Source organism: Ictalurus punctatus, chromosome 24 (genome assembly GCF_001660625.3).
Source record: "Ictalurus punctatus breed USDA103 chromosome 24, Coco_2.0, whole genome shotgun sequence".
Taxonomy (NCBI): domain Eukaryota; kingdom Metazoa; phylum Chordata; class Actinopteri; order Siluriformes; family Ictaluridae; genus Ictalurus; species Ictalurus punctatus.
Window position 1 is genome coordinate 5,451,061 of NC_030439.2, and position 72,089 is coordinate 5,523,149.

Below are 72,089 nucleotides of genomic sequence, written 5' to 3' on the forward strand. Positions count from 1 at the left end.
AAATTCATGCCCCTAGGTGTGAATCTCATCCATGGTGTATTCTGGCCTCGCACCCTGTGTTCCTGAGAGTCTGGATCCATCACAACCGTGAACAGGAGATAACAGTTACTGAAAACGTAGTCAAATATAGAATAAATCAGCAAAATTTAATATTTACTATGCTTAAAGACATTATGTTTTATTATACATGCTATATGACAGCATAAATACATCATCTCTGTATTAAGTGCAATAATATCATTGAATGAACATAACAAAGTGGTACAATGTTTCCCATGAACAGCACAATTTTAGACTTTGAAGTTCTAGCATGACTCATATTTCAATTCCAGTTCAACCGAAGCCCAAATCACATCACATAGTGTTTCATATCATTTTCACTCACGAGCTTTGCAATTTAATTAAAATGAACCAGTACACACTGTGGGTTCTAAGGATCTTAATCGCTACACATTTTAATTTCCAGAGAGGCCACAGTAGACATTCTGTATTAAAATGAAGCCTTACTGTGATGTCGTGTCACAGACATGGCCGTGAATTTCACCGGAGCTATAAGGTCAAATGAAATGCATTTTCAAACTTATCAGGTTTAACCGAGTCGACATATCGGCATTCATTACTAGGGTGTTTTTAATCAAAATCAAAAATGATTTAGTGGCAAATCGAGACACTTGCCGTTTCTCAATTTGTTGAGATTGTTGTGGGAGAGTGGAGTTTTATTAATCTGTTCCTCAAAGTAATTTAAACCTTGAAGTTTTGAAGCTGCAGTAATATAGTCACACGGCAATAAGAGCTTTTTAATTCTGTGTCAGTGAGAGGAAGACGTCCCATCACACCTAGTCTCAGTTAAACAGAGCAAATATGGAAGAGTACATGATTGCTGTTAATATGCATGGATTAGCAGGATATTGTGATAATTCCTTTTTGTGTACGTGTGTGTGTGTGTGTGTGTGTGTGAAATGACTTGTGAAATTCATTTATTCGTCTTCACTAAGCGTTTCATCCTGGTCAGGGTTATGGTGGATCCGGAGCCTATACTGGGAACGCACAAAATGGTGTACCGATCCATCACAGGGCACCATGCACGAACACATTCACACTTTGGTGGAAGTTTAACATAGCCAATCCACCTAATGGCATTTTTTGGAGATTGGAGGAAACCCAGGCTAGGGATTGAACTGGGACGGCTGGAGCTATGAGGCAGCAGCGGTACCTGTTGTACCACTGTGCCGCTCTCTGCTAGATGAACTAAAAGCCTCTCAAAAGCATTGAGAACCACTAGGACACATCAACATTAACCTCTACTCACAGTTCCCAGCAATTATTTTGCACACTATATTATGTTGTACACTATATAATTTTGTGGACACCTGGCCATCCCACCCAAAATTCTTCTCAAAACTGTTGCCAAAAAGTCGGAATCAAAGAAGTGTACGGGATGTCTTTGTATGCGGTACAATTACAATTTCCCTTCACTGGAACTACGAGGCCCAAACCTGTTCCAGCATGACGATGCCCCTGTGCACAAAGCGAGCTCCATGAAGACATGGTTTGAGAAGTTTGGACTGGATGAACTTGAGTGTCCTGCACAGATCCCTGACCTCAACCCCACTGAACACTTTTGGGATGAACTGGAACACCGACAACTAAAATCTAGTGGAATGTCTTCCCAGAAGACTGGAGGTTATTATAACAGAAAAGGTGGGTCTAAATCTGGAATAGCATGTTCAACAAGCACATACAGGTGTGCTGGTCAGGTGTCCACAAACATTTGTCCATATAGTGTACCTTTAACAAGATGCACAGACTTCCACTAATGTGTATCATTTTCAGGGCAAAGGAAATCTGTTGATTTAAGAGAGAGAGCCTCAACGTCGGCAAAATCCCAACAGGTTACCTTTGATATTAATCATCTTCTCAGAGCACATTCAGTGAAACATAATGAACAGCATCTCACAGGCAAAATGGCAGTGCATGATTCATGTCTAATTACAATGCTCTTTTTCTGCGTCAGCCTTAAGCATTCAAGCATGTCTCTGTCTTCTATGGGAGAGAGACTAAGATTGCAAATAGACCTACACCTCTTACCCACTGGGACCAATTACTCTGGCATCAAGCCTTTTTGTACACGGAGCATGTTTCCCCCTTCCCCCCCGATCACCTGTCAGAACTTTCATTCATGTGAGTTATATGAACACTGTTTAGAATCATCCCAAGTCCAGAGATGATGTGTGCACTCACGAGCCCTGTCCTAACAGTGCTACCACCTGAAAGTATAGCGTACATGTACCTGCGTTTTGATCGGAGAGCCTCCCTCAGGGTCTACCGAGAACGTGAACGTGCTGAAATGGTTGGCCCAGTAAATGCAGTGAGTATGAGGAGTCTCTGGGGAGAAAAGACATTTTTAGCAGCTATTATTTCCTTCAGCGCATACGCTTTCACCTTGTTGTTCACTGTTAATTACTGACTCCCTGTACGGCTTCGACAAGTGGATACGTTTTTGAAAAGATGTTGTTGTAGGCTTGAGGTGCACGTACAGTACGAAGTCGATGTAAATCATAAATGTTCTCAAATAAGCAGGTTATACCTCCCACACATTCAGTGTGGAAAGTGGCGAGTTGGAAATCACCTTTACAGACCCGTACAGAAAAGTCATATGAGCATCACCAACCCAGTCTGACAGGGGAAAAGAAAAAAAAACACATTTGCTGCACTTTCTGAAGAGCTACGTACTGACGTGAACATAGGTTGCATAGCAACGTATCAAACGTTCACCCGAATGCTCTGTATGTGATATTCAGCACCAATATATTTTAACCAAGCCACTATGCTGTTTGAATAAGACTGATATGTACCGTTGTTTTAAAACATCTTGAGTGTAGCAAACTTAATGCGTAAAGTTTTTTTTTCTTTTTCAATCCAAAAAGTTTTCCGTGATTGCTGCGGTCAAAAATGCGTGATTTGGCTGCAGCTTTTTTTTTTTTTTTTTTAATAAAATTTTCGATTAAATTGTTTTGCAGTGATGTTTGTTGGTAAATGAGACCGTTTAGCTCATGCTTGACTGAATGTGCGTTGTGATGATGTCACATGACACGTCTTGGTCCAAATCGTCAGGAAATCGGCAGTAATTTTGAAAAATCGCAAGCTCCACCGAATTTTGCATGATTTCGCGTTCATTTCTGCGATCCCAAAAAAAAATAAATAAATAAATAAATAAATACATCCTGAAAGGTCTGCTTCTTACCAAATATGAATAGGCTTACCCGGCTCATGAAATAAGCCTAACGTCTCCTCTTCTCTGTTAACACAAACAGGCTTGCAAGTAAAAGAGTACGGTAACTGTATTATTTTAAATATGCGGATCGTTTTTTTCCCTGTAACTTCTTCAAGCTACTGAGAATACAGAGACTTTTCCCATTTTGAAAATACCCACGTTGGTGGACCATGTTACCTTGTGATTTGCAAACTTGATTGTGTTTTACCGAGAAGAGAAAAATATATACAGAGAAGAGATTAATATAATGGACACTTCACATGTGCGTGTGTTTTTATTTTCATGATTTATTTCATTTTTATGCATGATTCATTAATTTGCATGTTAATTCTTTCACATGTAGGGCATTTGGATTCATTTTAGATGGGATTCAATACGTGATCATTCTTTTAGCACACATTCCTGCAGTGGCTTATGACCATATACACCAGCAAGGCACACATAGTTAATGTTTTATCCTGGGTTGCCAGGTTTCAGCAATAATTCCAGCCAAACTACATCTCAAAAACCACACAAAAAACCTGAAATTAGCAACAAAAACAAAAAAAGTTGTCCATTATCCCCTTTTTCCTTCTCCCAATCATTGCAGTATATCTTACAATAGACATGATTCTGTACATCATTGAAACACTGCCTACGCTTACAGTTTGCCATCAAGCAAAACACTACACTTTCTTTGTGGAAATTTATCAGATTTCATTCTGATCATTTGGAATTATGTATAAAACAAGATCTTGGCCGAGCCACTGAGTATTTTAAAGCAGTCTAATTTGGTGTACACAAACGCAACCCTGGCGTTAACTGTCTTGTCTTCTGCTCCTCCCTAGAGCAAGGGTCAGTGTGATTCCTGCCCCAATTCTCTTGTTGCAGTTCTCATTTTTGACCACTAGGTGCAATACAATCTCTATGGACACTAAATGGGGCAGGTGATTATGCTGCAAAGGTGAGCAAGCCAGCAGAACATTGAGTAATATCCGTCATAAATGAATAAATAATAATAATAATAACAACAATAATAACTGGCCACTTAAAAGATGGTCATACCTATTTGAATGGAATTTAAATGTATGCACCTATAAATGACGACTTTGTTGAATGGAAGATATATATAGAAGTCCGTAAGCTGTTAGCCTTCTACATAAAACGTGTGTGCATTTAAAGATAAAAAAAAATAATGAAAACTATTATACAACTCAAACTATTATACAAGGACTGATGCCCTTGAAAGTAAGATTGTCAATGCAAATGCTCACTGTTAAGCTGATCCAATACAAAATTTTGTAAATAGTGAAACAGTTTGAAGAGGAACAGGTTTAGACATTTCCAATCATTGTGCAAATTGCAAATACTGTAAATAACAAAGATGGCGGACAGTTTGTTCAGTTATGTAGGTTTGGGCTGCTTCCCTACATAAAAACATCAGGCTGCAATAAATAACACTGAGCTGGTGGATATAATATGGCAGTTAAGTGCAGTTAGAGTTGGTATAACGGGAATTTAACAGGAAGGAGTCCGCCCAATCTGTTTTAAATATAGACCCGTCCGATTTCCCCTTCCAGACTTCCATTTATCCATCCTGTAGAGGTGTTCTATGTTGTGTAGTGTGCACCTAATCCGGGGATACGCTTGGTGATGTCTAGGATTTATACGAGCCACTCCTCCTTCATTACCTTCGATTTCCAATGGTTGAATGCTTCAAGTTGTGTCCTTTAAATCACACAAAGCACTTGCTTTATATGCATGTCATAAATTATTGTGGCGAGAAAATCAAGGAATTTTAGATGGCTTTGAAGTCAGGCCATGTGTCAGTGCCTCTTCCGGAGCAGTAACCAGCACTGTCCTAGGGCTACGCTCTATAAATAATGACTCGCATCAAAGAACAGCATATTAAAAAATCATCCAAGTAAATCACAAAGCGGCTCCGTTATAAACTCTGACGGATCACATGCAAGATGAATCAAAAGTAGCCTACTTCGAAAGTATGTGTTACAAATCGTGCAGATTAAATCAGAGGCACTGTAAAATGTGTGTTATATTTTTAACAGTAATCTTGGGAAGCAGCTGGTTATTTTGCATCCTGAAGAAGAAAAAAAAGAAAATTCTGTACAATTCTGCTTCCAGAAGAAGCATATGTCATTCAAACTGGTATCATTGTTGATCATGTTACAACAACATGGTTAGCCATGTTACGGACAAGAACTGGGCCATGCTGTTCAGTACAACTGGTCTGAAAACTGAACTGGATTTACACTCACTAGTTTAAAACGAATAATCGTACTCACTGCTCATTCATGCAATTACCCGGTCAGTCAATCATGTGGAAGCAGCACAATTCATAAAATCAGATAGGAAAAGAGCTTCAGATAATGTTCAAATCAAACATCAGAATGGATTAAAAAACGTAATCTCCGTGACATTTTTGTTGGTGGAAGACAGGCTGGTGTTTGACCTATTTCTGCCCACTCCTGTGAGCAGAAATGCCTTGTTCATGACAGAGGACAAAGGAGAATGGCCAGACAGGAACTCAAAAAAACCACTCTTTACAACCGTGGTGAGCAGAAAAGCATCTCAGACGTGCTACAGTGGGCACATGCTACAAGTGTCCCTAATAAAGTGGCCAGAGAGTTTATATGTGGTCCAGAAGAATGCAATAATAAATCTGCGATGTTATGATATCTGTTATGTACCTGGAATTATCCTCCCGGCCAGACATTACGTTTTTTAGCTAGTTAAATTGAAGAAAAATCGATGTTATCAACAGCATTGTGTGTACATACAGTGTATATGGTTCAGCATAGACAAATGAGTGTGTGCTGGTCCTGCCTTTACCGTCCAGACAGTGCTTCTTATGAAATCTACCAGTGTATTTACTGTAGACATTACATGTTTGAAATTTCTGCATGGCTCAGCAACAACCCCTGGCCTCATCACTGAATTAACTCAGTCACCTGAAATGGTTTGCACTTATATAGCGCTTTTTTTATCCTTAGCAGTTCTACAAAGCACTTTACACTGTGTCTCATTCACACATTCACACATCAGTGGTAGCAGAGCTGCCATGTAAGGCGCTAACTTGCCATCGGGAGCGACTTGGGGTTCAGTTTCTTGCCCAAGGACACTTCGGTATGTTGAGTCACGTGGGCCGGGAATCGAACCCCCTACTCTACGATTAGTGGACAACCCGCTCTACCACCAGCTGCCCAAAAGAGGAGACCCAATTCCCTTGTTTCCCATATGCAGCCAGCCATATACTGCCCTCCCTCCCTCCCTCCCTCCTCATGGACCGTATTGAGAGGGCTATAAATTAATGGCCCACTCTGACACAGTCCAAACACAAACATAGGGAACCTATTCAGTGGGTTATAAATCAAGGGTGCACTTTGACACATGAGTACACACACACAAGGACGTGACGTGTGTATGACAGTGTGGACGGATGGACGCGCTTATGGTGGACACTCGCTGTGGCCGGCTCGTCTGGGACAGACACTGCAGATGACACGCGTCACTCGCTATAGAGAGAAGCATGTCTGTACATCTGCCATGGTTAAAGTCTGGCCTGACCCCTTGACCAAAAACTGAAAACAAAAAGAGAACAAAAAAAAAAAAGAGAGAAAAAAGTGGCACCAGTGGTAATGAGCACAAAAACACAATTACAATGGAAATGTTCATATACAAACCTATTATCATCGTGATTTCCACTTGACCACAATCGATTTCACTATTTAATTTTAACTTCTGTGGTTGGATTACAGATATGATATAAACTTCATGCTATATCAGATTAACTGTAATCAACTTCAGTGGAATTATACTATACAGCCAAATGTTTGTGGACCCATATGTACTTATTGAACATCCCATTCCAGATTTAGTCCCAGTTTGCTGTAATAATAACCTCCATTCTTCCAAGAAGGCTTTCCACTAGATTCTGGAGCGTGGCTATGGGAATTTGTGTTCGTTCAGCCGTCAGTGAGATCAGGCACTGATGTCGTGGAAGGAGGTCTGAGGTGCAGTCGGTGTTCCAGATCATACCAAAGGTGTTCAGAAGGGTTGAGGTCAGGGCTCTGTGCTCTGTTCTTCCACTTCTCAACCTTCTCAAACCATGTCTTCATGGAGCTCGCTTTGTGCACAGGGGCATCGTCATGCCGGAACAGGTTTGGCCTGCTCAGTTCAGTGAAGGGAAATTGCAATGCTACAGCATACAAAGACATTCTAGACAACTGTGTGCTTCTAACTTTGTGGCAACAGTTTGGTGACGGAACACATATGGATGTGATGGCCAGGTGTCCAGAAACTTTTGGCCAAGGGAATAAGTCGTTCTCAATAATTCTCACTTAAACCAGACTATAAAGTATTTAGGATTAAATTTGGTTGGCACTCAACCAAAAGCCAATGCATACGTAAGTATGTAAACCTGTACAGCATGTCGCAGTGATTGTTGTCATCTTCCGTTATAAAAGACTCACCTACAGCTCTACATTTCTCCACACAGTCCACTTCATGTTTTTGGCATCCATCAGATGTCACTGTGGGATAATTGTGTGAAACAAAACAAAACAAAACATAGGTATTTCTGCGCATCACATACTTTTAAATATATCTGAAAAGGTTTTATTTGCTTGTAATCTTGCTTAGGCTTCCTGAAAAGATCCTTGGGTAAGGAGCCAGCTTAACAAAACTGGTGGTATAAACAGTACGTCTACCGATGTCTACAATTTTGCTAGAGAAGAGTGATCTCCTCACACAATGAATGTCATGCGTTCATCAAGTTGTTGCATATTTACATGCCATAGTGAAATGGACATAAACCTAATCCTTTCAATTCGTAATCAGAGACAGAATTTGCTATAACTTCACTTCAATTTGAGGTCAAAAAAGTCTGTCGTTTTCAGAACTATATATAGTAGAAAAGCAGTACGTTTACATGGACAACAATAATCTGATATTAACCCGATTACTCTGATTAAGAAACTAGCATGTAAACAGCGATTGTTGATGACCTTACTAAATGATCTGACTAAAGTCATACTGGAAGTAAACAAAAACGTTGTGGAGTACTCCTGTTTTAGTCGCATTATGGACGTGTATTACAGACATGTACACACCTTAATCACACTATTAACGTCGTGTGGGAGTTTTCGCCGCATTTTGCGACAGGACACGTACACACACGGCAGCGCTCGACCGTTTGACGGCAAACAAGAGAACACGGCTGCGTCCCAAACCGCGTACTTACCTGCTATATAGTAGGAGAAATACATGTATCGCAGCTACTATATAGACGGTAAGTACGTGGTTTGGGACGCTGCCCGCGGATTCAAGCAGTCGTCTATTTGCACGTACAGCACGACAAATTATTAACCGCACTTGAAGCTTACGTAAAAATTAAAAATAAAACACTTAGAACTGTATACGGTCCCATAACGAAGACCAACTGTATGTCGATACGTGAAATTCTAGAGGGAACGTCGGACGGCGTGACGCGGTGACGTAATGACGTGTGACGTTAATCGATCTATGTTCTATAACATGTAACACAGGAACATGAAAGGAATATTCTAAAAGCCACTCATGCAAACACTTTAATCAGAATATTGTCTTATTCAGAATGAGGTCAATAATTCGATTACTGCTGTCCATGTAAACGTAGTCATTGTGAAGGATTTTCCCAAGCAGCTAGATAATTTCCTCTGATTGAGGAAACACCTCAATAAACAGTCAGGAAATGATCAACATTAGGCCACAATGTTTATTCAGTAGTGTTGTTTCAACTTACAATACTGTCTGCATTTTGTAAGACTAAAAAAGGTTACCATTACAGTCAGCTGTGCTTACATGCTACCAGTTGCTCTGGCCACTCTGATGTACACACACTGCCTTCAGCCGATACACACACAAGCACATTTCCAAATGATAGGCACTTTGAAGGTTTAAAACATTTTGTGAATATACATTTATATATTTTATTCTATATAGTTTTTTTTTATATGCGAATAAGCATTTGGACTCGTCTTTAAAATGTCTAAAGGATAACAAAAATTTCTTTTAAAAATGATAAAGTCTCAATAAAAATGTGAAAACTCAAAGCTGGCCAAGGGAATATGATACCACAATAGAAGGATCCTTGATTTCTTTTTTTTTTTTGCAGTAACTTTCTGTATTCATGTCCAGCTAAGGTGGATCATGTCAGAGGGGTTATCACTATGGACAGTTGGCAACAGGAAGCAACTCATGAACGTGTGGAGTTCAGTATGCAGTGTGTGACGTGTTCGGAAACAGGGGCCTCTTCGTCTTGTTCTCCTTCTCAGTACGACTTCATGACCTGCCGAACTCATACAGACTTCCAGAGGGGGGGGTGAAAAGGAAAAAAAAAAAAAAAAAAAAAAAAAAAAAAAAAACACTGAGAAGGAACTTCCTGGACTCGTCATCATTTTAGATGAGCACCAGATCGTTATTAGGAGCAGCTCTCCACTTCTAAGTATAGCTCCTAACACAAAAGGGACCTGATTAGATCAAAACTGTTTCGTGTGGATTGCCCTTGAGGCAAAAATGCACGCTATTATCAGAAGCATCAAAACATTGGCAAAAAGCCACCCGTGTCTCTGGAGGACAGCTAAGCAGGGTCAAAAGCCAAAGGCATCACACCCAAGAGAGAGGAACAAACAAATCAGGGGGAGCAGACTCAACCGTTCAGCCTAAGCGCAAGACAAAGACCGTCAGCATATGCAGAAACGCACCATGTTTAAAGAGGATTTTCTGAAACACCAGAAACATCACTTCCTTCTAATCACTAATATAGACACACAGATACGACTGAGGTCAGTGCCAAAAACAATCGGTTCCCACTGGAATGGATTCCGAGGAAAATTCATAGTGGATCCAGGCATTACAGACGGAAGTCATAATAAACTAAACTGAAATGAGCGTCTGACTACCACGCAGTGTCGCGAGGAGGAAAAATGAGGGGTTTTTTTTTTTTTTTTTTTTACTCAAACTCTGCATCTACACGTACCGAATGGGGTGAAATTAAAGCAAATAATAAAGTTATATATGGGTAGATTTTGCTCTACACATGTCCCGTGACCTACCACCTTTATGTCCAATTACTGACCGAAACACAAGCGATATTACATATGAAGCTAGAGCGACACCAAAATGGAAAAAATATATATATATATATATATATATCAATCAATCGACAATTGATCATGTGGGCATGAGGGCTAAGAAGAAATGGAAGGAAAAAACAAAAAAAGAAGGGAGAGAAAAAAAAAAAAAAAAAAAAAAAAAACAGGGTGAACATTTACAGTGAAGGATAAAGGTCAATCCAGAGACAAAAACAGCTCCATGAAAAGCAAGGAAAGGCATTTTTAAACACCAGAGGAAAAAGATAAGTTAATGAAATACACCTTTAACATCAACATTACACATGCTAGGACAAAAATAATGCTGAAAAAGAAAGCAGGCCTGATACAGAACAATTCTATTCAAATTGTTTCCACTTAAATTTTGTTTTCTTTACAAATACATACTGCTAGAATTAAAAAGTAGTCAGCGACTAAAAACAGCTCCTTTGACAGAAGACTGATGAAAACTCCTCACCTTTACAGATTGTATGGTGGTGTTTTTTTTTGTTTTTTTTTTGTCTTTTCAGCCTTTTCAAATAATACACAATATAAGTTTAAATACACTGAGATTTACCATAATTGCTTGTTTTTGTTGTTTTTTTATTTAAAAAAAAAAAAAAAGAAAAGAAAAGAAAAGAAAAGAAAGAAAGGTCTGAATTACAATACTCTACATGAAAGCTTTCTTTATGTTACTCGTGTTCCTCGGTTGCTGTCTTAGTTTTGATCTTTACTTGAACGTGTTTGTCGTCGTCGGCGATATGGGACCGTCGTTGCCGTCACTGATGAAGTTTAGCTTACGAGACAGCTGTGGAAAGGGAGTCTATGCGTAAAACTCCTTGGTAGGAGCCTTCTGATACACTGCTCCGGAGGTTTTCCTCTCACCAAGATCGTAGCTGCCTTCGTCCTTCTTCCTCATGCGGTACACCAAAAGGAGGATGAGGAAGATGGCAAAGAGGAATCCAATAACTCCGCCTGCGATGACGGCTGCAAGGTAAGGATGAAACGAGAGGTTAAAGACAGCCCCGTGCGTGTCCTCACCAACATTAATGTCAGAGGCAATCATCTGCCTACGAGTTGTACATGCTGTAGGTGCTCGGGCTTTCGAAATTCTAAAGTTCATAAAAAGCAGGCTATGCTCCTCCTCAGTTAAGCCTCACTTAATTGACTAATTAAATCATAAGAGCTCTTCAGCTGCTTTTGAGGGGGAAAGAACAAAAGAAGAAAGGTGGCAAGATGTAGGAAACCGTCTGTCCACCCACACAGCAAAACCTCTCTGGTGCAGCATATTACCCAGACAGAGCAGAGTTAACTCACTTTTAATATTTCCCCTCTGGATGTAAACTTTATGAAATAGTTCAGTTATTTGAAGGCAGTGCTGTACGCTTTTTTCCTTTCTAGTCTGGATTCTGGGGCTGGGGATTATAGAAGAGATTGAACAGTCGGTTCTAAGCTGGTATTTTGGAATACCAGCTTATTTTGAAAATAAGTTAACCACATAAACGTCATCTATCCACCAGCCAATCATCATCCAGGATGAATGCACCATGTTCTATTGACATTCTAACAAAGACGAAAAGTAACATGTACAGTGCCTTCCACTGATATTGGCACTCTTGGCAGAGTATTTTTTGTGAATTTTTTTGAACAAAAGAGCAAAAGGTTAAACAATAAAGACAAATTTTCACAGCCTTCTTTGCTCATATTTACCAAGGGTGCCAATATTAGTGGAGGGCACTGTAGCTGTTCTACATATGCTCCATGAGGGTAAAGTGATAAGGTGTATACAATATGGCGACAGTTCTACTGCACTAACTGGTTTTACAATGTATAAACCCTCCTCGAATCCCCAATTTTGCGATCGCAGAAATGAACACAATGAACGAACGCCGCGATATGTGACGTCATCACGACACGCATTAAGCCAAAGCCCTCGTCGATTCACGTGCGTCGGACATGAGTACAGCTAAAAGGTCTCGTTTACCAACAAACATCACTGTGAAAGAGCGTGGAAAACAACAGTCAGCAATTTCACCAATTCAAGTAGTTTTCCATTAAATTTTTTATTTTTTTTTTAAATACTCAAGTTGCGATTTTGTCCGCAACAAACACAAAAAAAAAAAATCTGCGAAATCCTGCACGGACCGAACGTAGAAACTTATCTCGACACATCTTGAGCGCAGCTGGAAAGCTTGCATCACAGAACACTAGCATTAAATATGACTGACATTACCTAGTTACATGCAATGTGCTTAATAAGCTAAACTTCACAGTGCCAGACAGCAAACTTCTACTGTATTGCACGTTGAATATATTTAAATATCGTTCAATGAAATTTTGCGGTCAAATATCTTGTTTAGAAACAACTTGCAGATTTTAAGAAAGTGAAATATCTCATTTCTTAGAAGTCTGGAGAATACATTCAGGAAAAACAAAACGTATATTATCTTAAATGTTATGACCACATGTTAGAGATGAAGAGATCGCTTAATAAGAAACGGGCAGAGAAAACAAACGGTACATAACAGTAGGATCTACAAGTATTTTGCTAGTGTTCAAAAATTACATTCACTACAACCGTCTCGTGTAGATGTGAGGTACGCTTAAAGTACAGGCCTTGCAGAGCTCTGAATGTAGATTTCAGTACCAGAGACTTCTCCTAGCTTGAATAGATCAACTCATCTTAAAACAGCTCTTCACCCAGATGAACTTTACAACACTAAGGTCACACTTTGAAACCGTTTCTGTGTAGGTAGAACCTCCTAAGTTCTAAGTACTACTTAACTACCAAGTCTTTTTGTACTAATATTACCTGAAAAGCCCAAAACAAGGACTTGCCTTCTTTCTCCTATTGACTTTCAGCTATTAACGTTAGTTAATCAAGACAACGTAAGAGCCATCATACGGTAAATGTCTTCATTAAAAATGTGTACAGTAAACCAAAGGATCACGCGAGATTTAACACAGAAGGCCAAAATAAAGAGCAAGCAAAATGGCCGCCATACACACCTGCCAGAACCTCTGTCCTCTGGAAGAGGTTTTCCGAGTGCACTTCGTAGGGCACTATGGGGGAAGAAGGAGAGCTGGTGGTGCCGGCGACTGAATTTCTGCCCAAATCCTCCGTGACAAGAACCGGGGGCTGAAAAGAGGGAAAAGGAACTGGCATTAGAATGCAACACAATGGCAGCAGTCACAAAGCAAGCATTCCCAATGGACTGGTTTCACTGCATCACAGAAATGTACTTACATTTATTCATTTTAGCGGACGCTTTTATCCGGAGCGACTTACTAATGAGGAAATACGGGCAAAGCGATATATCAAGCGGAGAACAATACGAGTAGTGCTGCAGTACAAGGTTTATTAATTAAGTTCCAGAGAAGCGAAGTGCGCAGAGTAGAGGTGTAAGAGCCAGTGCATTTTTATTTATTTATTTATTTATTTATTTATTTATTTATTTAAAATATCGTGGGGGTTGGCAGGTTAGGGGTTAGTCACGTGCTCACGTTAGAGGTGGGTCTTTAGCTGTTTTTTGAAGACAGTGACAGATTCTGCGGTCGGGATTGAGGTTGGAAGTTCATCCCACCACCGAGGGACGGTTAGTTTGAAGGTTCCGGAACGGGACCTTGAGCCACGCTGAGTAGGCACTTATACTGTATACCGAATATTTGGTTACACATCATCCGATATTTGTCTCAGCGGGCCAATTATAAATAAAGAATAACATTTGAACACAACAGACATTTATAAATAGTTCAATAAAGCTTCAGTGCGTATATTCTTCTTGTAATGATTTTTCGAATGAATAATTCACACGCAGCCCACTGGTTGGTTTAATTCGGCCCAGCGGGCTAATGTTTTGTTTTTTTCCATTTTAGTACAATTCCAGGGTATTTTCCTACAATAGGTTAATACCTCCAAAAGGTGTGATGTGCAGCAGAGGCACCAACGCACACTGCTGCCAATACACTCCCGTGTTAATGTGACCTTTTATATGGACTCCGTATGGCACACAGTTCAGCGAGACAGAGACATGCATTCAATCCATTTCTGTCACATGCTGTGCATGGCACAGGCATAGTTTTTAGCTAGAAACACTTCGATAAAATCAATAAAATGACCTTTCGTCCTTTACTTTGCAGTGTAGGTCCATACGCACTCGCCGTCCACTTTATTAGGAACACCTGTACACCTGCATATTCGTGCAGTCATCTAACAGGCCAATCATGTGACAGCAGAACAATAAATAAAATCATGCAGATCAAGAGCTTCAGTTAATGTTCATATCAAACATCAGAATGGGGGGAAAAAAGTGTGATCGCTGTGACTTTGATTGTGGCACGGATGTTGGCACTAGAACCGCTCATCTCCTGGGAATTTCACACACACACCTGTCTCTAGAGTTTACACAGAATGAAGCGAAAAACAAAAAACATCTAGTAAGTTCTGACATCTGAGAGTGGAAACACCTCACAGGAGGATAAGAGAGGTCAGCGAAGAATGACCAGACGGGTTCCAGCTGCCAGGAAATATATACTAACTCATATAATCACTCTTTACAACCGTGCTGTGCAGAAAAGCATCTCAACAGGAACAAAACATTGAACCTTGAGGTGGATGGGCTACAACAGCAAGAGACACATTGAGTTCCACTCCTGTCCGCCAAGAACAGGAATCTGAAGCTTTCGTGTGCACAGACTCACCCAAACTGAACAGTTGAAGATAAGTGGAGGGGGAAAAAAAGAAGAAGAAAAATCACTTGGTCTTTAACCAGTCTTCAACTGTCCAGTTACATAGTCTAAAGACTTCCTGTCCGCTTAGACCAGTCTGGTCATTCTCCACTGATCTCTCTCGACAGCAAGGGGTTTCATCCTGCAGACCCTCCAGTTACAGGATGTCTTTTGTGTTTCGCACCATTCTGTGTAAACTCTAGCGACTGTTTTGTGTGAAAATCCCAGGAGATCAGCAGTTTCTGAAATCCTCAAACCGGCCCTATTGGTAACAACATACACGCCACTGTTAAAGTAACAGTGATCACACTTATTCTTCATTCTGATGTTTAATGTGAATACTAACTCAAGTCCTTGACCTGTATCTGCATGATTCTTGGCATCGCTCTTCTGCCACAGGATTGGCTGATTAGATGAACGTTCTATCAAAATTTAAAAAAATAAAAAACGCTCCGGCTTTAAACCAACCTCTGTCCTGACAGGCTGTCTAGGCAGTTCTCTTGTTTGGTCCCAGTTCCGGGCTGTGAAAGTCTCCGCTCTGGGTGTGAAGTCTTTGGTGGTGTCCTGCGTAGGCTTTGCTTTGGGTGCTATGAATAGTGTGTTTGCTGTAACCAACACCTCCTTTTCCTCACCAGCACCTGAAAGGAGCACCAAATCAAATCACGCAAAAGCACAACAGTCCAGACAGCCAAGAGCTAAGTCTTGCAATGGATTCTAAGAAAACAACAACTGTTGAAGGTGAAAAATGTGTCATTCTCTTGAATTGTAAGATCTTACCTGAGCCTGACCCAGAGCTGAAATCATCGTCATCTTCGGGGTATCCTCCAGACCCCTCGTCCTCGAGGTACAGATCATCTGTGGTGGATGGAGACTTTGCAGCCGTGACCAATATCTACAGGGGAGAAATAGTGCAAATAAGTACTAATAGTTTAATAAATATTTGTCCAGAAACGTAACACCCTGTCTGACAGCGTGAGGAGCAAGCCTGCTGGAGACCTCCCTAAACAGATGCTCGAGGACTTCAAACGGTCTGGTTGCTTCCTTAGTTCAGTTTGTTTAAGCAGACGTGATGTGAAATTTAGATCTAGTCTCAGAACGGGACCGAAGGATTTGGCTTAAGTAATACAACACGATTACAAGACATGCTCAGCAGCATGAATCGTGGCACTGTTGACTTTTACTGCTGTGGGTTATTAGGAGTGACCAGTACATATGCCAGCTTGTCGAAACAAAGATGGTACTACTGGGCAGTTGCAAAACTGCAACTTTGAAAACTGACACAGCTTGAGCTTGGTTTTAGAGCAAACTGCGAATCAAACGAGGTCGTCAACCAGCAGACCGAGGTCCAGATGTGGACCCAGCAAAGCATCTCAGTGAACTGAGCACTTGGAAAAACGACTCTATTGTGAATTATCCAATCACATGCATTAATTTAAATGATTTCACTGGAAGCAGCTCATCAGACCAGAGGCTAGCTAGAATTTTTTTATTTTATTTACCTTCTCGAGCCCGAACCAATTGCTGTCTTGAATTATTGGGGAGGGGAAGAAGGAGATGGGGGGGGGCGGATCTGACAAACAAGAACCAGAACATTTAAAGACAAATGGACAAATGAACCATGTGCTGATTCTCCCAGTGTAATATTCTCAGCTGCATCTCTGCACCAGTCAAAAATGGTGATGTGAAACGCCACAATGAACCGCTTTGATTTGTCTTACTTGCAGCCATAAAGTAATCATTAACGGTTAAGCGTGAAAAGCTAGTTGCGGTCACCCTCCGGTCATGTTAGCAGGTTATCTCTACGAAAAGAAATTTCATGTAGTTGGACTTGTACCGATTTTAGCGGAGTACTCTAGCTCTAAAAGGAGCTTTTCTAATGTATCGACGTAACTGATATGCAAAACCGACAGTATGATTTGACATTCAAACTATGACATTGTGTCCATCCCCTAATCGCTACTGGAGCTTGAAAAGCGCTATTTCAGTCATAGCACGTACTGCTCCAAGCCTCTGCTTATCTGTGAAAGTCTGCTTGCCGATAAGAGGCTTTGTTCTCTCTCCACTACATTCTGCAGTGCAGATTGCACCTGTGCTGAGAGGCTTCCTGGTGGGACGCGTCACTGGTTTATGGCACAGCTAGCAGCAGCAGCGCCACATGTTCACTCTCAAATTAGAGGAGTCATGCTCCCACCCCTCCTCCTCTTATCCCCTGGCAACCACCCTGTGAGGAATGACTTGTTTGTCTTCCAATGCTACAAGTGTCCTATTGAAACTTCAGGAACTGGCTGGAGCTTTGACAATAAAACGGCATAACAACACTGGACCCGATAACTTTAAAATCATACGTCACATGACTCCAAACATAACTTAACGGAAAGATGGGCATGTTTTTGATGTTCATATACGTGTGCTTGGAAGTAGGCCATGTCTTGTTTATATGCAGGGGTGCTCAAAGAAGAATTAATGGTGTGTCTTTGTGTGATGTGGGATAGCTTCTCAGATGCCATGACAACCTCGGTTCACTGCCTTACCAAGTCTCCGATCACTCAGTCATCCTCTCCATACTGATGGGGCTTTCCAGAGCACACAAATACAGCCATCCCTGAGGTTGTGTACGCAAAGTTTACATTCATGTTCTGAGTGTATGCTTGTTCATGAAATCGTCTTATATGATGTCAGAAGATCATCAACAAACAACTAAGACTTAAAGGGAGAGTTCGGCCAAAAAATGAATTCTGTTATCGTTTATACATCTTCATATCGTTCCAAAAGTGTATGACAAACTTTTCTCTGTGGGGCATTACAGAAGATATTTTGAGAAATGTCTCACTATTTTTTTTTTTTTTTTTTTGGTCCATACAATGCAAGTCAATGGGCACCAAAACTGCTCGGTTACCAACTTTCTTCAAAATATCTTCTTTTGTGTTCCGCAGAAGAAAGAAACGCATGGAGGTTTGGAACGACACGAGGGTGAGTAAATGATGACGGAATTTTCATTTCGGGGTGAACTATCCCTTTAAAACACTTTTTCAATGTGAACATCTGGCTTTGGATTCAAGCAAAGAATTCAACGACACTAACAAAAAAAAAAATGTCAGGGATGAAATAAGAATCAGAACAATAACAGAAGCAGTGCTAACTTTTAAAGAGAACGTCGCTCAAGCTTGGAATCATCAAAGGGGAAAAAATTGTTCAAAGCAACTACTTCTTAGCTTCTTCATCCTGGCACTGCACTCCTTCTCCAAACAATTCAGCAATCAACACTATACACGTGAATCAAAACAATGAAGCACGTGAGGAATTCCATCCGAATCAACAAAGCCCTGGTGATAATTATGTAGGCCACACACAAACCCACACAAGCACTGTAGCATGTGCCTTGTAGACACAAAGGTTCTTGATCAGCTTTGTCTTGGTCGTATAAACGTGCCCGTTCGCAAGGCACTGAACGCTATTCTCAATAGGCAAAAGGGCAAGGAGGAATTCCTGAAAATGCACTCCCTCCCATAATCCCAAAGCACTGGTGAGGACAAGACCATCGACGTGCCTTCAAAGAACTTCTGCACCACTGATCTGAAACCTGTAGAATAGGGTTCACACGTACAGTGCAGGTCTGACCACAAAACCTGCCGCTCGGGCCCGTTCGCTTTGAAATGGAACGTACTGAAGTTGACAGCCTATCGAGCAACAAAGCGCTGCCTTATAAACCTTTCTGCTGGTTCACTTTGATCTCCAGCGCTGCACTCTTTTGCAGAAACCACTCACCCATCCCCCATCATTTGTGCGTCTACTCCCACACACACACACACACACGCACACACACGCACCATTAAACTCCCAAACAGCCTGACTAACAAACCTCAGTACCCACCCACTCGTCCAACAAAACATTACCACTGGTAGATGACCAAGCTGTCCTTGAGAACATGTGATTTCTTATGGGCGACCTCTTTTCAGCTTGCTTCTACGTCCATCAGACGTAGAGTGAAAGCCTAGTGCACAGTCTAACAAGCACCAAAGTCTGACTCTGTAACAAGAGACCTTATGACTTTGTGGCCCCCTTATAAAGAGGCAGCCACAATAGTTATTTACATCTGTGTGTAACAAACAGCGAGCCAGCTGGAGGCTTACCTCTTTCCACAGATGCACACACACAGAAGCAAAAGGATGGATTATGGAGAAAGGAGAAACAACAATGTGACAGGAAATGAAAAAAACAGAGAGACAGACCGAGGAAGGGGAGAGAGGAGGGAGCGACACGGGGAGCATGCAGACGAGCGAGAGAGAGATTACTTCTGTTGCCTGCAGGTTACTTCTCTAAAAGCCTGTCAAACTGCACGTTCATGCCTAGCAACCTTTGAAAGACTAGAAAGGGTCCCTCGGTGCAGTGTGTGGTTAGCTGTAAGCCACGTTATTACTCAAGCAGGCAGCATACGGGACAGGAACGAGGCGAGAAGGGGGAAATCAGGCTTGTATTCTTTCCACCCGGACTCACCTTTCACCTTAAAAGCAGATTCGGGCAGAATTCTCAATCCTATATTCATCAGCTACGTGATGTCTTTGGACATTACAATGCAAATACATAAAGGCATTCATCCCTCACTTCCTTTCGCATTAACCGGTGAGGACGCTTGCAAAGGAAAAAGGGAATTAAACAGCCCCGGTTGTAGTCCTTCAAAACCGACTTCCACCTCACAATTAGGACGTCTTAAAAGCCTGCATGAGGCATTTCCTTTGTATACTTTTCTGGCGATGTGAATTCCGAAGGCCGTCGCATGCGTGCCTCTACGCACTTCTGTATCCCGAGCTTTTCGGCGCAAGAAGCTGAAAAGAGTTCACGTGATCCCATCTTTAAAAGTTTAAGGGTTTTGTTTTGAAGCAGTTAATGGTGCGTGTTTGGCGACAGGCTACAAGAAAAGGTCTGTGGTTGGCCATCTGCCATGTAAGAACTGCATCAATCTGTGAAAGCAGCAAGCTCTTGGCCAGGTTTCTCGACAAAACTGGCTTACTCAATGAACCATGTATTAATGGTTACATTTTGGCCAGAGATCCTTTAAATACTTTCTTTATATGATGGAAACAGGAAACTTTACTTTCTGGAAATGTTTCAATGCGCGAGTCTTCGGTTGCTCTTATTCCACAGGCCTCCATTTTGTTCAGCCAGGAGACAATTTCAAAACTTCACTCAGTTAAGAGAGATTTCTGGGGAGACGGCTCAGACGTTTCGCCTTTCTGCTGAGCTCGTATTGAAACTTCGAAGTTTATCTATGAAGCCAGTGGGGAAGAGATCTGTACTGTAAGCAATACGGATCCTTCGGTCACCGCTAGAACCTTTTCCGTCCCGTAACTCAGCAGCAAAACTATTAGGTCAGCTTTATCATCTCTGAAGAGGAAAACAGCTGACCGTACCTTTCCTGTCACTGCAGTGTGCAAATGGGAGAAGGGAAGAGTGATGCTGTGTAACGGATAGGAGTTTACCTCTAGAGAGGCACCGCAAACGCACCTGGCGAGATCCATTTTACTCAGCGTTTCATGCCTGATTTGTGATTCTACTGGACAGATATGTTCTGCGCAAACAGGCCATGATTGAGTGATATAGAGAAAGTGCAAGTAGTTTTCAAGAAATGGAAGATGCTTATGGAAAACATTTGGAGTTTAAGAAATGAGGAGGGGAAAGAAAAAAGGAAAGAAGAAGAAAAAAAAAAAGAATAATGGGTGGTATGATTTCTACATTCTTCTAAGCTCGAGATTTTATGGCTCTGCTGGGGAGCATAATCAGGAACAAATTAATAATCTTTCAGAGAGGCGAGAGGGGAGGGGGGGGGCTCCTGGAGGAAGCAAACACAAATCAAAGTCACGACCCAAACCAGAGAGGCCTGGATATGGTCCAGCACGTGGGTGGGGTAAAATGCTTGCGAAATTATATCATTCATAGACCAACTCTGCGAATCAGAAATGCGTTCGTCCGAACCGGAGCATGCTCAGTCGGGCACGTGAGACCTTTCCTCTGTTGGTCTCGGCCTATCGAAGCAATTACTGGAACGCCTCGGCCATTCTGCAAAGTGGTTAGTGAGTTCTTATCCCTCGTGTGAAATCTTGGGATCGATGGACGTATATCCAGTTCTGAGAAATACTGTAGAGTGAGGTGAAGCCTGACGGTCTAAGTGGAGTGAAAGTCTCTGATCATGCTTGGCAGGGCTTCACGCAAGGTCTCTCTGGCCCTCATATGGTTCCAAGAGTTTGGGAAAGCACTGTGAGCAGGGAGGCCCGGAATGTACATCGATCCAGCAGATAATATTTCAAAACACGCGTAAACCATTACCATGTGCCACGGCTTGAGCCATGCTAAACCGTTCTGTGGTGAGTTATGGAAGCCTGCCAAATCTACATACATGCTCATGTTCATGACTTGACAGTAAGAGGAAGACTTCCAGAAAGCAGACCATGCCAGAACCACATCCCAACTACAGAATACTAATGTACGATACATTTCCATACATATACTCTATGGGTAAAAGTTTGTGGGCACATCATACTCGTGTGTTTTTTTTTCCTCAAATCTGTTGCCACAAAGTTGGAAGCCCACGATTTTTTTAGGATGTCTTTGTATGCTGGAGCATTACAATTTCCAGTCGTTGGAAGTACGACGGGAGACCTGTTCCAGCATGACACCAAGCGAGCTTCATGAAGACACGGGTTGAGAACGTTGGTGTGGATGAACTCGTGTGTCCTGCACAGAGCCCTGACCTCAACCCCGCTGGACACCTTCGGGATGAGCTGGAACACCGACTGCGCCTCGGACCTCCTCACCTGACACTCGCTAACGCTCTAGCAGCTGAATGAACACAAATCCCCACAGCCACGCTCCAAAATCCAGTGGAAAGCCTTCTCAGAAGACTGGAGGTTATTACAACAGAAAAGGAGGCCTACATGTGGAATGAGATGATGATTAGGCATCCACAAACTTTATATAGTGAATCTCAAAAGATCAGGCAAGCACTACCTTACTCTAAAAGGTAAGGTTATGCATTTTTTTCACTCCACACGGTAAAAACGGTCAAGTGTATGAGACACCCTTTATCCGCGTGTAAGCTAAGGAATAACAGCCCATGCTTTATAGAATGAGTGTAACAGCTAAAAAAATTTCCTAAACCGACCAAGTATTCCAACTGTTTATATCTGTGGCCAAGACTCTCAGAAAAAATAGATAAGTCACTTATTCAGCGCTGTTCACGATACATGCAGAAGTCTCACATCACAGACGGTGAAACTGAGAACCTCAATCCTCTGTGGTCTTCTTAGATGAACGGCTCCCGCTTGCTTAAATTCGCATAAAGATCCTCAAAAACAAGCGTGTTTTAAAGCATGAATCAATCCGCTGGACGATTCAAACCAAACAAATTCGCTTCGCTTTACTTCGAGGCAGCGACGGGAAGAAAAAAAAAGAAGAAAAAAAAAAAAGAAAGCTGTTTCTTTTTTTAACCCCAGCTGTTGGCACATGATCAGACAACACGTACGCCGCTATGACTTCCTCTTTCCAGTATTGCTTCCTCAGAGGAAGACTTTCAACTTCATGGTTTCCAGTCCAGACAGCAATATGCCCCAAATGCACAATAAGCCCTCGAATATCTATCCCAGCTGATCAATCAATAACAGTAATGAACCCCAGAATTTGGCATCAAGATAGGAAATACAAACACCTGGAGTCACACGGTCAGTCCAGTTCACCGTCCATCCTGTCGGACCTAGACCTGCATTTCTCGCTGCTCATCCGACTCCCTAAGCAGTATCCGTTCTTAACGTTGACCTTATTGTAAAAACAATTACACCATGAAACCCATTAGTGGTTTTCAGGGCTGGCTTATCAAATGCTTCACAGATACAGTACAACGAATGCATTTCAAAATGATTTATGCTTCGAGTGGTTTTTAATGATCATTGGCCAGTTTTATCCACGGCACTTACAGATGAGGCATATTTTGAATTTTACTATACATTCAGCCCAAAGAGCAAAGACCGTTCTGCACAGAATTATAACCGTGAATAATAAAAGTAGCAACATTTCTTTTTAAATGAAACGCCACAAATAACTGTTTATTTTCAATTCACAATGCAACTGCTAGATGGCAGCGGTGAGTGGTAGAAGGTTTTCGTAATTAACAATCTTTTACACGATGAATATCGTTTTTGCTCGGATATCCCGCAACTCCTCCCTCACGCGAGGAGTCGTGTGACGCTTCGTGTGACTGCACTGCTGTAAATTCTAACCGTTATCACTATTATTTTGTCGGAATCGTTACTGTATTTCGCGTTCTCTCTGGGTTTTCACATTTGTATTAGTCTGCGTTCTCCCTCTTTTGTGACATCACTACTTTTTCTGAACCATGCAATCCCGCTAACAGAGTCGAAAATAAATGTATCGCCTTTACCGTTGTCTTCCAGCCGTCTTTTTATTGTACATTCTAAACAAGTTCCCTTTTAATGCATTGTTATGGAAGATACAGTACTGCTGAACATATTCAGAAAGATCTACATAGCCAATCCAATTTAGAGTATTCGACCCAATCCTGAGAGTGCATCGCACACTCTGCATTTCATTTACGTTCTCACGACGTGTCGACGGTGTTTAACTAGCTAGGATAACGGTCTCCTTACGGTACCGCCACATACGTAGGTCTAGACAGATGATGGGCGCTTCATGCCCACTAAGCCACCATTTTTCTATGGAGAAACCTTTATCTTTTCACAAAACTGCATGCTGATGGAAAAATATATAAATAAATTAAAAAAAGCAACCTGTCGGCTGAATAGCTTTCGGACTCGAGGCGAATCCACAGGGAGCACGTTTCGATGAGGCAGCGCACCATCCCGCAAGTGTGCCTCCTGTGCTTACTAAATAATGCTCAGAGGACGGATTCGCTTGGGGGAGGGGCTCATTTTTGCAGGTTTGCTTTCACATAGAACGTTGCTTTCTGAATTGTCAATCGTTTGTTCAATTCCATACGTCCCGTTTGCAAAATATTAGACACCGGGTTCATCCGTTTGCTGTTTAGTTGTCGTTTATTATTATTATTATTATTATTATTATTCTTCCTTGGTACCATCTCTGAAGTGGTGCAGAATGGGTTTGTTTTTTTTTGTTTTTGGATGCATGGTATGGAAGGAAGGAAACATTCTCGTATAAGGTTAGAAAGAGAGTCAGTGGTGGTGGTGTTTGTTTTTTTTTGTGATGCTCTCAGTGCAAGCACTCATACCAGAAAGGTGAGTAAGTATAAGTATTAAAAGTAGTTATTACTTCATGCATAGGATGTCGTAAATGATTTCGAGTAACATTTTTGTTAGTTCAAAGCCTTATGCTATGAAATTCTACCCTGCGTGATCGGTGTACTTTTAATTTTTCATGACTTTGATCAAAATTTCAATGCTGCGATCTGATTTGAACACGGCTGGATCTACCTGAACTCGTAACGGCAATAGGTTGTACTCTTACTTAGTATTATTATTCTTTGGTACCATCTCTCATTTGGTGCAGAACAGTGGTGGTGGTGGTGGTGTTTTTTTTGGATGCATGGCGTGTCATTGTGCAGGAATGCCTGAAAACAAGGAAACGTTCTCGTATAAGGTCAGTAATAGAGGTAGTGGTGTTTTTTTTTTGTGTGTGTGTGTGTGTGACGTTCTCCGTGCAAGCACTCATACCACAAAAGGTGAGTTAATTACAGTGCTCCGGTGCTTGAAAACAGCTTTCACACTTCACCAAAAGTACTGAACTCTCAAGGAAAATTGCTCCGTGTCCAGAAAACAACCTAAAACTGAATATCCTCAAATATATCCTCATGCCTAAAAGGAGCTTCGGAGTTTTGCGTTTACTCGTTTGATTTTTTACGAGGGAATTTTAATGGGAAAAGTTGAGCAGTGGGAAAAAGAAAAGGGGAAGAAAAAAAAAAAAGTAAACAATGGTGAGCTTGTCATCTGGTTAGCAAACTAAAACAGGACATGGACAGCTGTTGTTAAGATCTAAATCAAGGCTGGGTTGTGGAGTAGTTGTATTTTTCGTTGTTTTTAATTGGCAGTTTGATGATCTGCGTGCTGTAATCACAGCGTGAAATGTCTAAATTCTAGAAATCACATACCCTATAGGTATGTGTCACTTAAAACTGACGGACGAATGAAGAGTCCTGAATTGCTGAGTCATTAGTGCATAACGATGTCTAATTAACTTAAGCTTTCCAATCTACATACTTCATAAAACACACATTCACCAGCCCTACTAAAGCCACTGATGGGGGCGACTTAGCTCTCAGCGCTTTCAAGGATATTTTTAATGGAACCCAGAGGACTGCTGTGATGGGGCTTTGCTCTCATATCTCCATGGCTCCCTGTGGCTCCAAAGTGGATTATGGCCACCCTGTGATTTCTCGACCCAGTTAAACAGCTTTTGATACACACAGAAAAGCCAAGAATTCTTTGTGTGCTGTGAAACATTATACGCTGGGAAATGGGCTTCACCCTCTGAGTCAAGATTTGAATAAAAATACTTAAAGATTTGGTGCAGCGCAGCAGGTCTGACCACTCCGGTTAAAGCAGTAGGAACGGACGCAAAAAGTCGATGGTAAGTTTGGAGAAACACATGGATATGGTTTCAGAAAATTGCTTTCAGAAGCCTCAGATTTAAAAAAAAAAAAACTCAAGTCAAAGATGGAAACAAGCTCAATGTATAACAGTGACCAAAAATAAAAAAAAAATAAAAAAGAACATTAGTTTTATCCCGAGTTGGGTTTTTCTCGTCATAAACAGGAAAATTGGTTCCATGTACCCTGAACTATATAAATATACCGCATTCATAATGAATACTGAGCATCTAAGAAGATGAGATAAACTACATGGAAATATAAATGAAAGAGTAGTGGTTGGCAACATAATGCCTGTCTGTAGGTTTGAAGCCCGTTTCAAAACACTAACGTATCAAGGCTGTAGCTATATCTTAAAATAACCACTCCAAAAGTACAATTATATAAAGCTCTATTATATTGCCGATACCAGAAACCTTTCCTATGCCTGGACACAACAGCTGTAAGAACGTAAAGCTGTGCTACAATTCCTCCCCATGATAAGAATTTGCAATACCGTAAATATAGCCGATGGCGCGTTTACTCACAGAAACGTGGGCATCTCACACGTAGAATAAGAACAAGCATGACGGAAGGTCGAGATCCAACCCTAGTATGTACTTCCATCCATCCATCTTCTACACCGCTTTATCCTTTTCAGGGTCACGGGGGAACCTGGAGCCTATCCCAGGGAGCATGGGGAACAAGGCGGGGTACACCCTGGACATGGTGCCAGTACATCTCAGGGCACAATCACATACACACTCACACACCCATTCATACACTACGGGCACTTTGGACACGCCAGTCAGCCTACCATGCATGTGTTTGGACTGGGGGAGGAAACCGGAGTACCCGGAGGAAACCCCCGCAGCACGGGGAGAACATTCAAACTCCACACACACAGGGCCAATCGGGGAATCGAACCCCCGACCCTGGAGGTGTGAGGGAAACGTGCTAACCACTAAGCCACTTGAATCATTATCGTGCTTATATACTGTTTGAATGTTTTGCAGCATAGTTTAACACTTTGCACTATTTAAACATAAACATTTAAACACAGAAGAAAAGTGTTTCTTTTTACAACGTTTGCTTTTCTTGGGGTTCGATTATGAATCCTGCGAGTACTGATGTTGGCATTTTCACTCGAATTTGAATTTGTGAATAAAATATTCTACACATTCTATTTTCTAACCTATATAATTGGTATAGTTTAGTATTCGATGATGGTGAGGATTAAGTTTTACTGGCTGAGAAAAACAGCTACTCATCTTGTAACACCGATAATACACTGACATTTATATTTACTCATTTGGCCAACACTGTTATCCAAAGCAACGTCCAAATTGGAGCCAATACAACTTGTTAAACGACCCATCAGTCAGTGCGTTTACACAGACAACAATAATTCACTATTAACCCGATTAAGAAACTATTTTTATAACAATTTTTAATTACCTTAATCCGATTAAGGTCATACTCGAAGTAAACACTAATGGAATTAAGACGTGTGGAGTGTTCCTGTTTTAGTCGCATTATGGACGTGTATTACAGACATGTACACACCTTAATCACACTATTAACATCGTGTGGGAGTTTTCACCGCATTTTGCAACAGGACACGATCACACACGGCAGCGCTCGACCGTTTAACGGCAAACGAGAGAACACGGCTGCGTCCCAAACCACGTACTTGCCTACTATAGGCCCGTTGTAGGAGAAATACATGTATCTCGGCGACTATATAGACGATAAGTACGTGGTTTGGGACGCAGCCCACGGCTTCAAGCAGTCGTCTATTTGCACGTACAGCACGACAAATTATTAACCGCACTTAAAGCGCTCGTAAAAAAAATGTTATAAAAACACCCAGAACTGTATACGGTCCCATAACGAAGACGAACTGTATGTCGATACGTGAAATTCTGGAGGGACGTCGGACGGCGTGGCGTGGGGACGTAATAACGTGTACCGTTAATCGATCCATGTTCTAGAACATGTAACACAGGAACATGAAAGGAGTATTCTAAAAGCCACTCATGTAAACACCTTAATCAGAATATTGTCTTATTCAGAATAAGGTCAATAATTAGATTACTGCTGTCCGTGTAAACCTAGTCAGTGACAGATTGTAGGTGCTGGGATTTAAACTCACAACCTTCCAATCAGTCATGTTCCTTACATGACTAACGCAAGACTCACTGGAAGCTTTCTAGGATTACAAACAAACCACGCACAACTGGACAAAGCAGCCACACAACTGTGTGTGATTATTTTGCTAGCCTGGTACGAACTTGACAAGACTCATAGTAGACTGCACAGTAAGCTGTATGTAATATAATTATTTAAGTTTGTCTTATCATTTTTTTTTTGTTCCTCAGTTCATAAATCTCACACACAAAAGGGACAGCGTAACTTCTTGCTAACTTGGATGACTGTCGCACAACAGGCCAAGCCTTTTGTGGCAAAACTATTCCTGGAAGACCCTGAACTCCTACGTAACCATAGGAAAAGTAATATTAATGGTACACACAGCTTCTCCACGGCCATGAATATTACGCGTCGGTGTTCTGCGTCATGTGCAATAAACAGTGTAATCTTTAACAGTGTAAAAATTAATGATCTGCAACACAATCAACAAGATCAAGCTTTAAAATGAACTTCTGCCAAAGTTAATTTATTTTCCCCCGATGACAGCGACCGCCTCGAAAATATCATATGGTGTATCAAAGGACAAATCAGACGGCCATTTTAGAAAGAAGGTTCTAGAAAACACACAACGGGCCACGCCACACCGGAGCACGCTGCAGTGTTCGAGGTTTCCTGGACCGGATTGAAATATTAGCTGAGCGGAGTATGTGCTTCCTCAGGAGACCGGTGCACATATTACAAAACCGTTAGCGAGGTTGTGTTGCAAAAGCCTGACATGTGCTGAGCTCAGAGACCGGGAGAGTGTAACTCGACCGCACAGCCGATCCGAAACACGGTCGGGCAAGTCCGACTGGTATCTGGTACGGCTCGGACGCTTTCCCTGCTGCATGCTGTCGGTGTTCGTGTCGCATTCCCTGTTGAAAGCCTCATCTCTAGTGTACATGCCAGATCTTTCTTAGAAGAAGGAGAAAGGGACCGTCTGAAACTCCCTGCCAACCTTCTGTAAAATAGCAGCTTTTTACAAGAGGTTTACACCAATTACTACGCGTGACGCAAAGCCTAATATTGCGTTTAATACGCGTAGGAGAATGTTTTACTCTGCAACTCAACATCCAAACAAATGCTAACGATACTCGTTGACCATGAAACTGGGTACAAATGTCCACACGAGCCTTTATTATTCCTAGCAAGATTGATCAATCGGGCTGCGGAAGAAAAGCAAATGTGAGCAGACGTACGTTAACGTCGACACATTCCCCAAAGTGCCCCAGGAACCCCCAGCTTTGCTCGCGCTGCCCAAGAGGATGAATGAACTCTTTCAGACCGCAGCTTGTCTGGAATTTCCTCCAGTGCTCTCTAAACACAGGTGGTGCATGAGGAAGAAGTCGGCAGGAAGCTCATCCTTACGGCATATGTAATCACCCTGAACAGCACATGGACCAACAGGCAACGCAGCTGGTTATATATTTCAACTGCAAAGCTACATAAGGCCCAGGGCACTTGGGGGGGGAAAAAAAAAATAAAAAAATTTCAAAAGGGACGATTTATGGTTTATAGCCAAGTGGTTAAACGATTACAATCAGTTCATTTCTTAGACAATAATTAAGTGCACTCCAAACAGAATTAAGTAAACTCAAGAGAGTTATAATGTGAAACAAGCTTGTCTGGATCAAACGTTTCAGCTGGGATTTTTTTTATATGCCCTAGCAATACAGACAGCGGTGTTAGTCGATGCAGTATTTTACTACAGACTCGGACCTAATAGCTTCAACAGAATGCAGAGGAAAGCATACCCTGTATCCATACAGATACAGAGCGTCAACGATGTACACCGGGAGATAACCTAAGCCGCAGTATAACACAGGTCCACGGTATGAAAGACCTCCACATTATTCACTCGAAACAGCCAATACTTCCTCCAGCCTGCCCAGATGTAGATAGGTGAGGGCTCGGACAGCATTAGGCCATGGCTTTATGCGCCAAATCACCCCCTCGGGTTCTCTACTCGTGCGCTGCTGATGTATAAATTAGCTGCCAGTTCAAAGTTTAATTTAATCCAGATTTTTTTTATATTGCCCAAGTGCCTGTGGCATACTTCGTCCAGTATCAGTCCTGGCCTTCTTCCCCACTCCATGACAGGAAACTCTTCTTAAGTGTCAGCTCATTAACCTCTCTGTGGTCGGAGGGGGCAGGCCATGAAAGAGTCTCAACTGGGTAAGGGGGTAAAGGCCAACAGACAACAATGCCACAATGGCCTTTTCAGAAAATTAAAAGAGAGCCTAGATCTGCTTCGGGCTGTTTCTTAAACATGCCCTGGACCCCCCAGGGTAGTGTGAGAACCACAGAAACAGGCAGCACCCTCAGGTTTTCAGTGTCCAACTATTACTATAATTACGCCTCTTAAAAGACTTCGCACAAACACGAGACATATATTACACAGACATCGCAAACTGATGACTGTACCTAATTTAGAGGAGTAATTGGGCCTCTAGTTTTTTTTTTTTTTTTTTTTTTAAAGAGATAACAGTTTAGGATAAATTGTTCCGTATCTATGAGTCACTGTGCAATCCTCACAGCGATGGAACTAAATGCGTGTCTTCCATTAAGAGGATTTGGCCTCCAAGGGGTCAGAAGGCTTTGGTATTTGGTGGGGGTTGGTCATTCGCACAGGAAGGCAGAAGAAAATAAATGGCTCGAAAAAAAGGAATAAGATGAGAAGATGAAAGAAAGTATAAAAAGCTAGTGAAATACAATACGAGGATAAAACGACAATGGAGTTTTCACATAACTGATTTAAGAGGCAGGAGAGTAGCCATTAACCTCCAGGACTGGAGAAATAAAACACATAGGGGATGGGTGTCTAAACTGGTTTTGCAGTCAGAAGCAAAAGGAACACTTTTGTGTTCCCGGGGCAGGTAGGAGAATCACAAAATAATAGCATAAAGGAGGTATGTAGGCTGCAGACGACAGCACCAGGTGGTGATTTGTGATCTCATTATGTGGGGCTTATCCACAATCTGCAGCGTTACGAAAAGATTTTCCGTTTGTGCGCCAAAAGCGCCAGGCTCACACCGATGAACAGCGTTAGCCTGAAATATCTCTTCCGGGAACGGAAGACATTACTGTACATCTCAGCCCTCATGGCATCGAAGCTTAGAATAGTCTGCGGTTTGAGCTCAAAATGGAGGATTGCACCATGAGCATAAAGACCGGTTGTACTTTTAGAAACGTTTTAGAAACGACTGGCAACGTAGAAAAATGAACTGTTGCAGCACAGCACCAGACACGGCAGGAATCCTTTAGGCCTGTAACCCTTCCACGCAGAGGCACGGCTATGCTGCGGATTAGTAGTTTGGGAAGTGACGAGGGGTACTGTGGCACAAGCTGGAGATTAGTCGGATTTCCTGGGGTTCACCAGCCGAATCAGGACATATACACAGGAGGGCCGAGCAATACCACAGAGGATGTCTCTCTGGCCACGTCAATTGCCAGCAGAGTACATTCAAAGCAGGAGGCCATAACTTAAATTCATTTTTTATGCTATGTAAATAATTCCAGCAAACAGAAATAGGTCACGTACCCAGAGCTTGCCTGGGCTTTAAATATTTCATGATGAAAAGCATATCGGAGATTGCGCCTCTTCCCAGCAGACCCCTGAAGCTGTGGATTAGGACAGAAAGCACCGGCATCAAGGAGACCAACTTTACGTTAAAGCGTAAAAACAGCCCACTTTGTCCTTCATCACACACGAGATAAAGCACATTCATTAAATTCTCCTGTTAAAAACACGGTGTTTGGCCCTGCCCCGTTTCCTCCGCGCTGTAATTATGAACAAATGTACGCAGGTCACAAGGCTACGAGTTTCCTTTACACCATCCCAGAAACTGTCATTTAATTCCACCCTGACCCTTCCTGGGCTGGGAAACTGGCTAACCGTGTGTAGCATTCATACAGGATCTTTCACACTGAAATCCTAGTCTTCTGTGATGAACAAATGGCCTACCGTGATTCGTCATGTTCTTTTGTGCAGCAAACAAACACAGACATTTGATGTGCGTCAGGCTACACTCATGGAACGAGGTGCTCGGCACGAGTGCTTTTTCAGTCCCAGATGATCCTACCGTGTGCCTGTATTTATTGTAATGCAGTGCACGATGGGCCCTTATTCTGAAATCGTTGATACGATAAATTAAATGAACAAATCAGTGCAACCAGACACCGTGAGGTGTCCTGAAACACGCAGTGTTATTCGATGTGTTGACGTAATTTCATCTGAAAAAGGAAGTCAGGGCGGAACATATCGAGTGGCTCCTCAACCTTTTTTAGTAGACAATAGTGTTTCGCTTACCTTATAGCCTCGGCTAAAGGTTACTTGACAGTTAGTATCATGGCTGCGAGCCCAAGCAATAACGTGAATGAATTCAAGCCATTTCCTTCTTAACCAACTCACAGTTGGAAAACAGTACACATACATTCGAACAGCCAAAGACGCATTTACGACCCATGCGTCCTGATAAGATATCTCTCGCTCAACAATGGCATTGTGTTATAATGTTGGGAGCAGGACACTTCAGATTCTAGAGAGCATTTGATTGGACAGAAAATCTGATGAGAAGCTGAAGTGCAGAATGATGTCATCAAAATTGCTGATCCATACTGGTGGTAGAGAGAGATTGTAAATTGTTCAACCATGACTTCCTGTTTCAGGGGGGTATAAATATGAGGTAAGACATAGGCCAAATTCCCTTAGTCATTCATAACAATGGGTAAGGCCAAGGAATATAGCTGTGATGTGCGGCAAAAGGTTGTTGAGCTTCACAAAATGGGAAGCGGCTATAAGAAAATAGCACAAGCATTGAAAATGCCCATTTCCACCATCAGGGCAATAATTCAGAAGATCCAGTCAACTGGAAATGTTATGAATCAACCTGGAAGTGGACGTGTGTCTATATCGTCTCAACGCACTGAAGAGGATGTTTCAAATGTCCAAAAAAACTCTAAGGATCACAGCTGGAGAACTGTAGAAGTTAGTTGTGTCTTGGGGTCAGAAAGTCTCCAAAACTACAATCTGAAGTCTCCTACATCACCACAAGTTGTTTGGAAGGGTTTCAAGAAAAAAAGCCTCTACTCTCATCCAAAAACAAACTCGAGCGTCTTCAGTGTGCAGACACTACTGGAACTTCAAATGGGACCGGGTTCTATGGTCAGATGAAACCAACATAGAGCTTTTTGGTAATAAACACAGAGGTGGTTTTGGTGCACACAGAGAGGTAGCCATATGGAAAAGTACCTCATGCCCACGGTTAAATATGGTGGAGGATCATTAATGTTTTGGGACTGTTTTTCTGCCAGAGGATCTGGACATTTTGTTAGGATACATGGCATCATGGACTCTATCAAATATCAGCAGATATTAAATGAAAACCTGACTGCCTCTGCCAGAAAGATTAAAATGGGCCGTGGTCGGATCTTCCAGCAGGACGATGATCCAAAACATACATCAAAATCAACACAGAAATGGTTTACTGACCATAAAATCAAGATCCTGCCATGACCATCCCAGTCCCCTGACCTGAACCCCATAGAAAACCTGTGGGGTGAACTGAAGAGTAGAGTCCACCAGTGTGGACCTCGAAATGTGAAGGATCTGGAGAGATTCTGTATGGAGGAGCGGTCTCAGATCCCTCGCCATGCATACTTCATCAGGAATTATAGGAGAAGACTCAGAGCTGTTATCTTGGCAACGCGAGGCACAAAGTATTAAGCTAAAAGGGTGCCAATAATTGTTGCACACCTATATTTAACAAAGTTTATACATATATTATATATATACACCTGTGTTTTGTTTGCACTTGTTTGAGATCTAAGACAGCAGAAAATTTTGTGATTAATTTTTTTAACAAAATATCAAAACGTTAAACAATAAAGACAATTCTTCACAGCCTTCTTTGCTCATATTTACCAAGGGTGCCAATATTAATGGAGGGCACTGTACATTAAAGATGATACATCATGCCCTTACTTCACATCTAACAAAAGCATTGACTCCTACCTGCATGATTAAAAAAAAAAAAAAAAAAAAAAAAAGGGAAAGAAAACTTTGATCCAAGTTCCTCAGCAATGAGAATGATTTAGTATAACTGAACCGCTTAAGCTCTCAACAGCATCCAGTTTTTCCCCCAACCATTTTAATTGGAGTGTGCTTTGCGTAAGGCAGCTCATTTTTACATCACCAAGCTTCACATCTAAAATAATAAGCAGCACATGCACAGTGGAAATACTTCTTACTTCCTGAATAACCGTTATAGTAAAGAAAGAGACGCAGAGAACTGCAGGGACCCGAGAGTAAAAGACAAAGCAATAAAGAGCCGCAATGCAGTACTGAGCCTAGATACATCCCGAGTGCTCGAACGTAGCGATTTAAGAACTGTAGCGCTTATTGAAATCATACTGAACCTGAAGGCAGTCAAACACTTGCTGTAATTTCAAATATGATTATACATCACCGTCGACTAGTCTACATGCCCTGTTATATGTGAATATTCATTGGCATAGCCAAGACATGCTGCACAATACTAAATAACCATTTGCACCAATTAGGGCTAGGCAATATTATGATATAAATATCAATATTGTAATACGATCACCATACTTTTTTTTTTTACTTACTGTGAAAAGTAACTCACTGGACAACTGCACCAATTGCTTTATTAATTTTTTTTGTTCTTTTATGAAATACATTTGTAAACGCTGGAGAAAAATCCTCCGAATTTATAGTCACCCTCGCTGGCACTTTGTTAACCAAACCTCAGCCAAATAATTGCGATTTCCACCACACATCTGTCGAATGCTTGATGCGTCACATTCTGACTGGTGAAGAGTTAATTAGTTCACGCCGCAAGGCGAAATCGAAGGTTTATATTAAATGCACGCTTTCTTATATGTTGCCATCTCTATAGTAACAACTTACGCGCGGCGTTTTGTGATGGACGGTCCGCGTAAACATATTAAAAGTGTGTATGATTGTGAAGTTTTCTGTGAGGAGATGTTCGCTTAGCAGTTTTGGAAAAGTGTTTAAAGAGCTTTGGAACATTTACAGGGAAAGAGTCTTGAGGTTGCTCCGAAGCAAGCTGCAGTTTGTTTGTTTTTTGTCTTATTAACGTCAAGAGAGAGAGAAAACGATCGGCTGGTGAGGGAACGACAATATTACAGGTTAAAAATACACAGATGGAAAGTACGAAATGTTGCGGCTTCATTTTTAACACTGCTGTGGTGTAAGAGGAATGAAACACTGCAAGGCAGTACATACGGGATTTTGCGGAGTTGTTTGGTGATCGTTGCGGCCAAAAAAAAAACGGCTTGATCGTTTTTTCGAAATTTCCGAACTTGAAAATCTTTTGTGCTTTTTTTTTTGTTTGTTTGTTTTTCGGCGGAAAGCTACCTGGATCGGTGGAACTGCATTTGTATGAAATTGTTTTGCGCGGTCTTTCACGGTGATGTTTGCTGGTGAACGAGACCTTTTAGCTGTACTCACGTTCGACGCACGTGAATCGAAGAGGGCTTTGGCTGAATGCGCGTTGGGATGACGTCACATGACTCGTCTTGGCCCAAATCTGTGGAAAATTTCAAGCTCCTCCGAATATTGCGGAGTTTTCCTGATTTTGCCTTCATGTCTGCGACCGCAAAATCCCGAAGGGACGGGATAATGAGATTCTAATCGTAGAAAACGGCATCACACATGCCTGTTGTCGATTAATTTCCTGGAGCAGCATGTCCCGTCATTCTTTACCAACCTCGAGTATTTTGAAGATGATTTGTGACCAACATGCACTATATTTTCCTTTACAGTTAAGCCAAACGGTCTGTTTTTCTCCACGATGTAATCTAACTTTGCGCCCTTTACAGATACTCCCAGGCCATATCCAAGCACTACATTCTTTTATGATGATCAAGTAGACTAACCGGCGGTACACTTTAAAACAATTATAGAAAACTTTACGGCATTACGCTTTTCAAAAATACATATGCCTAGTAATTACCGTCGCCGAGGGATTTGGAACATTCTGTCAAATTTGCATCCGAGAGCAAAGAGGGGAAACAAAAATATCATCTGCGGATGACACTACCCTGTTCAGAGACCAATAATTCTTGCTCTGGATGACAGACCACATGCGGTGCTCAAAGAACAGCTTTGAAAGGAGTCTGTCATCTGGATCTGCATAAAGGAAAACACATTTGTGCCCCTCTAATGCGTCTCAATACCCCCACTGTCTTTTAAACACAGTAAAATGAAGGTCTGCAGGAGTCTACAGCACAGAGATGAGTGTTAACGCAGCGCATTAGTTCCGATTAACCCCTGCTCTCGGAGCTGTCGCATTAATGCGCCCGAGCACGGTAAAAATAGATAAATAAATAAAATAAACTACACCAGGTGTTCGGAGGCTGTTAAGTTATTAAAGATGAACGAAATCTCCCCCTTCTGTCCAATCTTCTGTGAACAATTCCCCTTGCTGTCTCAACCCTCTTTTTAGGTGATATGTACCCTCTCGCAGTTTGATCAGGTAGTCACGGTTTAAACGCATTGGACATGGTGTCTGCCACCAGAGCTCTAGAAATCGATGCTTCACAGCGACTTTCAGTACTCTAAATTCTGCAAAAGTGAAAATTGTTTTGTTTTTTTTCCCCTCCCCCGACAAACTAGACAAGCGCTCCACTTTACAGCAAGAAAACATTCACAGATGCCGTCTATAGGGGGGCACGGTGGCTTAGTGGTTAGCACGTTTGCCTCACTGCTCCAGGTTTGGGGATTCAAATCCCACCTCCGTCCTGTGTGTACAGAGTTTGCATGTTCTCCCAGTGTTTCCTCCCCAGGGTTAAAGACACGCGCTGTAGGCTGATTGGCATTTCCAAATTGTCCGTAGTGGGTGAATGGGTGTGTGAGACTGTGCCCGGCGATGATTTGGCACCCTGTTCAGGGTGTCCTGGGGTAGGCTTCCGGCTCCCAACGACCCTGCATAGTATAAGTATACATCCCTCTCTCTTTCTGTCGAGCCACACATGATTTTATGGAGATGCCAGTGATCCTGACCCTTTCTGCACTCCGGACCTCCAGGAGGTCCAGGAAGGACCCCTCATCAACTGGAGGCTACAGCCTGGAGATTGCTTAGGATGGTACCGCTTGAAGTACCATGGACCTCAAATCCTCATGGACATTCTCGCTGTGGTTGCTGCGACTACGGTTGCTGCAATGGTCTTACGACTGCAATTACCACATGCAGTTTTGCACTCAGGTCTCCTTTAGGTGGACGGGTTCCCTTCGGAGTCCGGTTCCTCTCAAGGTCATCACCTTAGGGAGTTTTTCCTCACCAGCGGCTCGCACAATAGGGATAAAGTCACACACTTAAAATCTGTATCCTGTGTTTATATATTTCCGTAAAGCTGCTGTGAGACAACGTCCGCTGTTAAACGCGCTATACAAATAAAATTGAATTGAAATTGAATTGAATAAGCAGTACGGAAAATGGATTTAGGTGTGCCATCTGTATGCTTCTCGACTTGACGTTTGAGAAACTAAAATGTTATAGGGGTATTTATTTATCCTCAATAGAGATTTGGGATGATGAGATATGCGCGTGTCCCGTGAAACGCGACTGTATACCTTCTAATCACATGAACCCCAATTCTATTTCTAATTAACACAGATTTGAAGGATGAAATAAATCTTACGCTCGCTAAATACAGCAAGCATTTCCCATCAAGAAAATCAGACCCTATCTCACCGAACAGGCTACACAGCTACTAGTCCAGGCTCTTGTCGTATCAAAATTGGACTATCGTAACGCGCTACTCTCGGGCCTCCCATCCAGTTCCATCAAACCCCTTCAGATGATTCAGAATGCAGCAGTACGCCTCGTCTTCAAACAGCCCAAAAGAGCCCACGTCACACCCCTCTTCATCTCCCTCCACTGGCTTCCTGTAGCCGCCCGCATCAAGTTCAAGGCCTTGATGCTCACCTACAAGACCTAGTCTGGAACAGCTCCCTCCTACCTCAACTCTCTCCTGAAGGCTTACGTTCCCTCACGCAATCTGCGATCGATTAGCGACCGATGTTTAGTAGTTACAACTCAGCGTGGCGCAAGGTCCCTTTCCAGAACCTTCACACTAACTGTCCCTCAGTGGTGTTATGAACTTCCAACCGCAATCCGGACCACAGAATCTCTCACCATCTTCAAAAAAAAAAAAAAAAAAACCTACTCTGGCTCTTACACCTCTACTCTGCGCACTTTGCTTCTCTGGAACTCAATTAAAAGATCTTGTATGGGTAGCACTACGTGTATTGTTCTCCGCTTGATAGATCGCTTTTGCTTGTATTTCCTCATTTGTAAGTCGCTTCGGATAAAAGCGTCCGCTGAATGAATCAATGTAAATGTAAGTATTCAACAACCGGCACACACGTGCATTCGGCCTAATCTGACTCTGCTCTAGCAACGTAGCCAGATCATAAAGCTGGAAAGAATAGAAATTGCACTAATGTGCATTCTTCTGCTCCGCAAAGCACAGTGGAGATTTCAATAAGGCGTGTTTGAGAGATAATAAAGAGCGCTCGTAATTATGACTGATTGTAGATGTGCTAAATGTACCGTGGCGTTTTTTTTTTTTTGTTTTTTTTTTGGGGGGGGGGGGGGGGGTTCCCTCCGCACACACACACACACACAACAGGAAAGTTCTCTGACCACATGGTGACACATTGGTGCCAACATAGGAAGTTTGAAAGTACTGCACGTTTTAAAAACTCATTGGGGCATTCACAATTACGGGAACTCGGCTTAATGCCATGGCGGGACCATGACAAAGTCGGCAAAGAAATCGCAGCGTGCGTTTGGGATGTTATGTAGACAGAATGGTGTCAGAGTCCAGTTAAATGCAGGCGGTAATCATTCCAGATTAGTCGAGGTTTAAATCATAAAACTCAAAACGTCCGAGCCGTGCATTTCTCCCATCCACATACGGTGTCTCAAATACACAAGCGACTCGGCCAGGAGGCACGTCTCGGCATTCGTCGCCATTCTGTAGGCTGAACCGTTTCGCATCATGACTACATTGACACACGAGTGCGTCCTGTTGTTTCTCACCAAATAGCTCAGAGCCCTCACGGTGAGGAGCGCAGATCTCCGACCTGTGTCTTGTATACAGGAAACAGAATGTTTAAAAAGGGCTGTACTCCCTCCACCCCCCACCCCCCCCCAGTAGAGTTTAACTACCGTTTTATACAAGCATAATGCTCTGAAGGAGCTTTCCGTTTGTTGTGTTAAGGCATGCCAGAGGTAAAAGCAAAAGGAAATGAGAGGAGCTTGTACAGGAACATGTTTAGTGTCTGAGATCTGATCTGACAGTCTCACTGTCTATCCCAGGTGTCATCAACTCGCAGAGGAACGGTCTGGATGCAGTTTCAGCCAAGTATTTCAGAGGATTGAACCAAGCGCTTTAGAAACACTGTAGCAGAATCACTATTTCTGTCCGTACAGGATTTGGCAACGCTTTTTTTTTTGTGATCGTTCCGGCCGAAAAGGCTCGATTTTGCTGCGGCTTGTTTCGAAATTTGCCATGCAAATTTGCATTTGCATGAAATTGTTGTGCACGGTCTTTCACCGCGATGTTTGTTGGTAAATGAGACCTTTTAGCTGTACTCGTGTTCAACACACACGAACCGAAGAGAGCTTTGGCTGAATGCGCGTTGTGACGACGCCGCTTTACGCGTCTTGGCCTAAATCTGCGGAAAATCTGCGGCCATTTTGAAAAATTGCGAGCTCCCCCGAATATTGCGACTTCGCTCGATTTCACGTTAATTTCGGCGATCGCAAAAATCCCGAAGGGAACGATAAGGGAAGCGATAACGTGGCGGTACGGCAAAAACCGAATGACAGACGTACGCGTTTATTCTCCACTTCGAGCTCAAAATGGAGGTCTGGTTTGTTCAGAGTCTGTAGCTCTAGTTTGTGCAAAACAAATCATGGCCACGTAGCCAAAACACAGCCATGAACAAATAACTAATAGTTCAGTTAGCAATAAAAGGTGACTATGATCTTCAGAGATTCATGTTAGGTGCTTATTTGCTTCCTTCGTGTGAGTAATTTATACGGAACTGGACCTTATACAAATTTCCGTTGAATGCCCATGCTCTATAAAATTCTATCATTTATTTACACGAGGGTGGGCCAAAGGAAAAGCTTAAAAGTGTGACAAACTAGAACTGGATCAAAATCTAATTTCTAGAGAAGTCCAGACACTTACAGTACAGTGGGGGAAATAATTATTGCACCTGTCAACATTCCCCCCCTCACCCACAGTAAATATATAACAATAATGTCAGTGTTCATGGGAGCAACTTCAGCCAGAGTAATAATAGCACTGCGGGGAGAGAATCGGCCAGGGCTTGGAAGTGCGTGGCTGATGGCAAAACAAGAGAGAGCAAGAGTCCCTTCATGGTCCTGAGAGCCTGGCCTGTGGAGGCCATTAAGGACGACGTGACTGAGCTGAGAGACTCTACGGGTGGCTTCGAACAACTGATTTCAGTGTATAAGCACCATGATGGAAATGATACCAGACGATAAAAACAAAGACATAGTATTTGTAAGTATTTGCTCTTTGCAATAGTTCTGTTTTATTTATCGACAATTCAAATTTAAAAAAAAAAAATTATGATGATGATGATTTCAATTTTCTATTAAACAATCAAAGTCAGTACTATCCTGTTTCTGATCGTAGGGTTCTCCTCTCTTGTGTGACAGCACTACCGATCTGAGAGCTGGAAAATTCTAGTCCATGCATGCAATCTTCCTTCATTCCTCTTTCACCTAGTGGACACATGACACTATTGAGAAGCTCAACATGCCAGAAAGGATCACCGGGTTTCCGCGCTGCCATGTGACCGAACAGACACCTGACTGGCTGCCATGTCCCTTTAGCTGCTTTCCATCTGATCTCTAATACACTGGCATGTTTCGTTACTTGGAATTTACCCCGTATTCACATTTTCATCTGCAGACACTTTTTCACGGTGGCACAATTTACAACTCCATTAATCCTACGATGAAATACAGGTGTTTATACGACGAAAAGGAAGATATGACCCGTGTCTGTGGCAGCCCGTGCAGGCTTATTACATTTACATCTGCTCATTTGGCAGACACATTTATTCAAAGCAACTGAGCAGTTCAGAGATAAGGGACTCGTTTATTAAAGGCTCCGGCGTTTGAACTCACAACCTATGATCCTTCGCTTGGAACCTCAGCACTAATTATTTCTTCCAGTTAAATGAGCTGAGATTCCCATGTGCAGTTTGCCACAGATTCCCCGTCCAGGATTGCAGGGACGTCAAACTCCCGTGTTTTTATCTGGAGATGGTCCTTCCCCCCTACTGAAGCTCTCATACTAGTCAAATAAACCAAACCGTAATGTACGATAGTGGCAAGACTGCTAAATGTACTCGGTTTGAAAGCATCGTTACTGACAGCAGATAAAGAAATGCCGCTCACATGTGCTACAAATATAGTTTTAATGTGAAGTAAGGCTCCAATCCACGTCAAATTGGATATAGGGCTGCAACTAACGATTCGTTTGATAAGCGATTAACCTGGCGATTATTTCTTCGATTAAATCGATTCGTTGGATTGAAAACGCCGGTGTAGAACGTTTTAAAATGAAAATGCGGTTTTCAGACCGTGGACGTCGGATAAGGAAGAGGACACGACAGGACGCGCTATTAAAGGAAAGTGACTGTCCAAAATTGTTTTTTTTCATCAGTCTTACTCAAAACCAATTAGGTTACATTTGTGCAAGCTTGTGCGAAGTCTGAGAGACAAGTTCGTTCCTGTTATCACTTACAATATTTAGAAGAAAAAGAAGAAGGGAAAAAAAAAAAAAAAACATACAAAACAAACACCACAGTTTGTCATGTTACCAAAGCTACAGGATTTCTGTTTTGGAGTGCACTAGACTGCGTGTACAAGCTTTTGCCCACAGCCAAGAGCTTCTGAAGAGCCAAGAGTGTCTGAAGTGTGAGAAATCAGTGTGAATACCGCAGTTGTGTCTCTTCATCTCTAAAACACATACGCACACAAAACAGGAAGCGCATCCCCAAGAGAGAAAATAAGAATCCATCACAAAATTGACCAAACTGATTCCGTGAGAAATTGCGCTTCACTGGAAATCATGGTCCTCTGCTATTCCGACGCTTCCTGTAGCAGACCCGCATCGCTGTCGTTAATCTGAGCTGCCGGAATGAGTCTCACTCAGCCGTGACAATTTGCAACACGCTGAAACGAGCACGTAAGACAAAACAATTAGCAGTTCACTCCGCTGCCTTAGGAAAAAGGCATAACGATCGGCTATTAGAGGTCGGCTTCAGATGGCAAGGTAGGCCATGACCTCACATAAATCTCCATTTTTGAAAGCAGGAGAGTGACTTTCGGAGGAATCCCCACTTACAATAAAAACACAGCAGACCTGTTTTGGGTGGAAATCCTTTCTTCGCAGAAGAACCCAGACAAAACTTTTTCCGCAAAAGGAGAACATCGAAGACGAACGAGCCGGAAAATTACTGATGCAACAAAATGTAAATTCAAGGCAAACAATTCAATTAAAGATGCAAAAACTGAAGCTTTTATATAAATTATATTCATTTAGCTTGCTTCTTGTTTATGCCCTTGGATGAAACTATAAGGTAATGAATATTTAAAAACAAAACAAAACAAAACAAAAAAAAACACGCACATTCATAGCTAGCGGCATACATTACTCAAGCAGCACCAAAATTTAACTCGGACAAATTGTCTTTTTTTTTCCATTTTAGGGTCATTCAATTTGGGGGATTTTGGAGTATTTTGGAAAATACGCACGGTGGCTTAGCACGTTCGCCTCACACCTCCAGGGTCGGGGGTTCGATTCCCACCGTGGCCCTGTGAGTGGAGTTTGCATGCGCTCCCCGTTTCCTCCGGGTACTCCGGTTTCGTAGTGTATGAATGGGTGTGTGAGTGTGTGTGTGATTGTGCCCTGCGATGGATTGGCACCCTGTCCAGGGTGTACCCCTCCTTGTGCCCCATGCTCTCTGGGATAGGCTCCAGGTTTCCCCGTGATCCTGAATGAAGGATAAGCTGTATAGAAGATGGATGCTGATTTGAGTAGGAAAGAAGAAAACTTACCCACCATTTCCAAATGTTAGATCGAGCCGATTGATATTGGGAGTATTTAAGTGTTACTTAAATGCTGTATTTTTTGTATTTAATAAATGTTAATGTCAATTTAATAGATTGTCCGTTTTGGTTATTTTAAGCTGGAAAGAGTATCGCTAATAGTAAAAAAAAAAAAAATTATTAATTAAAAAAAAAAAAAAACCCTACTACTACTTTAGCGCCTTCTTTTTTGTCAGGAGGCAAAAAGTGGGTTCAACAAAAGGAATCAACTGTGATCAACACAGATTTGCCTGGTTTTCAGACAGGCCACTTTAATTGCAATGTCAACACAGTGCCAGCATAGAGAATCAATGTGCTACGCCAGCTTTCACTGAGAGATTGATGCCGCTTTCACGGCTATAGGGCACGCTGACTGAGGCTCCAATCAATGGCGGGACGCAGAACAAACCAGCATGCCAGTGAAGCATGGAATTACTCTCTGGCTGATGCCAGTCTTGTGGCACGTCACCAAAACCGAGACGAGATTCGACCCTGCTTTGCAGGCGGTAATGCAAACCGATAGTAGATAGACATCGCAGAACAGAACATCATTCAACGAGAGTGCATGATACAAAGTAGAACTCTTTTACTTGGACCAGTTATCAAATTTTGGAATGGCTGACTGCCATAATTAGTGATCTCATGCAAAATAATGAGCCATTAAAACACAAGGCCAGCAAACTAAGCCAAATTACACACAAACACAACAACAGCTGATAATACAGAAGCACCAAGTTAATGAGATCCATAATTTAACTTTTAACAACATGTACTGGACCATAAAATGGTGATCTATAAACACAGCTTACTTTGGTGGCTTCTTTTTTTCCCCCCACACACATCTGCTCCTCGTATTGTATTACCTGACTGACCATATAAAATACTTTCTGCTCAGACAACAATGAATCAGTGTGTTGTACAAGGATGCCATAGAAACATGTACTACTCACTGTGAAAAGGAATGCTGAAGTTTCATTTAATGAGTGTATTAGCCAGGAAGGTCTAAATGTGATCATAGTTAACATTAAGCTATGACACATCGTGCAGGTGAATTTCTCTAAATTGGTGCAAGCCGAAGAGGTAAAGGCAAGAAACGAGTAATTCATCCATTCATTCAATTATCTTGAGTAATCCCTTTATCCTGGTCGGTGTCATGGTGGATCCAGGGCCAACCCCAGGAACAGTGGATGTGACGTGAGAATACACCCAGAATGGGATGCCAGTCCAATAGACAATCCATCTACTGTGGAAGGTTGGAGGAAACCAAACAGGGTACTCATATGAAATCCACGCAGACTCAAGAATAACATATGAAACTTCAGATAAGACAGCAACCCAAGCTCAGGATCAAACCCTGGTGCTGTGAAGAAGCAATGCAAACCTCTGCACCACTACATCCTTCTGAATACTAATCATGCTGCTGACGAATCATGTGTTAAACATTCATTTAAGCTTTGCATCATTCCCAACACGTCTTTTTTAAAGTCCCTGTGAAGTGCCTTGAAACACGCAGCGTTATTCAATGTCTTGTCAAAGTAATTTCCACCGAAACAGGAAGTTAGGGTGGGACATAGAGTGGCTCCTCCCCCTTTTTAAATAGCCAATAGCATTTAGCTTACCTCACAGCCCGGGGCTAAGCCACAGTTAGTACCATGGCACGAGTCTGAGCAATGACGATGCGTTGGAGTCGACGAGGTGATTTTTATAATGGTGGGGGCGGGACGCTTCAGAATCTAGAGAGCATTTGATTGGACAGAAAATCTGATGAGAAGCTGAAGTGTAGAATGATGTCGTCAAAATTGTTGATCTGTATCGGTGGTAGAGACATTTTGAAGGAGCATATCTTCTAAATGCCAATTTTGTCATTGTTTTGCAGCACATTAGCTTATAGATAACCTTAAGGCGAACATATTCATACTAAAAGCCTCAAAACTTCCATTTTGATTTCATGGGGACTTTAAGGAAACCTAATCGTTAAAAATGTGCCATATGTGAATGCATGAAAATAGCTCACATTATCCTTTAGGAAAACGATGCAATGGGGAAATTAGGGAAACGACATGACGTAACTTGTGAAAATTGCACTATAATATTTAGATGCACTTTGGCACAAAAGAAAATAGGATGAAGTGCTTGATCTCAGCGCACAACCATGTCCTTCTTTCCAGCTGGAATGATTATGTATGGTGTCATCGGGGTGATGCCAGTATTGCAGTCGAATTACAGAAATCCAGAATAGAGTTGAACAACTGTCTCTACTGTCAGAGAGTACAAGCTGTGTTTTGCCACGCTGACACCGAGACATCACAATTCGTGCAAAGCGCTGGTATTGCATAGCCCGTACGCAATAGAGCTTTTTTTTCCGTCATTGTAAATCAAAACCCCTTACAAAAGTTAAAAGCGAATAATGCCCAGGATTTCCGTGCAATTGAACAGCTCATATAGAAAGCTTTTAGACAGGTCTATTTCAAAGGCACCAAAGGAACGGAACACATCGGGATACCATTAGATAAAATATACGATATCATACGATACCATAGTTTGTGTCTCAGGCATCACCCGACACCGGGTGTCTTCTCTTTTGCTTTGTCATTCCTCTAAAACAGCCATTTCAAGATGTATGTTTGTTTCAGGGATGTTGTGCTTTCAGTTTAATCCTCTGGAAGTGGGGAGAGAAAAAAAAAAATCCCACAGTTGCTTTGGCAACGCTTTTCAAATTGTTGCAAGGCAAGGTGAAGCACATTCCAGTAAATTCTGAGACATCTGGTTGGGACGGTTATGAATCTTTCACCTCAGAATCCATCCTGCTGCTGTCAGCAGTCATATCATCACTAAAGATAAGTGAGTCAGTTCCACTGGCAGCTGTATGTAACCATGTCACCATGATTCACAGAGAAGGTGAGAACGTGCTCTTCATTTTTTTCTTTCCATCACTCTTCCTCTGGTAGAGGTTCATCTTCATGTCCTATATCCATAAACCTTTATAAAAGTTTGCATCAGGAACTCTAGTTGCTGAACTGTTTTCTTTATGCTAGTCTTAACCTCTATTCCTACTAGAGGTCGACCGATAGTGGATTTCACCGATACTATTAATACGTTCAAACGATCAACCAGTTTTTTTTTTTTTAAACTGATACTGAATGAAAACACTCTGAATAAAATATTGCTAAACTTTAGTACAGAAATAAACAGTACTGACTGTTCCACGAAAATGTAATGTACTTTTTTTAATGAAATAGATATCGAAATAAAAATCGTTATGATTTGTATATATAAAATTTGAACTATTCATAAATATTAAAGTAAATAAAAAGATGTACATCCAAACTGAACCAAAACGTAATACTCCAAATAACAAATAAAAATGGAGCCATCAAAAATGAATTTAAAAAAAAAAACACTTCAAATAACACAACAAAATTTGTCAGTGATTTTTCGTTTTTATTTCGCCTCTAGAGGCTGCTTCATACTGACAACGGGCCCTTGTCAGCCGCTTCTGCAACAGACACAACCGGGAAAAACTACCTGTGTGGATTTTAGCCGATAACCGGTCATCGGTGCTGATTAATCAGCAAAATCGATCAATCGGCCGACCTCTAATTCCTACGTCCTTAATTGTATTCTTTATCAGCTCATGAAAACAGTGCAGCTATCTACATCTCTTTTCTTTCACAGTCTCCCAGGTTGTCTGGTAACGCTAAGCTCACCGCTACATTCATTCCGACATCCGCTACAGCTCCAATTTGTCGAATGTTGACCTGATACGCTGGCACTGAGAGCACCAACAGACATCTAGACACAAAAACATGAGCAGAATTAACACTCAACCTTCAGTTAGTTCATCTGTGTATGAAATAAAGATGCATCTGTAACGTAACACAACTACCCAAGTTGTGAACCGCCAAATGTTGGAATACTTTTGGTGCCATACTTTATATTTACTCAACAGTTCTGTTGAATTCTCCATTTTGATTGGTCAGGAGTAAAGCTTTGCATTTTCTGACAAGGGAAAGCATTTAGGAAAGAGCGTTTTGCGGTTTTTCTCTGACATGACGAGCTACGTATCTATGTCTTATTATTAGACAGAGAAAAACCCAGAAGTGATAATGGGAACTAGTTCGTTTTATGGACGTTCCACAACATTACACCTGTCTATGTCATCAAACACCAAATGGATACAAATATCAGAATCAGAATGAGCTTAATTGCCAAGTGTGTTTACACACACACAGGGAATGTGTCTTGGTGACAGGAGCTTCCAATGCAGAAAAAAAAATTGGAACATCACACTATATATATATATATATATATATATATATAAAATATAAATGAATAATGCAATAAAATGAAATAGAATACAGTACTAAAGACATAGCAAAAATAGACAGGATTATGTATGCACAGATGTGCTATTTACAGATGTACAGTTATGTGCCAATAGAAGTATAGAATGTGCTGTGTATGTTATATACAGTTTGTACAGTGAAAGTGGAATGAATGTGCAGAGGTATAATATAATAATTATTTAAAGGGATTAAATTACTGTTGCATTAAATGCACACTGAAGAGACCCTGTTGGCAGTTTTAAAGGTTCAGGTGGGAGATTGCCTGAGGGGAAAAAAGCTGTTTCCCCTGCTGCTCGGTGCGCTGTAGCGCTGAGCAGAGGGCAATAGTTCAACGAGAAAGTGGGCTGGGTGCGAGCGGTCCAAAGTGATGTTCTAAGCCCTTTTTCTCACTCTGGAGGTGTAAAGTTCTTGGAGGTTGGGCAGGGGGGCAGCAATAATTTCCTCAGCAGTCCTGACTGTAGTTTCCTTCTGTCAGATACTTCTGTCAAACCAGACAGTTACAGAAGTACCAAACCAGACGGTTACAGAAGTACCAAACCAGACAATTACAGAAGTACCAAACAGTTACAAAAGTACCAAACCAGACGGTTACAAAAGTACCAAACCAGACAGTTACAGAAGTACCAAACCAGACAATTACAGAAGTACCAAACCAGACAGTTACAGAAGTACCGAACCAGACAATTACAGAAGTACCGAACCAGACGGTTCCAGAAGTACCAAACAGTTACAAAAGTACCAAACCAGACAGTTACAGAAGTACCAAACCAGACGGTTCCAGAAGTACCAAACAGTTACAAAAGTACCAAACCAAACAGTTACAGAAGTACCAAACCAGACAGTTACAGAAGTACCAAACCAGACAGTTACAGAAGTACCAAACCAGACAGTTACAGAAGTACCAAACAGTTACAAAAGTACCAAACCAGACAGTTACAGAAGTACCAAACCAGACGGTTCCAGAAGTACCAAACAGTTACAAAAGTACCAAACCAGACAGTTACAGAAGTACCGAACCAGACAATTACAGAAGTACCAAACCAGACAGTTACAGAAGTACCGAACCAGACAGTTACAGAAGTACCGAACCAGACAGTTACAGAAGTACCGAACCAGACAGTTACAGAAGTACAGACAGTTACAGAAGTACCGAACCAGACAGTTACAGAAGTACCGAACCAGACAGTTACAGAAGTACCGAAACAGACAGTTACAGAAGTACCGAACCAGACAGTTATAGAAGTACCGAACCAGACAGTTACAGAAGTACCGAACCAGACAGTTACAGAAGTACCGAATGTCTTTTTTTGATGAGCAAAATTTGCACTTGTTGGCAAATTGTTGTTGTATAAGAGGAATAAAACACCATCACCCCACATCACCATTGCTTATTTTCCTAGAGCTGCATGCCCGGGCGTGTTTTATTCCTTACATATAAAAAGTGCACATAACGTTAGTTTAAAGCTCAGAATCCGCAGCGTAAGATCCAAGGAATTGTTGTGGGGGTTTTTTCTCAAATCTAATGCGTTGGTGTAAGCACCAAAAACAGCAAATCCTGTGCAATTACCCTTCCACTGTGTGCATGCAGGACTGGCTAAAACATGGTTATTTTTCAATCTCATTTGATTCAGAATCCCAGTACGGTTAAATTAGTATTAAAGGATGCAAGGCCTGTCCACCATGTAACCTGTATGCATATGCTGTGACTTCAGGGACTAAAACATGGAGAATTCAATGGCGTAATTACCGTGGTGCAGCTGTTCTACTTGCCATCGGGGCTGGCTACTTTTCTAAAGCCTACAGATCCTTTTGAAATGATTCAATCTTATTTCGTCATGAAGCTGTCAAAACAATGTTCTTATGCGAAGATGTTTTCAAATGAACAATACGTACAAAGTCCAACATCAATCGTCTGAATGCAACAAAAAAAAAAAAAAAAGAAATCAATCCAGCTTAGTATAGAACTGCCTCTGCAGACATACAAGGATAGAAGTGGAGCACAAAAGCAATAACAGGGCAAAGAGAAAGAAAGCAAAATGGACAGGAATGGAAAGATTTATTTTGAACCAGTGCCACATCTGGAGAGTTAGGTAACTAAAAGCTTAGTTATCATAGATTTTGAATGTTAAACACTATCTAGCTAGTAATGCATCTGCAAGTCAAGTAACATGGCTACAATTTAACCATATTAAGGCCAAGTCTTCTTTAACGTTACTTAAATTTGAAAGTTGTTTTAGGTCTGTACTTTTGAACGCTGTGAACATGCCCTGCCATGTGAAGGCGCAGTGCCAAAAAAGTACACTATAGCGTTCGTGCAGGTTTTAATACGGCATTCCTTAGTTTTTAATTGTGTTTATTATAATAAAGATTAATGATAGTGCGCATGAGAATGTAGACTACTTTATTATTATTGGAAGGTTTCTTGCATTGTCTAGTACCTTGTTAAAATGATCCTGATCCAGCATCAGACTAGTTTTTAAAAGTATATTAAAAGTATTTCTCTTACACAGGCTCAAACATCCATTCCTGGGCAATCTCTTCCTGGCTGTGACCAAATGCTCGATGTTTGTTGATACGATGTACTACGTTATTCAATAGCATGTTTGCCTCGCACCTCTGGGGTCGGGGGTTCGATTCCCACCGCCGCCATGTGTGCGTGGAGTTTGTATTTTCTCCCTGTGCTTCAGGGGTTTCCTCCGGGTACCCCGGTTTCCTCCCCCAGTCCAAAGACATGCCCTGTAAGCTGACTGGCATTTCCAAATGGTCCGTAGTGTGTGAATGTGTGCGCGATTGTGCCCTGTGAGGTGTTGGCATGCTGTCCAGGTACAGAACATGAGATACTGGAAAAATCCATTACCTCAAACATATTAGAATAAATATGATACAGCAATGTCTGTATCAAATACAGCAATGTCGACCTGAGAAGAGCTCTAATCAGCTAATTAACTCAAAACACCTTTTTACTAAAAACACCGTTGCTCAGTGGTCCTCTTTTCAGATGAAAGTAAATGTTGCATTTCGTTCGGAAATCAGCGTCGACCAGGAGATTTTAGAGCACTTCATGCTTCATCTGCTGACGAGCTTTATGGAGATGCTGATTTCCTTTTCCAGCAGGACTCTGCACCTGCCCACAGTGCCAAAACTACTAGTAACCGGTTTACTGACCGTGGTGTTACTGTGTTTGATCGTCCAGAAGACTCTCCTGACCCGAACCCCATAGAGAATCTACGAGGGACACCAGACCCGACGATACAGACGAGCCGAAGGCCGCTATCAAAGCGACCTGGGCTTCCAGAACACCTCAGCAGTGCCACAGGCTGATCGCCTCCACGCCACGCCGCATTCATGCAGTCATTCATACAAAAGGATTAAAACCCCGACCGAGTATCAGCGCATAAATGAACATCCTTTTCATCAGGTCGACGTTTCTGTATTATAAATTCTTTATTCTAATATTTTGAGGTACTGGATTTTTGATTTCCATGAGCCGTAAGCCGTAATCATCAAGATTTTTTAAGAAAAAAAAAAAAAAAAAAAAAAAAGACTTGAGATATTTAACTTGATGTGTAATGAATCTACAGTTCCACTTTTTGAATTAAATTACGTGGGGGGGGGGGGGGGGGGGGGTTGAACTTTTCCACGATATTCAAATTTTCTTAGATTTTTTTCTGTATTTATATTACACACATACAACCAGCTGAAGAAAAGAAACGATACGTCTTTCAGAATCTCTTCTAAAACACTGTGTAAAATAAATCAACAGAAGAGTCAGAGTCCTTGTTATAACCGGCGTAGATGAGTAGCAGTGTGAGTCATTTGAGACTGAAGCAATCTGCCAAATCTAATAAAAGGTTTATTAGTTACAAATGAACATTATTAATCAGTGTTTGCTGATCATTTAATAATCAGACATGCGAATCAAACTCAACCACTTGTTAACCCTACCAAAGGGTGTACAAACAGCTCTGAAAACATCATGCAAGCTCCATGAAGATGTCTTGTTTGGTTTCCACTGACTCTTATTAGATCAACAGACTGACCCATTCCCATGGGCTACTTTTCATTCTAACCTTTGAAAGCGCTCATGAACTTTAAGAGGAGTTTCAGGGTTTGAACTGAAGCTCTGCGGTGAGTTGGGTTGAGAATAGTCAGGGCAGACAGGGTAGTTCCCTGGAATGACCAGCTACTGTGGAGCACCTTTCTGAAACCAGCTCTAGAGGAACTAAGCTTAATGTTGCAGGGGTTTGGGGATTGCTCTCTAGACCAACATGGAAGGTAAAGGTTGCTTAGGAAGAGTTTTTTCACCAGTTAACAAGAATGTAAGAAAGGGGAAGAGAAAAAAAAAGGAAGAAAGGTAAAAAAAAAAAAAAAAAATTAATTTAAAAAAAAAAAAAAAAAAGGTAAACTCACCCTTTCCCCAGAAAGAAAGACCGTCAAGCAGAGGGTCAATATCATCCAAAGGTTCCTCATAATTCCCAGGACAAACGCGAGGCTTCGTGCAGCAAAGCGAACAAATCTCTTCTACTGAGTAACTCTCTCTCTCTCTCTCTCTCTCTCTCTCTCTCTCACCCACTCAGGAGCCCAATCCCACCGGATACGTGTTGCTTTTGCTTTTCCTCTCTCTCTCTCTCTCTCTCTCTCTCTTCAGACTACTCCACAGCGCACTTTGTTTCTTTGCGTTTTCCCAGAATGTGAAGTGCTGCGTGCGGAAATAATCCTGAAAACGACTGTTTATTTGACTCGCAGTCTGTATGGTGCGGTTGTGAGTCCGCTGTACTGCAAGCCGAACAACAGCAAATCCAGGTCAGCTGAGGGAGAGCCGGGCTGGGGGAGAGCCGGGTTAGTGACTGACATGTCTACCGACCACATATGAGACAAAGTGGGTGGGGTACAGCTCTCTCCTGTCTTCTCTTCTTCGAGTTCACTTCAACTCGGTCATTAATTTTACATTTGGTATGCTCTTATGGTGCTCTTTTCATTGCAATGACTAAATAAAAAGTTTTTGTTGTTGTTGAATGTAATTCTGTACAAATCTCACACTTTGTTTTTCTCCCCTGCAGCGTACTGACTTTACAGGTATTTGTCCACCTGTATGGTGTGCATTGTCTCCCCCTAATGGACAACTAGGGGAGTATCTTAGGAAGGCTATGTGACTGATAAGCAGCGTGTCTAATTCTATGATCTATTAGATAGATGATTTGTCTTCTGTCGTTTGAGAAATTATGTGTGCCACATTTTAAACAAACAAACAAAAAAAGCTCTGGTCTTAAAAAACGTTAAATAGTAAATTGCTAAGTATACAGTGGATATTGAAGGTCTACACAGCCTTGCTGAGAGTGCAAGGTTTCGTGATGTAAAAAAGAAATTAAGTTGAGATAAACAGTGCCTCGTAATTGAGCTTTTTTCCCCCCCCTCGTTTAAGATCATATCACACATATATAAGATCTTACCAGAAGAACGAAAGGATGACGGTTTGGACATTAAGGAAAAATGGGAAATGGAGATGAATACCATCATTCCAGATGAAAAAAGACCACTATCTTGCGGAGAGGGACACAAAATAACAAACAGCCCGATTTGGAGGGAATTTGAATGGAAATTCAAGATGAGATTTTTCAGAACTCGCCTTATTACCTTAAAATTTGGGGACAGATCAGATCAATGTTGGAGGGGCTGCGACCTGGTGGGAGACCATACACACATATTCTGGGACTTCCAAAATTAACAGAATATTGGCAAAGCACACAAAATGAAATTTAAAAATGTTTACATATAGAACTGCCTTTAGAACCATCTTGGTATTTATTGGGATTACTTCCAGAGGAGGTGGAGAACAATAATATGATATTCTTACTGAGAGTCTTACTCTTAATAGCTAAGAAGATGATTACGGTCTCCTGGCTGAAGCCGCAACCCCCCACGATATCACAATGGAGGGAAAGGGTGAAGGAGGTTTATTACATGGAAAATACAGCTGCAAAATTACAACTAAAAACAGAAATATTTTCAATTAAATGGTCCGCGATCATCTCAGATTTTCTCATGTGATTTGTTGTAGGAGTCAGAGTAGATTTTCTTTGTTATTTAAATCTGAATGCCATCTTGATGTTATTCACGCATTACTATTATTTATTCATTATTACCGTGCCTCTATTTTTTTTTCTTTTTTGATTGATTTATTTATTTTGATCTATTTACTGTATTGGTGGTTGTAACCCCTTACTTACCATTTTGTCCCATGAGGGGGAAATATGTGTGGACACTGAGAGGATATTGGAAACCATGGACTGTCCTGTAAGACATGTATAACTGTGCTGTATCACTGAATTACTAATTGTACTGTACGGCTGCACTTGATAAAATGGAATAAAAAGAAGTTTAAAAAAAAAAAGAAAGAAACTTAATAATACAATAAACTGGATGCATACGTGTATACACGGCTTAGCTAACACTTTATTAAAGAGCCTTTTGCTTGCAATACATTCGGTGTATCATTCGGTGGTGTTTTCTGGATAAGATTATACCATCTTGATTCAGCAATTTTATTCCACTCTTTCTTACAAAATTGCTCCAGATCTGTCAGATTACAAGTCTTTTGTTGACTTGGATTTGTGCTTTGGGTTGTTATCGTGCTGGAAGGTGACATTTTTCATCATCTTTAGCTGTCTAACAGAGGCCTGCAGATTTTGTGCCAAAATAGATAGGTATTTTGAGCTATCAGTGATTCCCTCTATCTTGACTAGAGCCCCAGTCCCAGTGAAAGAGAAGCAGCACCATAACATGATGCTGCCACCACCACGCTTCACTGTGGGTGTGTTGTTCTTTGGGTGATAAGAAGTCTTGTGTTTGTAGCAAACACATCTTTCAGAATTATGGCCAAAAAGTTCAACCTTGGTCTTATCAGACCATAACACATTTTTCCACATGGTTTGGGGTGATTTTGGCAGGCTTGTATGTTTGTTTGTTTGTTTGTTTGTTTGTTTGTTTGTTTTTTTGTGAGAAAGCTTCCATCTAGCCACTCTACCTAATAGCCCATACATTTGAAGAATATGAGAGATTGTTGTCAAATGCAGGGAGTGGCCAATACTTGCTAGATATTTTTGCAGCTCCTTCAGTGTTGCTGTAGGTCTCTTGGTAGCCTCTTTATAAGTTTTCTTCTTGTACTTTTCAATTTGGAAGGACATCCTGTTCTTGGTGATGTCGCTGCGGTATCCCATTTTCTCCACTTGTTGATGATGACCTTCGCAGTGTTCCATGGCACATCTAATGTTTTGGAAATTCTTTTGTGCCCCCTCTCCTGATCAATACATTTCAACAATGAGATCCTGTACATGCTTTGAAAGTTCTTTGAGGACCATGCGTTTGGTTGAAACCAAGATGTCAAGAAAGTCCTACAGAAACAGCTGATCTTGATTTGGGGTTAATCAGAATCACTTCACTGATTACAGCTGTATGACTTTGAACATGAGTTTGAATATAATTGGTTAAGTGTGAGCTCAGTCACATGCCAAAATGAAAGGGTATACACACTCATGCAACCAGGTTATTGTACGTTTTCCGTTTTCTCCTGAAACATTTCTATTTGTTTTTCAACTGATTTTCTTTTGTTGGTTGCTATATCTGGGAAAAGATCTGACATGATTTATCTTGGTTTCATTTTTTTCACATTTAACAGGGGTGTGTAGAGTTTTTATATCTACTGTATATAAACTATATATATATCAACTGTACAGTTTCGATGAGTCTGTGTAATTTGTAGCCTTAGAGTCCTGTTTTTTGGCAAGAGAGGAACCTAGTGTGGACTTCTTCTGGAGTAGTCCATCCATATCAAGGTTCGTTGTGTTGTGCCTTTTGAGACATTAGGTGAGTGAAATTAATATATAACATGAGTAACACAGCACTATGGGTGACATGGTGGCAATCCTATCCATCGAGCCACTGCACTACCTATAACTCACGCAATGATTTATTTTCAAACATAAAATGTTTTTAAACACTAAATGCTTTCTGCGCTTGCAGAGGCAGAACTTGAATTAAATGATCATGATTTTTACTGGAATTAACCTTTACAACAACCCCTGGATTACTACATGCAAAAAAAATCAAAACCTCAAAGCATCAATGATCCACTATGATGACGGTATGCTTGGCCATAAAGCTAACCTTTGGTCTCATCTACCAGACCACACAATTCCACTGTATCACCAAAGAAGCTTTGCAAAGTTCAGGCACTGTAATCTTGTCTGGTGCAGTTTGGTGCAATTTTTCTAAACAGCTTGTTGTTTGTATGGGATTGTTGATTTTATAAGTTGCATTATGCGTTCTCATCCTGGTAAATTTTCACATTTTTCTGTCCCCATTTTCTCCCACATTTGGTCAACTGCCAATTTCCACCTACTGGTTCAGGAGTTGCATAAAGTGCTGATCTGCAAATTTGCTATTTGCAGAGCATAATGGTATCATTTGTGGATGAAAAATTGCTTCTTTTTTTACATAAAGCAGATTTGTATTTCAGTGTTTTCCAGTGTTTCTAGTTAACATTAAAAAACAAACATTCTAGACCGCACCCACTTCTCTAAATACAAACACAGATACTATTATTTTGAGCCCTAAACAGATACAGATAATGGCACTGCATTACACCCCTACAACATACGCATGTACACACACAAGCGAAGTTCATTCAGTATTATCACGATTCAAGGTAGATTCGGAAGCAATCGCAGATATGCAACGTTTTATTAAACAAACAAACAACAAAACAAAGACACTAAGACAACTTGGCAAAATACTGTGGCAAGAAACAAAACAGGGTAACATGGAACACGGTAGTCTAAGACAAACGTTAGACAGAGAAGCAGTGCAAACACTGGCTATATATAAGTTTGCTCATTAACAGAAACTTGATTCAGGTGCAGGTGGTCATGTGACATGTAGTACAGTCCAGTGGCTGATGGGAACTGAAGTCCAGAGTTACCTCCTTGATATATGACAGAAACACCCTCAGGACGCTTCTCCTGGAGCGCCCAAAAATGCACTCCCTCCATCTGGTGGTCCTGGCCCCTTGGGCAAAATGCCCTCAGTAGAACTGAAAAGCAGAGCGACGTCCTCATCGGAGCAGGAAAACAGAGCGACGTCCTCATCGGAGCAGGCAAACAGAGCAACGTCCTCATCGGAGCAGGCAAACAGAGCGACGTCCTCATCGGAGCAGGCAAACAGAGCGACGTCCTCAGCGGAGCAGGCAAACAGAGCAACGTCCTCATCGGAGCAGGCAAACAGAGCGGCGTACTCAGCGGAGTAGGCAAACAGAGCGGCGTACTCATTGGAGCAGGCAAACAGAGCGGCGTACTCAGCAGAGCAAGAAAGCAGAGCGACGTCCTCATCAGAACAGGAAAGCAGAGCGATGTACTCAGCGGAACCGGAAAGCAGAACGATGTCCTCAGCTGAGCTGGAGCTCAGAGCGACGTCTGCGTTGCAGGACAGTGGGACAACTTCCACCGCAGGAAAGGAGAGGGGAGCGATGTTCTCTGTGAGGCCCGAGGGAAGCTCCAAGATTTCCACGAGGCCATAGAGGGGAGCGAGGTTCTCCGCAAGGCCAGCGAGAAGAGTGAGGTTCTCCGCAAGGCAAAAGGGAGGAACGATGCTCTCCGCGGAGCATGAGGGGGGAACGATGTCTTCATTACATATAATATATGTAATGTGTATATCCAACCTTATTACACACAAATTTTGGGGGAAATACTATAAAAAATAATAACTAAATGAGAAAACACAGAAGGGCATGCTGTTATATGAAAATATCCAAGCATTGGGGGTGGGGGGGTGGAGATGGGGAAGCAGATGGGGGTGATGATGCCAGTCAAGAAATGAAAAAAAATATATTATTTTTCCAACCACAGCACATCCTAAAGAGTTTTATTCTTATTATACCACAGTAATTGTATAATAAGAGACTGGAAAGTGCTGTCCTGACAATTTACTGACCGTTACAAAGCCCTGCCATCTGAGACTCCTTCCATAATTGTTAAATAAATGTCTCCTTGCAGAAAGTGTCACCATATCAATGATTATACATTTTTCTTTGTTTAATAACAACACAATTTTTTTTTATTAGGTATAATACAACAGCTGCGATGGACTGGCACCCTGTCCAGGGTGTACCCCGCCTTGTGCCCCATGCTTCCTGGGATAGGCTCCAGGTTCCCCGTGCCCCTGAAGAAGGAGTAAGCGGTAGAAGATGGATGGATGGATGGATAATACAACAGCACTGTTATACAACCCCAATTCCAAAAAAAAAGTTGGGACAGTATGGAAAACGCTAATAAAAACAAAGAGGAGTGATTTGTAAATGTACTTTGACTTGTATTTAAACAAAAAACATAGTTGTGTTCAGTCCTTCTTCGTCTCGGAATGATGCGTCAGTACGTTCATCGAAGCCTGTGGATAAAACCTGTACCTTTTCTAAACCCTCAGCTGGGTCTTATGACTGTTTTTATTGTCACGAACCTTGTCACATCATTGCAAATTGCCCAGTACTAAAGCGAAAGCAAGCGAGGCAACAAACCGAGGTTAAAAAGTTTAATGCAGCCGCGGCTTCACAGAACTTTTCTGAAGGTCTTTGTCGAATTGAGCCAGAAATTGAACCTTTCGTTTATTCAGGATATGTGTCCTTGGGTCCTAATGAGGTAAAGAAACCTATATGTGTGCTGAGAGACACTGGGGCTTGTCACGTACCAAGGTTGAGGCAGAAGCAATCGCAGATATATTAACGTTTATTAAATAAACAACAAAACACAGACACTAAGACAACTAGGCAAAACACTGTGGCACGATACAAAACACAGAAACATGGAACATGGTATTCTAAGGCCATGGTATTCTAAGGAAGTCTTGCGTGAGGGTCCACGGTGCGTTGCGCACCACTTCGTCCACGTAGCGGCAGTGTGTAACGATGTCGTAGCGCTCCTCGTTCATCAAGGTGAAGCCCCTGAGTTTGTGTGCGAGGTCATCACTGCACACTGCACACATCACAATCGTAACTCTATCAGTCTGTTGCACACACACTTCATCATCACACTCTGTATTTAAGGTCAGTGTGTACCTCCGACGATGAGGTGTGTGTTGGGGAAGAGGACCTTGGCCTGCATGAGGTCTTCGGCGTGTCCTAAGTGAAAAAAGTCGAAGATGCCGTCTGTGTACACCCTCACCGGCCTGTCAGGTAACACACACACACACACACACACACACACACACACACACACACACACATCACCAGTTAACTTGAGCATAGCCTGTGCAAGCATTATGTTATATCACTGTGTGTGTGTGTGTGAGAGAGAGAGAGACATACGTGGTGTTCCCCTTCGAGCCTCCTCCATGCTGACGCGTTCATATGGCTGATCCTCCAACGAATTGAGCTGATCGGCATCCGAAGACCTCATGCAGGCCAAGGTCCTCTTCCCCAAAACACACCTCATCGTCGGAGGTACACACTGACCTTAAATACTTACCTGTTCCGCGGAGGACTTCGCTCTGCTTACCTGTTACACTGAGGACGGTGCGTTACTTTCTTGCTCCGCTGAGGACGCCACTCAGTCTCCTAGTTTTGCTGGGGACATTTTGCCCAGGGGGCCAGGACCACCAGATGGAGGGAGTGCATTTTTGGGCACTCCAGGAGAAGGGCCCTTGGGGGGGGTTCTATCATATATCAAGGAGGTAACTCTGGACTTCCTGTCCCAGCAGCCACTGCACCCTGTTACTGTCACATGACCACCTGCACCTGTATTTTTGTTTAACGAGCACCCATATATATATATATAGCCACTGTTTGCACTGCTTCTTTGTCTCACGTAATTGTCTTCTTGACCTGTGTCCCTGTACCATGTTTGATAGTTTATGTTTAGCCTTAACCACAGTATTTTGCCAAGTTGTCTTTGTGTCTTTGTTTTGTTGTTCGTTTGTTCATTAAATTGTTTGGAAATCTGAGATTGCTTCTATAACCATCTTTGAAACGTGACAATATGTCATGACAAGGGAATGTTTCTGAACCTTGGGACAAGCCCCACACCCCTACAGATACACCCACAATTGAAGAAGGTGCTTCTCAGGCTGTGGGCCCAAGGGAAACATGACATAGGCCTGATTAGAAGTGCACCACCAGTTGTGATCACGCCCAAATCTGATTTTAGGCCCTGACAATCTCAATACCCTCTTAAATCAGAAGCTATTGAGGGCATTAGACCAGATTTCTATTAATTATTGAAGGCAGGGGTTATTGCTCCTGATTCGTCAGTGCGCACTCCAATATTTCCTGTGAGAGAAGCAAAAAAATTAACCTGCAACCTGATGAATGGAGATTTGTCGAAGATTTGCAGGGAGTTTATGCAGCAGTAAAACAGAGAGCTCCAGACATGCCAAATTCTTACAGTATATTAACCCAAATTCCAGCAAATAGCGAATAGTTTTCAGTCGTAGATTTAGCTAATGCATTTTCCAGTATACCTCTTGATAAAGACAATCAGTTTCGGTTTGCATTCATATTTGTCGGACGTCCTTATACTTTCACTCGCATGTATTAATGGTATTGTGAGTCATCAGTGATATACAACCAAATGCTAAAGGACATCTTAGCACCTCTAATGCTTTCTCCAGTGCACAGTGTGAAACTGACACCATTAAATTGTTGCAGAATCTTGCCAAAGAAGGCCACAAAGCCAGTCTCTCCAAATTACAGTATGTACAACAAGAAGTGAGATTTCTTGGGTCATGACATTTCTGCAAAGGGAAAGAAACTCTCAGGTGAGAGAGTATCTGCAATCAGGAGATTCCCAAGCCATTGATGAAGAAACAGGTTCTATCTGACGAAGAAACAGGTTCTATCTTTCCTAGGTATGTGTTCGTATTGCAGAACTTTCATTCTAGTCTAGAAGCACCACTCAGAGAGATGGCATATGCGATAGGTTGAACAGCTCATTCTCAGGTAAGTTGGACCCAGTCGCTGCAGAATTTCCCTCATGTGTACGTGCAGTAGCAGCAGCTGTGAAAGCTGTGGTGGCATCCAGAGACCTGGTAGGTTACTCTGAATTGACCCTTCTGGTACCACATGAAGTGTGATTACTCATGCTTGAACAAAAGACCTCACACCTGTCTACCCAACGGTGGCTGCACCATAACACTATACTACTAGACATGCTGAATGTCACTATAAAACAAAGTACTGTCCTTAACCCTGCTACTCTTCTTCCAACAGAGGGAGATGGGGAACCACATGACTGTGTTGTACTGACTAATGAACTCTGCTCCCCTAGAGTCGACCTGAAGGATGTTCTATTGGAAAACCCAGATCTGATCCTTTCTGTGGACGGGTCTGCGTCACGTCACCCAAAGACAGGTAAAAATCGAGTGGGCGATGTAGTATTAACCGCACATGAGATGTTCTGTCAGGAAATCCTCAAACCTTTCAGCACAAGCAGCTGAACTATATGCCCTCATAGAGGCATGAAGACATGCTGAGGGACAGTCAGTAAATATCTACACAGACAGTAGATATGCCTTTGAGGTAGTACATAATTTGGGGACAATTTGGAAACACAGGAACCTCCTGACGAGTTCAGGAACACACATAGCCCACCACAAACTAGTCTCTGAGGGAGAGCCCAAAAACCCTGGTTGGCGGGGTGCGACCTCCACGTGCCGAACCCGCCAAGAGCCCCTACCCTGACAGTGTGGGTCGAAGGGAGCCCAGTCACCGCCCTGCTGGACTCTGGGAGCACGGTGACCCTCGCCCGGCCGACAATCCTGCCAAGAGAACTCAGCCGGGACGGGACCATCACCGTAACCTGTGTCCATGGGGATACCAGGGAAATTTCAGCGGCCAAGGTCCAGATCCAGGGTAAAGCAGGCACCTGGCCACTCCTAGTCGTCGTCATCCCCGACCTCCTGGGAAGAGACTGGCCTGGGTTCCCAGCCAGCCCAACTCCAAAATCCAGCAGAAACACGAAAGAGACAAGAGCCCGGCAGGCCTACTTGGTGCAAGATGAGGGGGATGCCACAGTAGAAGGTAAGCCACATACACGTTAACCCGATCTTGTCTGTGTTCCAACAGTTGAACCGGCAGGGGAAGCAGAAGGAGGATAACCGCCTGAAACACTGCTGGGCTCAGGTGTGGCAGATAGAACGGGTCGACCAGAGCCCAAAACAGAGGATCTCCTCCTCCTTCTTCCTCGTTAGGGGCGGTCTCCTATACCAACAGGCCAGCCGCCGAGGGGATATCGTGGACCTCCTCGTAGTCCCTAAGACCAAAACACAGACGCTGATGCACCACGAAATGAAGACCCGGCTGGGAGTGGTGGTACAACAGCGGCCCTATCGTGTCCCGGAGGCCCGCCGCCAGGCTATCGAGGAGGAGATCGGCCGAATGCTGCGGCACAATATCATTAAGGAATCCGATAGCCCCTGGTCCAGCCCCATCGTAGTCATCCCGAAACCCAACGGAAGTATGCAGCTATGCAATGACTTCCGGAAGCTGAACCAGGTCTCAGAATTCAACAGCTATCCCCTCCCCCGGGTGCATGACCTAGTGGAGCGACTAGGGAGGGCCCGATTCATATCCACCCTGGACCTAACCAAAGGTTGATGATATCTTTTCATGTGACAACACTGAAGAAATGACACTTTGCTACAATGTAAAGTAGTGAGTGTATAGTGTATAGTGGATGTGCCAGACAAACAAAAGTCCAATCCATGGAGGCTCCAACTTACAGGACTTAAAGGATCTACTGCTAACATCTTGGTGCCAGATACCACAGAACATCTTCAGAGTTCTTGCGGAGTCCATGCCTCAGCAAGTCAGAGCTGTTTTGGCAGCACAAGGAGGACCTACACAATATTAGGCAGGTGGTTTTAATGTTATGGCTGATCATTGTGTATTGCGCCAGTGCTCCATATAGCTCACGCAGAGTGCACATGGTGCACAGAGCTGCATATCTCTGCCTGCACTCCCAAAATGATCATTTAATTCTTTTTGAAAATCTTGTACAATTGTCATTCTTAAATGATCGTTCTTTTTATTCAAAGAAAATGTTATCCGAATGTCCTTTGAGCATTATAATGAAATATTGCTTAAAGGATCCCATTTTGACTCGCAGCTGCACTGTAAGTGCGTCCCAGTTTAATAACAGATTCTGAAAGTGTGTCCAGCAAACTTTCTGATCTTTCTGTAATGTAACAGACATTGTAACAAATGTAACCAAAAAAATAATAAAGTAAATCTGATCAAATGTCATTAGACGGTTATTGGTGTCAAATGTACATGTAGCCTGAATAACATATTCTCAATTTCGGAAAGGACAGTGTTGTTTTGAAACATAGTTAGCTAGCTTATTCAGTCACATTAGACAGAAGATAGAAAGTTTTCCAGAACAGGAGTTGCATAAAGTGCTGATCTGCAAATTGCTATTTGCAGAGCATAATAGTATCATTTGTGGATGAAAAATTGCTTCTTTTTTACATAAAGCAGATTTGTATTTCAGTGTTTTCTAGTGTTTCTAGTTAACATTAAAAAATCTAACATTCTAGACCACACCCACTTCTCTGAATACAAAAACAGATACTATTATTTTGAGCCCTAAACAGATACAGATAATAGCACTGCGTTACACCCCTACAACATACACATGTACACACACAAGCGAAGTTCATTCCGTATCTGATAACGGTGCCTCTGTGGTGGCTCTCGAGGTCACAGTGTGAGCCCGGCTCAAGCTGCGGCGTTTCTCTGCTGTCGTTGTGGCGGATCTCTGGTGCATAAAGGTGGTCTTCCTACCCATATTATTTCTTAGCGGATTATCGTTTTCATCCTCGTCGTCATCATCATCATCAACATGGTCTTCATCGTCCGCATCTTCTTCCTCCTTCTTGGCTCCATGGGGCATCATTATGGTGTGTCTCAACTGGCTCAGAGGTTCTCCCAGTATACCAAATCTAAGAACCCGACAAGAGAAGCAAAGATGTTAAAATGGACAAGAACAATTCACGAATATAGCTACAAATATTAAAGCTAGAGTAACTCTGTTGTCACCTGCACGATGCCAGCTGTTGGCTGAGCTCCTCCATCATAACATCTGTGTCTATACGCTTATCTGGCTGCTGCTTGTGGAGGCTGGGGCTTTGGAACAAATTAGATGCTTTTTCTCGTGTGGAAGGCAGGATGGACATCATGACAGGTGAGCACTGGGTCAACATAGAGACTAGGCCCAACCTATGCCGAGACTTCCTGTATTAAAGATCACATCAGATTATTTGAAGTTGGAAAATGGTTCTCATTTTTACTCACCAACTGTGCATTAGAGATAGGAGTAATTTCATTTTAACCACAGCATGTAACACTATAGAGTAGTCACAATACTCTATAGGTACAAGGTGAGACACAGACCTGATGTTTGGAATGGTCTCGGGCTGACTCTCTTCCTGGGTGATCTCTTGCTCTACTTCTTCCTCCTCTGGTTCGTTCCTTTGAGCCCTCAGGGCAGGATTGAAGGTGTCAGGGCGCAGCAAGCGACCAATCTCAGTCTGAATGCCCTTTAGATCCCGCCTTCCAAAGGTGATCCATGCCACATAGCAGAAGAAGCTGTACAGACACTGGAATATACATGTAAAGCAGACAGATGTTTAGTAAAATCTACCTTCAAGCTGCTTCTATTTGCTTAAAAACCTGGTTGCTGAAGGCAGGAGAGGAATGAATGATGATTGTTAAAATGTAAAACAATTATTTTACATATTTTAAAATGGTGCAGTGAGTACGGCCATGAAGTGTGATTGGTGAGGAACAGAATACTACATGGTGCTATTACAGGAAAATAATCAACAACAGTTATATGATGCTACCGTTAAGTGAATTCATTTTTGTATCCATGTATTGTCACATTTAATGTTGTGAAGCTAGTTGGTCCCTGTTATCACGTACGTTTCGGCCAGTTTAAATGTTCCTTTGCTTTTTCTTAATAAGACTGAATAAATGCAGCTTGTTACCAAGACACTGCAAAGTGCAAAGCCCTTCATCCTAAAGCCTCCCCCTTTGTGGAAAACTTAAAGGAAAACTTAAAGGTGCAACTTCATGCTGGAGACTTACATAAAGGTAAATAAATATCTCCTTACATAAATGCTTTTCTTTGTTCTCTGTTTCACCAACCTCATACAGATGCCTATCTCTGTAAGTGGACGACACCCTGCTCCTGTGGACATAAATCAGAATTTGTTACAAAACTCTAACCAAATAATTATGCACCACACGTGAGGACAGCAGAATCACAGGCACATCGGTACATTTTTCTCTTTTAATTGGGACACGTTTATTTTTGCACTAGCAGATTAGTTATGCATCATTCAGCAGAAACTCTCCAGTACTGATGATGTCTTGTAAGGCCATGTTTTGTTTTCTCAAAAGAGCATTATTCATCCTACAACTTGCAATTACTCAGATATGGCCTACTTATAAACTGAGCAGCAGTGTTACATCAGGCAGTCTACTGTGAATTAGTGTCTGAGTGTACCTTTAAGTGACAATGAAAAGCCAAATTACTGATGGTTGGTGACTTGCCACTGACCTGCCACAGGCCATGTGGTGCTGTTGGGAGAGACCCTGCCCCAGCACCAGACTGGAGTAACAGACGGCCAGGTGCTTCTTGGCTAGCTCCAGTTTAACGCTTTCTTCTGCTGTCATCTGCTGCTCTGTCACACTCTGCTCCCTGAAACAACCGAAAGAAAGAGGATTATGCTAATCCAGATTTACAGTTAGCCAGCACTAGTGCAGTGGGTCAGGTTAGTCTAAGCTCTGCTGTTGCTTAGACTTCATTGTAATCAGTGTAGCAGTTCTTACTCTTTCGATGACTCTACATACACCTGATATCACACTCACATGCTTTTTGAACATCTCATTTAAAGATTTTTTTCCCCCTCTTTGCTGTAATAATAACCTCCACACTTCTGGGAAGGCTTTCCACTAGATTTTAGGGGTGTGTATGTGGGGATTTGTGATCATTCTGCCAGAAGAGCATTAGTGAGATCAGGCAGTGATGTCAGGCGAGGAGGCCTGGGGCATGTCGGCTTTCCAGTTCATCCCGAAGGTGTTCAGTGGGGTTGAGATCAGGATTCTTTGCAGGACACTCGAGTTCTTAGACACCAACCTTGGCAAACCATGTCTTCACAGAGCTTGCTTTGTGCACAGGGGTATTATCATGTTGGAACAGTTCCAGTGAAGGGAAATTGTAATGCTACAGCATACAAAGACATTCTAAACAAGTTTGTGCTTCCAACCTTTGAGGAAGAACCACTTATGGAAGTGATAGTCAGGTGTCCACAAACGTTTTGCCATACAGTGTATGTAACAATGTGTATATCCAAACTTATTAGACAGAAATTTGGGGGGAAATACTATCAATGATAATAACTAAATGAGAAAACACAGAAGGGCATGCTGAAAATAACCAAGGATTGGGGGTGGGGGAGGTGATGTAAAACAGGTGAGGCAATCGTCTAATCATAGTATATAAGGAGTTTCCAAAAAAGGTCTAGTCCTTCAAGAGCAAGGATGAGTCGAGGCTCGCCAATCTGCCAAAAGAATAATCCAAAACTTTGAGAACAACATTCCCCAAAGACAAATCGGTGGGATTCGGGGCATTTCACCTTCTACAGTGCACAATATAATTAAAAGATTGAAGGAATCTGGTCAAATCTCTGTGCGTAAAGCGCAAAGCCAAAAACCACTTCTGAATGTGTGAGATCTCCGATCCCTCAGACGTCATTGTCTTAAAAACCATCATGAGTCTGTAATGGTGTCTGCAACGAAGGCCCTGTACATTTGTACTGCTGAAGAAATGCATAATGGATGAATGGGGGAAAATTCCGCTCGCTAAACTTAACCAACTGGTGTCTTCTCTCAGCACCCAAACGCTTAATAAGTGTTATTAAAAGAAAAAGTTGTTACACAGTGGTAAACAGTCGACTGTCCCAACTTTTTTGGAGTGTGTTGCAGTCATCAGATTTGAAATGAGTGTATATTTTTCAAAAATAAATTAAATTCACAAAGTAAAACATCTAATAATGCATTAATAATGTGTTTTCAATATAGTACAGAGTGAACTGAATTTTCAAATGACTTTTTGTTTGTTTTTTCCATTTTCCATACTGTCCCAACTTTTTCAGAATTGGGGTTGTATACTTAAGTAACAGTACTTTAAAGTATACCACAATTATTAAATATCTGTAGGAATCCACTCTGTGACATTAGACCGTGCAATCCTGAGATTATTTGTAATCCCTTTCAAACACATTTAATCCCTAACTTTAGACTCACACCATGAGGGGCTTGGACCTGTCCTCCAGAGCCTTCCTCTGCCAGTAGCAGTACAGGTACAGCAAAAGAGCAGCCAGAAACTCGTCCATCTCCTTACTCCTGCACTCAGAACAATTTCTTTATCGATACAGCTCCTATTTTAATATGACCCTAATCATGATCATGTTTAATAGTTAGCGAGAATAGTTTGAATGACTTACTTAATCACAGTCCAAAAGCAAAGCGGAATGGGCAGTGCATCCTTCTCCTGCATTAACGAGACTGCCACCTCTGTAATATAAAGAAATTGAATAATATATACACTCATAATTTTTTGTATCGTGCAGGATGAATTATGAATCTGTCTGCACTGCATCAGTGTTGAGTGTAACAAAGCATCTACTCATATTATAAGGATTAGCATTAACTTCATAAATCATAATGATCAATATTATTATCTACACAAGGACAGGACTGTGTGCAATATCAGTTACGTTTAATATCCTCAATGGTGATCAAGTCCCCCTGTGAGCATTCTGCAGCAGCCTTGTGGGTGTCCAGCTCAGCAGAACTGACACGCTTCCTCAGACCAGAGCTCCCTCCTTTGGCTGAAGACTTGCATTGTGAAATTCTTCAAAAAATAAATAAATAAATAAATCCAAAAAACTACAGTTAGTTTGATTTTTTTTTTTTTTTGATACAGCACAGAAATAATACTAATCAATATTAAACCCATAATTATGGTTAAGAATTTGTAAAGCAGTTTTGTAAACATCATACCACAATAAACTTGTCGTTCTTTTGCAGAAACCTATCCGATAGGTTATCCGTAACCTTAAATATTTGCTAATTTTATAACTAGATGGTGGTTTGAATTTTATTCAGTCATCTTAAGTAACTGCTTCCAGGACTGTGGTGGATCTGGAGACTATCCCAGGAACATTTAACAGGAATACTCCCAGGATGGGATGGCACGTCATTCGCGTTCACACACTCATTCACAAACCAGAGACCCTGGAGCTGTGAGACAGTAACACTATACCACTATACCCACTGTGCCGCCATGCATGATGGTTATAATCTGGTCATTTTTAATTAGAAAGAAGAGAAAAAATGTGCTTATATCATCCCTTTTACATGAGTTCAACTAGATGGTATGTTGTTAGGTGAAAGAAAACATGCTTAACACATCAGAACATTATGCATGGATGAAAATGTGTCTTAATGTACTCCGACAGTGGTTCAGCATTAATGGAGAGAGAATTAAAAGTATTTTTACTTTACTAGATGTTCCCTAACAAGCTCTTGGTATGACGTTGTCTTTGAGGCTTTTCTCTTCTTTTTAATCCCAGCAGAGATGTTAAAACTGTTAAAACAACCAACAGTCAGTCGAGATTCATAAAATACAGGTGATTCTCTAATTGTTTAATTATGCAACGCAATCAGAATGTAAAAGTCAGTTTACCAAGTAAACTCCAGGGTTTGTGTTTCATCGTTCCAGGTCCATTTTCCAGGAGGAGGCACACTAACCTGTGATGAACATGAATACAAGACACAGGAAAACAAAAACCTTTCATTCAACCTGTATTTTTCTTGGTTGTTGCTACTACAAAGAGAGGTGCAGTAAATTAGTAATGCTCATATGTTCATTCTCATGAAATGAAACCGCAGTATATTTTAAACGTTTATCAATGCAGTTTTAAATCCCTAAGCACTATTCATTTGAGGATAAATTCAATATGTACCGTTTCCTTTTCTAAATTTGCCATCTCCTCTCAGCTACACCAAACGTCCCATTCAAACCAGGCTGTTTACAATGATGGCGGACAGCCCGTATCTTAGCAACAGGTCCTGAAGGCTGCCAAAAACTAATCAACTGATTAGGCAGATTCTACATAAACCTACACGTTTATTTAATATAGAAGAAGTGGGGGTTTTTTGTACACTCAGTATTACATTATTATTATTATTATTAGGGTTGCTGCATTACATACTTTACGTCACAAAATATTATTAGCACCTGCTGCACCACAACAGACCATCGGGGGCTGCTACACACAAACCACAAACCAAGATGTTGCCAAGGCATGTAAAAAAAAAAAAGAAGAAGAAGAAAAAAGAAGAAGAAAAGAAAAACAAGTGCTTATTTGTTTCTGAGATTTAGTTTGTGTAATATTTATTGTTTATTGTTATTGTCTTTCGCTTTCACTTAATTTCAGCACTCAGATAAATCTTTGCGTTGAAGCTTTGCTCCAGATAAGTGGGCGGGGCCAGCTTTGACAGACAGACAGCTTGTCCTGTAGCTGCAAGGCATCCGCTTATTCATCCCGCCTCTTCCTGTTTGTCTTCTAATACCTGGTGTATGAACAGTAGTCGGCGTCAAAGTCCAGAAAATCCGGTAAGAACGTCCTTTGGGCCCGAGCACCGATGGTGTGGGGTTCTATTGGATCGACTCTGTTTATTATTATTATTATTATTATTATTATTATTATCCGAAATAAATCGCATTTTTGAGGACCTAAATATACCCGAAAACACACGAAACTTTGCGCACGCATCAGAACCGGTGAAGATTTACATCTGATATGGATTCCAGAACCGACATCATATTCAGTCCGTTAATGGTATTCAGTAATATTTAGAGGTCTCACAAATTTTTATGTTTCGCCTTGAAAAAGGAAATTGTTATAACATAACCAAACGTCACATGATTGATGCGAATCCTGACCTGAGTACATCTACATGCCAATATTCAGTTGTAGTCATAGCGCCACCTGATGGCAACCTGAAGTGACATGTTTTACACTAATGTATTCCTAGCAAAATATAAAAATATGCCAACAAATTCTAAACATGCTAGAAACGTGTTAAAACAACGTGTTAGCAACACTTAGCTAAGTGCTAAAGCGTTCTATTACTGCTAGTGAACAGGAAGTTGTAATGACTCAAGCACACAATGCCTAATCTTCCCAAAACATCACATTCATACAAATCCTGGCATGAGGACATCTACATGCCAATATTCAGTTACATTCAGTTACCATCTACTACCAAAGGGAAATTAAATGTTTTACATCATGATACATTCCTAACAACATACAAGTGATAAAAAAAAAAAAAAATTAAAAAAGAGGCATGGTGTTCCCCTGGCAGAGCAGCCCCCAACCTGCACCCGGTGCGAGGGCCCAGTCATCGCTGCTTGCAGCTTTAATTTTACTTTGCGATTTTGAACATGTGTGCTCTTTAACGCAGTGAAAAGAAATTCATAATGGCAACAGTTAAAAGCATCTGACTTAACAGTTGACATGAGTAAAAATGTAGTATGTGATCACAGAGTTACTCTTCGAGGTTACAGACAGCCTGTTTATTAGGTGTAGGTGTACTTCTTTCTAAAATAAATGCATTTCACCAATTCATATGCTGACTGGAAATGTGCATGTCACACTTTGACAGGACAGACTCTGCCATATGTAATTCATTATTTACTACAATGTCATGAGTACCTCTAATCCATGTGATACACTCCCAAAACAACATGTGTAGGGGAAGGCTTGCTCTGAACTTTAATCTAAGCTGATCTTTCGCAGCTGAGTATTTACCCGTACACTGACTAACTGTCTTCATTTCCAGACGACTTCACTGAAGTGACAGGGTGAAGGTGATGGCAGCTCAGACAGACAGAGTGATGATGCTAAGTGAATGGGAGGACAAATGGCAGGAAGGAAAGATTGCCTTTCACCAACCTCACATTCACCAGTAAGTGGTACTTTTACTATCTAATCAATCCATCTGTGATCAGTGGGCTTGTGTGCGTGCACTGCCAGTGTGTCGACGTTATCAGCCCCACCATCACGGGGAAGCTGTCCCGCTCCCTGGCTGGGTGAGTGGCCCATATAATAGGTGTAGTGTATAATAGGACTGTCTGAAATACATCTATATTAATATGGTCATAAATGTAGGCCTATGTACACTGTATGGCCAAAGGTTAATGGACACCTGACCATAACATTCATATGTGCTTTTTGAACGACCCATTCCAGATTTAGCTCTCCTTTTCTGTTATAATAATCTCCACTCTTCTGGGAAGGCTTTCCACTAGATTTTGGAGCGTGGCTGTGGAGACGTGTGATCATTCAGCTACAAGAGCCTTAGTGAGATCAGGTACTGATGTTAGGTGAGGAGGTCTGGGGTGCAGTCAGTGTTCCAGTTCATGCCAAAGGTGTTCAGTAGGTTTGAGATCAGGGATCTGTGCAGGACACTCGAGTTCTTCCAGTCCAACCTTCTCAAACCATGTCATCATGGAGCTCGCTTTGTGCACAGGGGCATCGTCATGCTGGAACAGCTTTGGGCCTCGTAGTTCCAGAGAAGGGAAGTTTTAAATCTACAGCATGCAGATACAACATCCAACACAACTATGTGTTTCCTACTTTGTGGAATCAGTTTCGTGAAAGCCCACGTATGGTCAGGTGTCCACAAATTTTTGGGCATATACAGTAATGTATCATTTGCAACTTATCAGATAAGTTAATATTTCCCCTATTTTATAAAATGTTTTGTTTTGCTGTGTTTTGATGGTAAGAGCTTCCACACCCACCGAAACCTTTGTGGCTACTTAAAGACATTTTTCCATCTGTAGAGGGTATATGCATGGCAGGTCTGGGCATGAATAATCTGTATAATCTACAAGTGTTTACTTCTCTCACATGCATGTGATTCCCATTGTCTTCTATCTTCAGAATGCTAAAGGACAATCTACACAAAATCTTGTGTGGACGGCAGCAGGTTCGGTTTTTCTTCCCTCTCTGCGGGAAAGCCGTAGACATGAAATGGTATGTGGTTGATTTTTCATATCTTGACTATTACAATAGGCTGGAACAGAATATGCCTACTGTCAGACAGACAACTAAACTATTATGTGTCTCAGAGTTACTCATGCATTGTATTCTCTGTGTCTCAGGCTGGCAGACATGGGTCACGTGATCGTCGGGGTTGAGATCTCTGAGAAAGCGATAAAGCAGTTTTTCGAAGAACACAGCCTAGAGTACAAAGAAGAGCCAGTGCCAGCTATACCTGGAGCAAAGGTGTTCAAGGTATACTGCAAACCTTTGATATTTTTCCCATTCATCTCATTTATTTTACCACTTATTAGAACTTGGTAGAAATCGGTAAAAGAGCTCACTTGGATCTTAGATTAAAAATAATCAGTGGTCTTTGTGTCGGCCAGCCAAAACGACAATATTAATTATTAAATATTACCTAAAGTGAAGTCGCCGAAAGGCCCAGCACTGTTCCGGAA

The 72,089-nt window shown here is 41.8% G+C and overlaps 3 protein-coding genes and 2 long non-coding RNA genes across 6 annotated transcripts in view; 3 read left to right on the forward strand and 2 right to left on the reverse strand.

Moving 5' to 3' along the window:
• Positions 1-10,983: 10,983 nt before the first annotated feature.
• On the reverse strand, positions 10,984-52,002 carry sdc2 (syndecan 2). The gene is given in 5 exon segments (NM_001200798.1): positions 10,984-11,388; positions 13,411-13,540; positions 15,598-15,767; positions 15,907-16,021; positions 51,874-52,002. Coding segments are annotated over 5 exon segments (639 nt in total). The 5' UTR covers positions 51,934-52,002; the 3' UTR covers positions 10,984-11,224.
• On the forward strand, positions 39,300-45,178 carry LOC128629072 (uncharacterized). The gene is made up of 2 exons (XR_008393389.1): positions 39,300-40,517; positions 40,653-45,178. It is a non-coding gene; the product is annotated as an uncharacterized LOC128629072 (long non-coding RNA).
• A 273-nt stretch (positions 52,003-52,275) lies between the features above and the next one.
• Positions 52,276-53,924, forward strand: LOC108257269 (uncharacterized). The gene is made up of 2 exons (XR_001810430.3): positions 52,276-52,416; positions 52,524-53,924. It is a non-coding gene; the product is annotated as an uncharacterized LOC108257269 (long non-coding RNA).
• An 8,451-nt stretch (positions 53,925-62,375) lies between these two features.
• On the reverse strand, positions 62,376-68,831 carry LOC108257433 (protein phosphatase 1 regulatory subunit 36). The gene is made up of 11 exons (XM_017455194.3): positions 68,539-68,831; positions 68,259-68,323; positions 68,073-68,159; positions 67,288-67,424; positions 67,015-67,084; positions 66,815-66,913; positions 65,067-65,207; positions 64,652-64,694; positions 63,896-64,101; positions 63,542-63,736; positions 62,376-63,444 (listed from the first exon to the last, which is right to left on the reverse strand). The coding sequence occupies exons 1-11, from the start codon at positions 68,560-68,562 to the stop codon at positions 63,159-63,161; spliced, it is 1,353 nt and encodes a 450-aa protein (XP_017310683.1). The 5' UTR covers positions 68,563-68,831; the 3' UTR covers positions 62,376-63,158.
• A 264-nt stretch (positions 68,832-69,095) lies between these two features.
• The window catches only part of tpmt.1 (thiopurine S-methyltransferase, tandem duplicate 1), a 7,234-nt gene continuing 4,240 nt past the window's right edge, over positions 69,096-72,089 (forward strand). The window contains exons 1-4 of one of the 2 annotated variants that reach the window (XM_017455195.3): positions 69,096-69,191; positions 70,424-70,549; positions 71,530-71,622; positions 71,751-71,883. In XM_017455195.3, coding sequence (XP_017310684.1) covers positions 70,455-70,549; positions 71,530-71,622; positions 71,751-71,883 — 321 coding nt within the window. In that variant the 5' untranslated portion in view covers positions 69,096-69,191; positions 70,424-70,454. Of the gene's footprint in view, positions 69,192-69,393; positions 69,418-70,423; positions 70,550-71,529; positions 71,623-71,750; positions 71,884-72,089 lie in introns of those variants that run through there. The other variant, XM_017455196.3, reaches the window with a different exon arrangement.

Bases quoted from the DNA above. Each gene is read 5' to 3' on its own strand.
- LOC108257433 (XM_017455194.3), bottom strand. From the start codon at position 68,562: ATGGCAAATTTAGAAAAGGAAACG. The intron at 66,914-67,014 runs GTAAGTCATTCA...TTCTGAGTGCAG, and splicing joins TGCTTTTGGACTGTGATTAA to GAGTAAGGAGATGGACGAGT. The intron at 65,208-66,814 runs GTGAGTCTAAAG...CGGTTGTTTCAG, and splicing joins AGGTCCAAGCCCCTCATGGT to GGAGCAGAGTGTGACAGAGC.